General features: G+C 42.9%; 2 protein-coding genes across 2 annotated transcripts; one reads left to right on the top strand and one right to left on the bottom strand.

Annotated features, from left to right (window-relative positions):
- Positions 1 to 29420: 29420 nt before the first annotated feature.
- LOC139532247 (uncharacterized) lies at positions 29421 to 31121 on the top strand. Its single transcript, XM_071329627.1, has 5 exons — positions 29421 to 29688; positions 29862 to 29969; positions 30068 to 30346; positions 30467 to 30571; positions 30685 to 31121. The coding sequence occupies exons 1-5, from the start codon at positions 29673 to 29675 to the stop codon at positions 31119 to 31121; spliced, it is 945 nt and encodes a 314-aa protein (XP_071185728.1). The 5' UTR covers positions 29421 to 29672.
- LOC139532248 (uncharacterized) lies at positions 31118 to 32794 on the bottom strand. Its single transcript, XM_071329628.1, has 5 exons — positions 32512 to 32794; positions 32231 to 32338; positions 31854 to 32132; positions 31629 to 31733; positions 31118 to 31515 (listed from the first exon to the last, which is right to left on the bottom strand). The coding sequence occupies exons 1-5, from the start codon at positions 32525 to 32527 to the stop codon at positions 31118 to 31120; spliced, it is 906 nt and encodes a 301-aa protein (XP_071185729.1). The 5' UTR covers positions 32528 to 32794.
- Between the last annotated feature and the right edge of the window lie 37036 nt (positions 32795 to 69830).

Genomic DNA, 69830 nt, shown 5'->3' with positions numbered 1-69830 from the left:
TCATTGAAATGAAGGATAAATTCACCCAGCTGGAGGTAAGGCAGGTGGAGCTGGAACAGCAGGTGATTACACTCCAGTCAGCACAGACCCAGACAACAGTCCAGCACAACAACCCCTTAACCAGACCAGGAGAGCTGGAGGTGGAGAGAGACATATCTGCACTCTGGACAGTGGTGAGACAACTTCAACAGGAGAAAGAGCAGAAGCAGGAGCAGAACAAAGCACTAGAGGAGAGGATCAGACTGCTGGAGGAGAGGGAGAGGGGGATGGAGGAGAGGATCAGACTGCTGGAGGAGAGGTTGAGGGGGATGGCATGTGACAGAGAACAACCCACTAGGGAGGTGGCCATCCCCACAGAGACGCCAGCAGAACAGCCCACCTCAGCACCGGACAAAAGTCTCGACACCACAGCAGAACAGTCCACACCAGACCCTGACCATAGAGTCAACATCACAGCAGAACAGACAAAAGAAAAAACCCAAGCCCAGCAGCTCTCACCCCCCCTGAGCACCCCCCCTGTCAGCCACCCTGATAGCCCTCCTGACAACCCCCCCACACCCACTGAGAACAAACACAAGACACAGATTGTTCTCCTTATGGACTCAAATGGGAAATATATAGAAGAAAAAAAACTTTTTCCCAAACACAGTGTGTCTAAACTCTGGTGTCCAAACACCCAGCGCGCCCTAGACCTTCTGTCTGAGGACAAACTAGGCTCACCTAGCCACATAATAATACACACAGGCACAAACGACCTGAGAGCAAAGCAGGAAAGGGTGGCCACAGCACTGAAGGGAGTGATTGAAAAAGCTTCTTCTACTTTCCCCAATGCACAAGTGGTTATCTCCACCCTGCTACCACGAAAAGACTTCCACCCTGCTACAATACAGCGGGTAAACGCAAGCATTTCCCGTGACTGTGCCTCAAAACCAAATGTTTTCCTGGCCCACCACTCCACCCTGGACTTGAACAGCCTCTATGACCAGGTCCACCTCTATAAGGCAGCAGTGCCCACCTTTGTCCGGACTCTAAAGGACATCGCTCTCAAACGCAGCCCCAACACTTCACACAGGAGCAACAGATCAATAGACACCCCACCCAGACCAGCGAGACACCCTCCAAGACCTGCAGGACCCCCCCGTGGACCTACACATAGAGGACCCACGCCAAGAGGACTTACATCCAGACCACAGCACCCCCAGACACATCCACACCCCCACCCCAACCAATCAACACCCCCCCACATCAACCATGCCCACACCCCATTTAGGCCCCCTCAGATCAGACCTATGCCACTCCTGCCCACCCCATGCACCCCACCCCCGCAAAGAGAGCATCAACATGGAAGTCACACATACGCCCAGGTAGTGAGCGGGCAAACAGGCCCAACCCCCACTCTTACACTCGCCCAAGCCAACGGCATGTACCAGATGCTCAGCAGGCTCTGCTCACACTTACTGGCCTGAGGCCAAACCACACGGCCAACAACATTGGACACTTTATGGAACAAAAAGCCTTCACTATATCATCCTGGAATATCCAAGGCCTGAGGTCATCTGCCTTTGGCCTAAAGAGCAGGAACACGGACTTCACCAAAGAAATCGGTAATGCAGACATTGTCATCCTGCAAGAAACATGGTATAGCGGAGACGGACCCACTGGTTGCCCTCTAGGTTACAGAGAGCTGGTAGTCCCATCCACCAAACTACCAGGTGTGAAACAGGGAAGGGACTCAGGGGGAATGCTAATTTGGTATAGAGCAGACCTAACTCACTCCATTAAATTAATCAAAACAGGAACATTTTACATTTGGCTAGAAATTCAAAAGGAAATTATCTTAACAGAGAAAAATGTCCTCCTGTGTGCTACCTATATCCCCCCACTAGAATCCCCATACTTTAATAAAGACAGCTTCTCCATCCTGGAGGGGGAAATCAATCATTTCCAGGCCCAGGGACATGTATTAGTCTGTGGCGACCTAAATGCCAGAACTGGACAAGAACCTGACACCCTCAGCACACAGGGGGACAAACACCTGCCTGCAGGTGACAGCATTCCCTCCCCCATATGCCCCCCTAGGCACAACTATGACAACATAACCAACAAAAACGGGTCACAACTCCTGCAGCTCTGTCGCACGCTGGGTATGTACATAGTCAATGGTAGGCTTCGAGGGGACTCCTATGGTAGGTTCACCTATAGCTCATCTCTTGGCAGTAGCACTGTAGACTACTTTATCACTGACCTCAACCCAGAGTCTCTCAGAGCGTTCACAGTCAGCCCACTGACACCCCTATCAGACCACAGCAAAATCACAGTCTACTTGAACAGAGCAATACTCAATCATGAGGCATCAAAGCCAAAGGAACTGAGTAACATTAAGAAATGCTATAGATGGAAGGAATGCAGTTTGGAAACCTACCAAAAAACAATTAGGCAACAGCAAATTCAATCCCTTTTAGACAACTTCCTGGGTAAAATGTTCCACTGCAATAGTGAAGGTGTAAACTTGGCAGTAGAAAATCTTAACAGTATATTTGACCTCTCAGCTTCCCTATCAAATCTAAAAATCTCAAATAGAAAACCGAAGAAAATGAACAACAATGACAAATGGTTTGATAAAGAATGCAAAAATCTAAGAAATAAATTGAGGAACCTGTCCAACCAAAAACATAGAGACCCGGAAAACCTGAGTCTACGCCTTCACTATGGCGAATCACTAAAACAATACAGAAATACACTACGGAAAAAGAAGGAACAGCACGTCAGAAATCAGCTCAATGTAATTGAAGACTCCATAGACTCTAACCAATTCTGGGAAAATTGGAAAACACTAAACAAACAACAACACGAAGAATTATCTATCCAAAATGGAGATGTATGGGTAAACCACTTCTCCAATCTTTTTGGCTCTATAACAAAGAATAAAGAACAAAAACATATACATGATCAAATACAAATCCTAGAATCAACTATTAAAGACTACCAGAACCCATTGGATTCTCCAATTACCTTGAATGAGTTACAGGACAAAATAAAAACCCTCAAACCCAAAAAGGCCTGTGGTGTTGATGGTATCCTTAATGAAATGATCAAATATACAGACAACAAATTCCAATTGGCTATACTAAAACTCTTTAACATCGTCCTTAGCTCTGGCATCTTCCCCAATATTTGGAACCAAGGACTGATCACCCCAATCCACAAAAGTGGAGACAAATTTGACCCCAATAACTACCGTGGAATATGCGTCAACAGTAACCTTGGGAAAATACTCTGCATTATCATTAACAGCAGACTCGTACATTTCCTCAATGAAAACAATGTACTGAGCAAATGTCAAATTGGCTTTTTACCAAATTACCGTACAACAGACCATGTATTCACCCTACACACCCTAATTGACAACCAAACAAACCAAAACAAAGGCAAAGTCTTCTCATGCTTTGTTGATTTCAAAAAAGCCTTCGACTCAATTTGGCATGAGGGTCTGCTATACAAATTGATGGAAAGTGGTGTTGGGGGTAAAACATACGACATTATAAAATCCATGTACACAAACAACAAGTGTGCGGTTAAAATTGGCAAAAAACACACACATTTCTTCACACAGGGTCGTGGGGTGAGACAGGGATGCAGCTTAAGCCCCACCCTCTTCAACATATATATCAACGAATTGGCGCGGGCACTAGAACAGTCTGCAGCACCCGGTCTCACCCTACTAGAATCCGAAGTCAAATGTCTACTGTTTGCTGATGATCTGGTGCTTCTGTCACCAACCAAGGAGGGCCTACAGCAGCACCTAGATCTTCTGCACAGATTCTGTCAGACCTGGGCCCTGACAGTAAATCTCAGTAAGACCAAAATAATGGTGTTCCAAAAAAGGTCCAGTCACCAGGACCACAAATTCCATCTAGACACCGTTGCCCTAGAGCACACAAAAAACTATACATACCTCGGCCTAAACATCAGCACCACAGGTAACTTCCACAAAGCTGTGAACGATCTGAGAGACAAGGCAAGAAGGGCCTTCTATGCCATCAAAAGGAACATAAATTTCAACATACCAATTAGGATCTGGCTAAAAATACTTGAATCAGTCATAGAGCCCATTGCCCTTTATGGTTGTGAGGTCTGGGGTCCGCTCACCAACCAAGATTTCACAAAATGGGACAAACACCAAATTGAGACTCTGCATGCAGAATTCTGCAAAAATATCCTCCGTGTACAACGTAGAACACCAAATAATGCATGCAGAGCAGAATTAGGCCGATACCCACTAATTATCAAAATCCAGAAAAGAGCCGTTAAATTCTACAACCACCTAAAAGGAAGCGATTCCCAAACCTTCCATAACAAAGCCATCACCTACAGAGAGATGAACCTGGAGAAGAGTCCCCTAAGCAAGCTGGTCCTAGGGCTCTGTTCACAAACACAAACACACCCCACAGAGCCCCAGGACAACAGCACAATTAGACCCAACCAAATCATGAGAAAACAAAAAGATAATTACTTGACACATTGGAAAGAATTAACAAAAAAACAGAGCAAACTAGAATGCTATTTGGCCCTAAACAGAGAGTACACAGTGGCAGAATACCTGACCACTGTGACTGACCCAAACTTAAGGAAAGCTTTGACTATGTACAGACTCAGTGAGCATAGCCTTGCTATTGAGAAAGGCCGCCGTAGGCAGACATGGCTCTCAAGAGAAGACAGTCTATGTGCACACTGCCCACAAAATGAGGTGGAAACTGAGCTGCACTTCCTAACCTCCTGCCCAATGTATGACCATATTAGAGAGACATATTTCCCTCAGATTACACAGATCCACAAAGAATTCGAAAACAAATCCAATTTTGATAAACTCCCATATCTACTGGGTGAAATTCCACAGTGTGCCATCACAGCAGCAAGATTTGTGACCTGTTGCCACAAGAAAAGGGCAACCAGTGAAGAACAAACACCACTGTTAATACAACCCATATTTATGTTTATTTATTTTAACTTGTGTGCTTTAACCATTTGTACATTGTTACAACACTGCATATATATAATATGACATTTGTAATGTCTTTATTGTTTTGAAACTTCTGTATGTGTAATGTTTACTGTTCATTTTTATTGTTTATTTGACTTTTGTATATGACCTACCTCACTTGCTTTGGCAATGTTAACACATGTTTCCCATGCCAATAAAGCCCCTTGAATTGAATTGAATTGAATTGAGAGAGAGAGAGATTGAGAGAGAGAGAGAGCACAAAATGAGGTGGAAACTGAGCTGCACTTCCTAACCTCCTGCCCAATGTATGACCATATTAGAGAGACATATTTCCCTCAGATCACACAGATCCACAAAGAATTCGAAAACAAATCCAATTTTGATAAACTCCCATATCTACTGGGTGAAATTCCACAGTGTGCCATCACAGCAGCAAGATTTGTGACCTGTTGCCACAAGAAAAGGGCAACCAGTGAAGAACAAACACCACTGTAAATACAACCCATATTTATGTTTATTTATTTTAACTTGTGTGCTTTAACCATTTGTACATTGTTACAACACTGCATATATATAATATGACATTTGTAATGTCTTTATTGTTTTGAAACTTCTGTATGTGTAATGTTTACTGTTCATTTTTATTGTTTATTTGACTTTTGTATATTACCTACCTCACTTGCTTTGGCAATGTTAACACATGTTTCCCATGCCAATAAAGCCCCTTGAATTGAATTGAATTGAATTGAGAGAGAGAGAGAGATTGAGAGAGAGAGAGATTGAGAGAGAGAGAGAGAGAGAGATTGAGAGATTGAGAGAGAGAGAGAGAGAGAGAGAGAGAGATTGAGAGATTGAGAGAGAGAGAGAGAGATTGAGAGAGAGATTGAGAGAGAGAGAGATTGAGAGAGAGAGAGAGATTGAGAGAGAGATTGAGAGATTGAGAGAGAGATTGAGAGAGAGATTGAGAGAGAGATTGAGAGAGAGAGAGAGAGAGAGAGAGAGAGAATTTTGCAGAGGGGAATAAAACAAGAAGCATTTGAAAACATGCATTTCACTCTCCTTAAATCCTGCCAGGTATACAATAGTTTAGTTTCCATTTCAACCCTTTCTATCACCCATATTTTAATGAAAAACACTTCATAATTAACCTTACTATAGAGAAGGACAATTTACCAACATTTCCCAGACTTGTTTTGGTGTATCAATTGTTCTCGTCCTGATCTTTATCCTCACTGACTCATGAGCCATCATTTTTTGGGGGGGTAGTGTTGCAATGGACGAACCATGACGACAACAAAGGAAGGGAGGGGTGTTGTTCCCCATCTCGGACTGCTGCCTTTGGTTCATTGTGACCATGATGCATGGTGATAAGTTAATTAATGTAGAAGTTTGTAGATAAACCGGTCTGCAGTTGCTGATAAGGGGGTAAAGATGGTGCCCCTAAGCAGATTTGGAGGCCTCTAATTAAGTTTCCCAGCTATTACATTAAACCTTTGATATGAATAATCCACAACCACTGTATCTATATCTCCCACAATGGATTTTCTGAGCTGTATGGCATTTCAAACAAACTTTTAGATTTCTACTGTTGTGTCCCTTTGATGTGTAGATGTCACCAGTGCAAGGTTAGTTGGGAATATGCATTTGAACAGAGTATTACTACACCCATATAATAATTCAACAATAAAAAAAGCCATTGTTGGGTTTTCTTTATTATGCAGCATTATAATGAAACATTCAGTACCCAAGGTACTAGATGAACACCATGTAACATATTCTTAAAATTGGTTTTACTAATGGGTCTACTTGTTACATCACCAGATAGTTCTCTAAAAGGTCATACATACTTGAAATGTGGGGGCTTTTCTTGGCTTAAAATGAAATAGTTGCGGGATGCTTTTTATGAAATATTAAGCGGTACAACACCAGCTGACCTCTATGTTGGAGTTCATTCCAAGTAGTAAGCGTGCACACCGAGTGATGGATGCTTCCCTGAGTATGATTAGCTTGGGCAGGGCTCCAACACCTCTCTTTTTTAATTTAAGAAACCGGATGCAAGAGAAACACTCGAACACACTGATACTTCTCTACACCTACATCACTCATTACTCCAAAGTCCCAGAGTATAATTATAATTTCTTTTTTTAAACATACCGGGTCTCCCTTTCACGTGCACCGACATTCACAAAACTGTCAGACAATATGAAGATTGGATTTCATACAAGAAGTGGGTAATCAATTCTTCGGTCTTTCGAGCACTCAGCAGGACTATACGGCTCCTTGTTAGAAAACTCTTTCATTGTATTATTCCTGACCCAGTCGAGGACCCCTTTACGTTGGGTGGCTGCCACTAATGCAGTTATCAAAATGAATGGCACGGCTAGCATGCAGGTAAGGTGAGTGGGCACCTGCATGCTTGTGAAGCAAGATGGAGTGCTCTATTTCCAACATGTGAACAAACTTGGAGCCAGCCACTTAAACTAGCTTTGTGCTGCACATCTGTAATAATACAATTTCAGTACCTGCCCTTAGCTTGAATGATACAGCAATGACATCTAACGTTTGATATGTCACTCTTTTTCAATAATATCTGTATTTAAAAATCCCCAAAATAAATACCAATACATTGCATTCACAAATATAGGTTTTCATGTGTTTCGGCGCATGCAACCATCTTAGCTCGGCAGATTTTGCTTCGAAGAGACAGAACCATTAGATCACTTATTTTGGCATTTCCCCTATTTAGCTTTTTTCTGATCACAGGTTCAGGAATGGCTGAAAAATCACAAAATGTATCTAAAATTAACCCTGTTCATTTGTTGGGAGATCTGGAGAACCATAGTCAATCAATGAACAAAATAATAATACTTTTAGTCAAAATATTTAGCTTTCATTTACAATCTGTAGATACTATGGGATTAGACAGATTCAGAATGTATGTGAAACATCACAGCTGAAACATATACAGTATGGCACATAGAAATCATAAAAGGGAGGTTTACAGAGATAGGAGATGGATTCTCATGTTCTATAATAGTTATGACGGAAAACACGATGTATAATGTATATCTATCTAAATGGAATGTACAGTGCATTCGGAAAGTATTCAGACCCCTTCGCTTTTTCCACATTTTGTTAAGTTACAGCCTTATTCAAAAATTAATTAAATATTTTTTTCATCATCAATCTATACACAATGCCCCATAATGACAAAGCAAAAACTTTTTTTTTTTTTTTTACTTTTTGCAAATGTATAAAGAAAAAAACTTCAATACTTTTTTTACATAAGCATTCAGACCCTTTGCTATGAGACTTGATATTGAGTTCAGGTGCATCCTGTTTCCATTGATCATCCTTGAGATGTTTCTACAACTTGATTGGAGTCCACTTCTGGTAAATTCAATAGATCGGACATGATTTGGAAAGACACACGCTTTCCAATCTTTGGGAATCTCAGACGATACGAAAGAGAGGTTGAACAGGCTAGTAATAGGGGTTGCAACAATTTCGGCAGATAATTTTAGAAAGAGAGGGTCCAGATTGTCTAGCCCGGCTGATTTGTAGGGGTCCAGATTTTGCAGCTCTTTCAGAACATCACCTATCTGGATTTCGGTGAAGGAGAAATGGTGGGAGCTTTGGCGGGTTGCTGTGGAGGGTGCCGGGCAGTTGACCGGGGTAGGGGTAGCCAGGTGGAAAGCATGGCCAGCCGTAAAGAAATGCTTATTTCAATTCTCAATTATAGTGGATTTATCGGTGGTGACAGTGTTTCCTATCCTCAGAGCAGTGGGCAGCTGGGAGTAGGTGCTCTTTCTACTTTGCACATTCTTCCACTGCAAATCTACCATTCCAGTGTTTTACTTGCTATATTGTATTTACCTCGCCACCATGGCTTTTTTTGCCTTTACCTCCCTTATCTCACCTCATTTGCTCATATTGTATATAGACTTATTTTTCTACTGTATTATTGACTGTATGTTTTATTTATTCCATGTGTAACTCTGTGTTGTTGTATGTGTCGAACTGCTATGCTTTATCTTGGCCAGGTCGCAGTTGCAAACGAGAACTTGTTCTCAACTAGCCTACCTGGTTAAATAAAGGTGAAATAAAATAAAAAATAAAATAAATAAATAAATCTGGACACTTAATCCAACTGCTGGAGCTCAGATCACCACCCAACAAAGTATCACTAACTATCCAATTACTGTCTAATCAAGTACTGTCCAAATATGCTAAAAAGTACTAATAAAGATAGCGAGCTACCTTAAGGCTAACATGATGTTAGCTACTTTTGGTCGTCAGCTCAATTAGCTAGCTATCTGTTGAAAAAACTAAGCTGGATAGCTGAGTTAACATTTTTTTCCAATTTATAGAAAATGGACATACAGAATTCCCTCTTGAGAAAGAAGGCAGCTCAGCAAAACACAAAGGCGGATGTTGCATTTGCAGGAGTAAGTTAATAGATGTTGTGTGTGTGTGTGTGTGTGTGTGCAATTAATTACTTAGCATCTACAGTAGCTACATAGATGGGTTCGAAAACGATGTGCACGCTTCCATGGGGCAGAAGTCAGCCTGATGTGATTCCGGATGGCAGATTGCTAGCAAGAATGACACTGCCATGTGGCTAATTTCATCATGTTCTTGATATCATGTCTTGTTTTGAGGTGTTTTGGCTGATTTCATGTCATTGCAAATAAGGATAAAATTCGCTAGCTAGCTAACCAACAACTCTAACAATGTATTTGAAACAATAAGTGGTCATTATGAAAATGTGTTTGTTTTCAATAAACGTTGGAGACGAAATATAGCTTGCATGTTGTCAACAATCTAAGGCAACCTCATCGGTTTTGCCCCATTGCTGCACGCCTGTCGATTTTGTTGCAAAAGTGACAGAGAGAGAACACAGGTATTGTGGTTAGGGAAGGGTAAGACAGTTGAGAGTTAATCAGGTTTAAGATTGAGTGAACTGCTAATATCATTAAGGAACATAAATAATTCCAGATTTGACCTTTACAATACAGGTAAACATTATTTGCCTGTTGTTCATATTGCGTGTGTGTGTGTCTGTTCAGAATAGTCCATATTGCTACGGCACTGATCAATTCAAATGTATTTGTCACATGAAATGCTTACTTACAAGCCCTTAACCATCAATGCAGTTCAAGAAATAGAGTTAAGAAAATATTTACTTAATAAACTGAAGTAAAAAATTGAATAAAAAGTAACAAAGTAAAATAACAATAAAGAGACTATATACAGGTGGTGTTGGTACCGAGTCAATGTGCGTGGGTACAGGTTTGTCAAGGTAATTTGAGCCTTTTGGACCTAGACTTGGTGCTCCGGTACTGCTTGCCGTGCGGTATCAGAGGGAACATTCTATAATTTAGGTGACTGGAGTCTTTGACTATTTTTCCGGCCTTCCTCTGACACCGCCTAGTATATAGGTCCTGGATGGCAGGAAGCTTGGCCCCAGTGATGTACTGGGCTCTACGCGTTACCCCCTGTAGCGCCTTATGGTCGGATGCCGAGCATTTGCCATACCAAGCGGTGATGCAACCAGCCAGGATACTCTCAATGGTGCAGCTGTAGAACTTTTTAAGGATCTGGGGAACCATGCCAAATCTTTTCAGACTTCTGAGGGGGAGTCTTGGTGTGTTTGGACCATGATAGTTTGTTGGTGATGTGGACACCAAGGAACTTGAAACTCTCGACCCGCTCCACTACAGCCCCGTCGATGTTAATGGGGGCCTGTTCGACCCTCCTTTTCCTGTAGTCCACAATCAGCTCCTTTGTCTTGCTCACATTGAGTGAGAGGTTGTTATCCTGGCACTACACTGCCAGGTCTCTGACCTCCTCCCTATAGGTTGTCTCATCGTTGTCGGTGATCAGGCCTACCACTGTTGTGTAATCAGCAAACTTAATGATGGTGTTGGAGTCGTGCTTGGCAATGCAGTCGTAGGTGAACAGATAGTACAGGAGGGGACTAGGCATGCAGACCTGAGGGGCAGCCCCAGGTCTTCAGGGCTGAGCCCCGGATGTTCTGAATGTCTAGTGACGTCCCTGCTCTCAGACCATGAGAAACAAGATTCTCTGTTCTGATGAAACCAAGATTGAACTATTTGGCCTGAATGCCAAGCGTCATGTCTGGAGGAAACCTTACACCATCCGTACGGTGAAGCATGGTGGTGGCAGCATCATGCTGTGGGGATGTTTTTCAGCAGCACGGACTGGGAGACCAGTCGGGATCGAGGGAAAGATGAACGGAGCAAAGTACAGAGAGATCCTTGATGAAAACCTGCTCCAGAGCGTTCAGGACCTCAGACTGGGGCAAAGGTTCCCCTTCCAACAGTACAATGACACAAAGCACACAACTAAGACAACGCAGGTATGGCTTCGGGACAAGTCTCTAAATGTCCTTGAGTTGCCCAGCCAGAGCCCGGACTTGAACCCGATCGAACATCTCTGGAGAGACCTGAAAATAGCTGTGCAGCAATGCTCCCCATCCAACCTGCCAGAGCTTGAGAGGAATGGGAGAGAAGAATGGGAGAAACTCCCCAAATACAGGTATACCAAGCTTGTAGCTGTCACGATCATCATAAAGGATGGACCAAGGTGCAGCGTGAGTTGAGTTCCACATCTTTTATTAAAGTGAAACTTTAAAAAACAATAAACAAACAACGAACGTGAAAGCCGTGGTGCAACATGCACACACACAAAACAATATCCCACAACGCAGGTGAGAACAACGGACAACTTAAGTATGATCCCCAATTAGAGACAACGATAATCAGCTGCCTCTAATTGGGAACCATACAAAATACACCAACATAGAAATAACAATACTAGAACACCCCCTAGTCACGCCCTGACCTAGAACACCATAGAGAACCCCAAGGGCTCTCTATGGTCCGGGCGTGACAGTAGCGTCATACCCAAGAAAACTCGAGGCTGTGAACGCTGCCAAAGGTACTTCAACCACATACTGAGTAAAGGGTCTGAATACTTATGTAAATGTGATATTTCAGTTTCTAATTTTTAATACATTAGCAAAAATGTATAAAAATCTGTTTTGTCATTATGGGGTAGATTGATGAGGGAAAAATAACAATTTAGTTCATTTTGGAATAAGGATGTACCGTAACAAAATTTTGAAAAAGTGAAGTGGTCTGAGTACATTCCGAATGCACTGTACATCAAAATATAAAATGACTTTATTCTTGCTATGTAACTACTGGAAAAAATATATATATATAAGATAAAGTGCCATGTATGTAAAATGTGTGTAGAATGTACATGTAACAACAAAAGAAAAAGCTGTTAAAACTTTTATGTCCTCTAAAGAGGATTTATATATATATATATATATATATATATATGTGGGTTTTCAAATACCTCTCTCAAGATATGTTGAAAATATTTGAAATATTGTGACTTTGTTTGACCAAGGTCTGATTATCAGTTCGACTCTGTTACCTGGCCTTATCACACATGCTGCTCACTAGACTATGAAATGAGGCTATATAGTCAAAATGTGAAGTCATTAGATTCAGCTGAAACAATCTCAGGCATTACGTTATGGATGACTGATTATGGACTATCTCTGGAACTTGTTACACATTTGGAAGGGTTATATGAAAGTGTGAGGTTTTTCACAATTACTAGACACTTGGGCATGCGATACTTTGATTAGATTTAAACCAGTCAATCAGCAAGGCAAATTGAGTTGGATTGGACAGTTATGCAGTTACCTTAATTAAGGTTAGATTATTTTTCATTGACATTCAGAGGTTAGAAAATATTTGAGGTAATGTATGGCCACTGTAAAGCTAACATTGACAACACTGACAACACATTGACAACACAATTATACCACAAAGAAGAATAGGACAAGACAGTTATTTTAATTAATTTAGAATGTAAATTTAGCTCAGAAACATATTAGCATTGGACATTCTGATAATTTCTCAGTGGACTGCTGATGGGTTGGGTCCAGTGGCCAATTCTCCAGGCGCCAAACAATGTCTGTCACACACATGTGAATGCCAAGAGTTCCAACCGGGGAGCTGGAATTTCAAAGTGCTACATATCATTTTCCACCTTAAGAGATAAAAGTACATGATAAATTGCATGTCTGCCACCGAATCCTCATTACTAGTCAAGAACTAGGAATAGTTGGACTATGATGGCGAAGGTCAAAATGAGATATGGCAAAACCACCCCTAGGTTTTGTATAGTTCATGTGGTATACAATAATTAACATCATTCACACCTATTCAGAAGAGAAAAATCCAGAAAATAAGATATTCAAAGTTCATTATCACCAAAACAAAATGAAAAAATACAGTAAAATAAAAATGTCTCTACAAAGATTAGACTGCAAACAATATCGTAATTCAAACGTCAGAGTTAATATAGTGAAGGTGTGACCTGGTGTGAACGAATACGCCAGGGAAAAACACGGCGCATGTTTATTACATGAGCTAGCAAGCCGTAACTTACCACATGTTCCTTCGAGATGGATCTGAGGACAAACAGAATGTTCTCTTGGCACGAAGAGTAATGAAAACTATGGGTGTGTGTTCAGTGATTCTACCGTACAAGTGTTGATATAAACCTAACCGAGTCCCATCTGGTTGACTGGGGTTTACTGTTCTGCCATTTCCCAGATCTTCCGGGGATAGCCCTACTTTGAAGAAACAGTGTCAAGTGGGAAGAATTACACTGCTAGGCTACCACCGAGAGAAAGAATTGGACTGCTTGGCTACAGCCAAGACAATGTGAAAACCATTACTGCATGTGTGAACGCAGCATTTAAAACAGAGGATTGGTAGAACATAACCTCTCATCTTTCAACATTGAGTAGATAGGGTTGCAACCCAACCTCATACTGAAATAGTGTATGTGGACGACCAGTCTTTATTAAGACCTTTGAGCAGGTGCAAGGATAGCGAGGTAAATAGGTGTTTCCCTCTGTTGACTCAATGCCTGTATTCTGTCTGTACAATTTCTATTGCTGGCAGCACCTATTCATTAAGTCAAATTCTGTGTGTGTGTGTGTGCGTGTGTATGTGTGTAAATGTACTTGGCGAATAAAGTGATTGTGATTATTTTATAACTGCAAAGACATAAAGAGAACCTTGAGATGAACCTGCCTAATGGTTTAACAACTACAGGTCTAAGATCACAAATTGTGATTAGGCTAATGGAAGATTTGAAAGGAATTGCTACATCTTTTTAATTGCTGACCTTTGATTTTTAGGTGTTACGCACAGGAGCAAATGGGACCAAGGACACCAGCCTTAATATAATCAACAACAGCCTTTGAAAAGCCGGAAAACTGAGATCCTTCAGTGAGTAGCTACTGAATATACAGTATCAAGCAACCTTGGATAAAGAGGACATTCAGAGGGTAGGCAGAATAAGCCACTGACAGGAAAACATCTACAGTGCATCTGTGTAAATGACATTAGTCAATGAGAAGTCTATTTGAAAACTCAGGGAAATAAAGAACTAATAGTCAGCCCAGATCAAAAATGTATCAGCCGAAATGTTAAAAAGTTGCTATCTCGCAAAACTATGTCACTGCATGCTGATTTGCGTGTTGATATGTTGATCACTTATCCAATTTCCAGTGAGGCTGGTCTAAGCAATATGCATGCAATAGAAGGTGTGTGTGTGTGTGTGTGTGTGTGTGTGTGTGTGTGTGTGTGTGTGTGTGTGTGTGTGTGTGTGTGTGTGTGTGTGTGTGTGTGTGTGTGTGTGTGTGTGTGTGTGTGTGTGTGTGTGTGTGTGTGTGTGTGTGTGTGTGTGTGTGAGACTGAGAAAAAGGTGTGGTGCACTGAGTCTACTCTTAAACTCATGCCCGTTTCAAAGGCCCCTTCATCATTTAGTATGTATAAGAAATAGAGACATTTGAGAGAGTTTTTTGCCTTTCAACTATTACCCGAGCTGAAATACTACTGAAAGTTTGGCCCATTCATCATTATGACACCAAAATCACTCCCCGCAGTGCAACTGAATTCCTCAGCATTCACCATAGCGGTATCCCAGTAGGATCACAACGGTCACAGAAGCTAATCCTGAGTTAGGCTAATTTGGTCAAATGTGAAAAAAGAAGGGAAAACAAAACTACAGGTAGAAATGTTATATTTATTCACCTCCAAACGAATGTAATATCGTAAGATGTAGGAGAGTAATAATAATACAATATATTACATTTCTATAACGCTTTTCACCATCTCAAAGCACTTCGAAAGCAAAAAATGAACAAGCAATAGATCATGAGTAGCCTAGCTATAGTTATCTAGGTCAATCTAGGCCAAGTCTTTGAGTTCATGCATCCTCCAAAGATGTAGAGAGACAGTTCATGGCTTGATCAGAGGAAGGTGGTCAGGGAGAGGGTCGATGAATGTTGACGTCATGCACTTAACCACAACCACTAAACTTTTACTAAAATTCCCTCCAAAATGGCATGGTTTGACTGTTTCAAAGCACTTTTTTACCTTTATTTAACTAGGCAAGTCTGTTAAGAACAAATTACAGTCTACCGGGGAACAGTGGGTTAACTGCCTTGTTCAGGGGCAGAGTGATAGATTTTTACCTTACCACCTCAGGGATTCAATCCAACAACCTTTCGCTTGCTGGCCCAACACGCTAGCCACTAGGCTACCTGCCACCCAAGGCTTGGTTCACTGGAGGATGACACCATATAAATGGAATAATGAAATATTTAAAAGTATGTGTGTTGCTGTGGCAAGCACAAATTCATTCAATATATATCACTGAACTTCAAGCCACTCTGGGTAAATGCATCTTCATAAATTATCATCGATATACATTTTCTTTTTAAAAGATGAAGGCCATCACTGATCTGTTGTTCTTACAGTGTTACATTTTATAATTATAACTTATATTATAGTGAAAGCCAAAGTCAAAGTTAAAGCTCAAGTGGGGGGAAAAAAATTGGATATTGTTACAAAGCAACTCTCTTCACAATGAGTTTATGCCCAAGGAAACATGAAGTAATTACAATAATGGAGGGTTACTTGGCGATACCGGCCACGCTGGCCTGCTTTACAGTGGTGTAGTCAGCAAATTAGCATGACCGTGTCTTTGTTTTTCATCCCGTTTCCAGTTGTGCCTTGGCAGAAGACGAAACACTTGTATTACCCAGTAAATATTTGTTTGGCGCTCTGCCGCAATCCACTTCCTACCAAATATCATGCTCTACATGCATGGATTAAGACAGGATTAGGCTAGGATTACAGTTCAGTGCTTTACTGGGAAAAATTATAGATTGGAACATGATAACTGGCAGTCAATTTACAGTAATAGACATTTAGAATTGCGTCATGATCTTATTAGAATATATATTTTTTTAAGTGATATTTAACAATTGTGGTTATACTATATGTCACTAACACTGATCATTTACATGTGACTTGTAGTGACATTACTTATACGTCATTACTTATATATACCTCCTGTGTATTGTACCATTTCTGGGTAGAGTCGGCTCATATCATCGCACAAGTTATGATTCAGTTAATCATTACAACACTAGCTTGTTCTGCTGTAACTTTATACTCCCCGCTGAGGGATCTCACTCCGGTTCTAAATTTGACTCCTCTTCCTTTTTTTGTGAAGGACAAAGCTTAGTTAGGCTGACAGACACTAACCTCTTCAGAAGTCTCACACCCCGAGGGCAGGCTTTCTCACAGGGGCCACTCCTGATGTGCTAACGTGCTCTCCTTTTTTACCAAATCCCTTTCATGTCGCTCACGCAATGGGAAACTGTACCACACAGCAGTTTGTAGAGGATACTAACTTTAGTATCTGCATGTTTGTGACTTCTAGCCTTTTAGAGAAGGGCATTGTAAATTTAACAATATTCCCATCCCACGTTTTACCACAGTAAATGGTTTTAATAAGAACTATACTGAGAGAAAAAGTATGGATATTAAAAAAATATTGTTTTTATACCTACTGAGAGAAACAGGAAAAAAATGTTTTTCACTTTGATGAAAAGTTTGAATTTCGGCATTGGAACCATGTCATTTTTGGTTTGATTTAATCTGTACTGTAGTCACAGATAAGGCAAGGTCCTTGCCGAACAAGCTAAAGACACATTTTGATATACTAAATCGTTTTTATATTAGGAAAGATTATAAGATAGGTAAGAAAATAAAGATGTTTTGTTATCGCCTCTGTAACATACATTTACAACATAAGATGAATTATACTCTCTCCCTACATTGCTGTATTACCTTATCACGGTCACTTGGTTGTTCTCATCGTGTGTGTGGTTTGATAAACAGCTCTTCCTCTAAGTAGCTTCCAGAAGCAATGTGTAGATAAAGACTGAGACATTGGCAGCTTACATTGGCAGGCTAAGTACTGCATATCATTTCTACCCATGCAAGTTTTATTTCAATCCCCTCATATCCAACCCTAAGCCTATTAACCTTTCAGTCCATATTAATGATAGGTGACTGTTGATGTTAGTAACCAGAATAATGCAACCATTTATTAACCCTTGGGTGTCCATTTCATAAAAACACAACCTGCATCTATTATATTAAGTGGTGTCAATGAGGTAACCTCTGGTCTGTCGTGCTGTGTTATACTGTACCAAGCCACGCTTGAATTCACAATGTTTCCACCACCACAGACTTCAAAATGTTCTTTAGACCTCTCACTTTGTTGATGAAAGAAACCCTAGGCGAGGAAGTCGGTATTATTCTATACCTACATGCAACATTGAACTTGAATTTCATTCGAAAATGCTACATAGTCTGAAAAAAGTAAAAGCGCACTGGGAAGCCTAATGTAGTTTTGTTTAAATGTTTGTATCCCTGTTGTGGCAGACCAGGGGGTTTGGTCAAAAAGTTTACACTGATCATACACGACACAGAGTAGGATTAGCTCGGTTTCAAGTGTGTTTATTTGAATAACAAACAGAAAGAAAAGAATAGGTCTCCCCCATGAGACCCTCTCCGGGATATCGTCTTCTGAGCTCCGGGCCTCGCTCCTGCGGGGAACAAAAACTGAGCTCCCTCCTTTTATCTCTTGAACCGTGCCCAACTATATGGGAGTAACCTTTCGTCCCCCAGTCCCTTCTCCCCTGTGCTGCCCTTCTGGCAGCTTTATGGGACTCGTCCAGCTGGTGAGCAATCAGCCCTTGATTACTCACCAAATACAATCAGCCCTAATTAGTCCTGGCCGGAGAGCCCGTTGAGACCTGGCACATCCAGCAGAGGTAGCCATCGCCTCGTGATGTAGACTCCATCTGTCACCAGGCCTCGACGAGTCTCCCTCTGGTGGCTGACCTGCTGTACGCCATAAGGCATCCACGTTTCCATACTTCGCCCTTGACCTGTGCACAACAGAAAAATAGAAGCATTGAAGGGACAAGAACCACCTGGTGACCCGATCGTTTGTGTCCCTTCCCCTGGCCATCCAGACGAGGGGAGCATGGTCGGTGACCAGGGTGAAGTTGGTACTTAACAGGTAATACTTGAGAGTGTCTAGCACCCACTTCACCGCTGGACACTCTCAACAATAGAGTACTTTTTCTCTCTGGGTATCAGCTTTCAGCTGATGTACATGATGGGGTGCTCCTCCCCCATGTATCTGGGACAAAACGGCCCCTAGTCCCGTGTCACATGCATCAGTCTGGACCAACATCGGCACCTGGAAATCGGGCGTTACGAGAATTGGATGGGAGCACAACGCTTCCTTCAGGCGCCTGAATGCTGCTTCTGTCACGCACGTCCATGGCTATAGTATCCTGCCAGTCCCAGGAAGGACTTGATCGGTGTCTTGGAGCGTGGAACGGGCCAGTCACGTACCGCATGAACCTTCCTCTCCTGATGCTTGACGTTCCCCCGTCCAATCAAATACCCCAGGTACTCCACCTCCTCGAACGCTAGTTTGCATTTCTTGGGGTTCACTGTCAACCCGGCTTGCCTGAGCGCATCCAAATAGGCCGCTGCGTGCTGCTGGTGGGGTCGAAGTACTTTGTCCATCAGGCGCTGGAATGTGGGCGGGGCTCCATTGAGACCGAACGGGAGCAACCGGTACTGATATAATCCGTCTGGTGACTAAAATGCTGTCTTCTCCTGGGAGGAGGCTGCCAACGGTACCTGCCAATATCCTTTGGTCAGGTCAAGTGTGCTGATGTACTGGGCCTTTCCCAATCGGTCGATGAGCTTGTCCACCATCAACATGGGGTAGGCTTCGAACAAGCTTATGTCGTTCACATCCCGGAAATCATTACAGAAGTGCAGGCTACCGTCCAGTTTGTGCACCAACACGATGGGGCTGCACCATGCACTGTGGGACTCTTCAACGACCCTCATCCTCAGCATAGCCTCCCCTTTCCTGCATCACGACCTTCCTTCGTGCCTCAGGAATCCGATATGGCCTCTTTCGTACCGTTTCCCCGGGCCAGGTACGGACGTGGTGTTCAATGAGGATCGTGCGGCCTGGCTTCTCAGAGAACACCGCCGTGTTCCGATCGACGAGCTCCCTGAGAGTTTGCTTCTGGGCCAGGTCGAGGTCCTCGTTGCTTGTTGTCCCGACCATAACACAGCCAAGGCTGTCCTCTCGTGCCATTTCTTCAGCAGGTTCACATGGTAAATCTGTTGGGGTTTCCGTCTCCCCGGCTGCCGTACGCGGGAATTTACGGGTCCCCGCTTCTCTATCACCTCGTATAGCCTGTGCCATGTTGCCAGGAACTTACTTTCGGCCGTGGGGATTAAGATCAACACTTTGTCTCCCAACTGGAATTCTCGGGGCTGGGTTCCTTGATTGTAGACCTGGGCTCGGGTGCGTTGGGCCTTCTCCATATGTTTCCTTACCACTGGCCATATGGCTGTCATCCGCTCCCTCATCGTCTCCACGTGCTCTACCACGCTGCGTAAGCGGGTCGGTTGGGTTTCTGGCCTCCTTGGCCTACTGGCCTCCTTGGTGAGGTCCAGTAGGCAGCGTGGCCTCCTCCCGTAGAGGAGTTTGAAAGGGGAAAAACCAGTGGAGGAGTGGGGTACTTCTCGGATTGAGAACATTACGTGGGGTAGTAGCTGGTCCCAGTTCTTCCCATCCTGCTCGATGACCTTCCACAGCATTTGTTTGAGCGTTTTATTGAACCGCTCGACGAGCACATCCGTCTGCGGGTGGAAGACAGAGGTCCGGATCTGCTTGCTCTGCAGGAGAGCACACAAATCTTTCATTAGGCGGGACATAAACTCAGTACCTTGGTCTGTCAAGATCTTGTTCAGGATGCCAACCCGGCTAAAGAGGTGGAACAGCTCCTGGGCGATTCCCTTGGATACCGCCGCCCGTAGGGGAATGGCCTCGGGATACCTGGTGGCATAATCTACTATTACCAGGATGTACCGGTGTCTTCGTGCTGTTTTTACCAGGGTCCCACTATGTCCATGGTGATGTGTTCAAAGGGCACCCCGATGATTGGTAGGAGGACCAGTGGGTTTCCGAAGTGTGCTTTTGCAGGCAGCTGCTTTCGCAGGCAGCTGCGACAATAGTCTTCTACGGCCCTCCTCATCCCAGGCCAGTGGAACCGGGTGGCGATCCATTCCCGGCTCTTCTCCATTCATAGGTGCGTGGGGCCAGCTGAACAACGGTTCCCACGTAGTGTCGGGGCAGCAACAATAACTCTCGAAGCTCCTCCTGTTGGCGGCAACACCTGATACAAAAGGTTTTTCTATCGCCCGCCAGTCACTCACCCCCGGAAGTAGCTGTCCATCCACCGCCATCACTTGGGCTGCGGTGGCTTTCAAGTTCGGATCCTCCCAGTGGCAGTCCCGAATTGTCCCCTCAGTTGGCCCCCAGCAGTTGTCTCGACTGGCCCCTCGAAATCGAGAAGGGGGAAGCTCCTCCTCCAGTGGTTCCCCAGCGGGTTCGGGTTCTGGAGCCCACTCCGACTCCGACATCGGACCCGTAGATTCAGGTTGGTCAACAGTTTGCTTCCGGGCCGCACAGGCGATGGGTTGTCCTCGCTCTTGTCTTCGGACGGCTCGTACCTTTTTCCTCAGCTCGTGCCTCCACAGGGCCGTGAACAGCGGACAATCTTGTCCCACTAGGAGAGGTACCGGCAACTCTGATACGGCACCCACCATCATCTAGCAGTTCCCTTGTGGCGTCACTATGTTGGCCCATACGGTTGGATACCGCTTTGTGTCACCGTGAACACAGGAAATGGACATCTCCTTACCCTGCCCGGTCCCCTAGTTCAGCAGGCTCGTGGCTACGAGTGTAACCATACTTCCGGAGTCTAATAGAGCTTCCGTGTCGTGTACATCAACCTTCACCGGGACCATGGATGCAGTTGATTCGTGGTGCGCCCAACAGGAGGTGACGTAGTTCACTGCGTGACCCACCTTGCCTCCGGGGCTTGCTGATGGCATCGACTCCTCTCGAGCCGGGCAATTCCAGGCAATGTGCCCCCGGGCGCCACACTCAAAACACCTCCTTTGGTCTCCATCTACCTGGGGTCGTCGGTGGCGGGTCGGCCCTACCCCAGCCGTCTCTCCACGGGTTTGCGATCCTTTGGCCCTGCCGGCTGTTGGTTCGGGGTACACAGCGGGGGGGGGCTGTCCTTTCGTCCCCTCGAACAGGTCCCCGACTCGGCCCGGCTCCCACTCAGCAGGGCCTGAGTTTTCTGATTGCTCTCCACTGCTTCCAGGAGGCCCTCCAAGGTCTGGGGCGCGCATTGATTCGCTGATCTCTTCATGTCTTGGGGTAGCACCCATAAGAAGCGATCCAGGACCACTTTGTCTAGGATGCAGAGGGTGGATACGTCGGTTAGGAGCCATGCCCTGGTGACTCGCAGTAGGTCGCTCATCTGGGCTCGGCGGACCAGCAGACTTGCCCACTTCGGCCTTGGCCATCCTTCCCATAGTGCTGTCCGTTCAAACGTACAGAGGTATGTTTCAATGTCGTCATCTTCCGTTAGCTTGATTAAAAACTGGTTTGGATGTGATTCAGTAGACGCTCCTCCTTGTAGCTTCCTGATTTTCTCAAAGAGGCTGACGTTTTGTAGCCGCTGTTCCTCCAGCGTTCGTTCCTGAACCACCTGTTGCACTTGTTGGGCCCGGATGAACTGTGCTATCAACTCGTCCATGCTGATGCTGCGTAAACGTCAGCCCTGATCTGACCACGTTATCAGAATGCCCGCATTCTCCACCACTTCTGGCAGACCAGGGGGCTGGGTCAAAACGTTTACACAGATCAGACACGGACAGAGTAGGATTAGCTCGGTGTTTATTTTAATAACAAACCAAAAGAAAAGAATAGGTCTCCCCCATGAGACCTTCTCCGGGATACTGTCTTCTGAGCTCCGGGCCTCGCTCCTGCGGGGAACAAAAACTGAGCTCCTTCCTTTTATCTCTTGAACCGTCCCCAACTATATGGGAGTAACCTTTCGTCCCTCAGTCCCTTCTCCCCTGTGCTGCCCTTCTGGCAGCTTTATGGGACTCGTCCAGCTGGTGAGCAATCAGTCCTTGATTACTCACAAACTACAATCAGCCCTAATTAGTCCTGGCCGGAGAGCCCGTCAAGACCTGGCACGTCCAGCAGAGGGAGCCATCGCCTCGTGATGTAGACTCCATCTGTCACCAGGCCTCGACGAGTCTTCCCCTGGTGGCTGACCTACTGTACGCCACACTGTATATAAAGTTTGTGTTATTTGTTATACTGTTTTGTAAGATATGTTTTTATATTGTGTTATATTTGCTGTTAATATAAAAAATATATATATTTCAAAAAAATCCTTTGCGTCACTATTGACAGCAAAAATGCGTATGATTCATTCAAGGTCTCGTCTCTGTCACCTGTTGTTACATGATGTTTGCCTTGTGTATGGGGTTTATATTTGGGTTTACTTGCAATCCACACCAAGGAGGGAGCTCACTCCCCACATCTCTAGTCCTCACAGTACAAACATCCAAAAGCCAAAATGCTACACTCTCTTCAGAATAACAATAATAATAATAATGTGAAAAAGAAATGCACATTATTAGCGGCTGTGTCTGGCCACATGTTTGCCATTAAGACAAAATGTCTATCCTTTTCAGTAATTTCTCCAACCTATGTCATTTCTGTAAACCATTTTGATAGACCTATCTGACATGCGGACACAGAAACAGTACAAAATTCTTACCAGACCACATACATGTTAATGGCTTTCATAAATTACTGCAAATTACTACTTTGCAATGTTCAGTGGAAGCTACAATTCATGCCACATATTTTCCTAAATGGCCAGTCATGCCCACATCGCTGTCACAGTATTTATTCTTAAACATCAAGCCTCTTGAACTATATAATTATTTTCATGCAACATTTGCATTGAATCAAGATTGTACTGAATGTAACATTCTCCATTGTGATAAATAGCAATCCAACTCTAAATTATGCTAATTGGAGTTGGTTTAATTTGTTCCTTTCCCATTGATTATGTTCCTGTTGTAACTAGTCTCCACCCCCTTTCTTAACCATTACAATAAAACGGCTTATTTTGGAAGGAACAAAGGAGGAACATTTAGAGCTACAATCCTTAAGAGATTTCAGCTCAAATGAAATACACTTATGCACACTTTGACATGGTTGTCTGTTCTTTGCAGCGGAGGAAGCTATGCTAGTTGGAATATGATGGATTTATAGTGGAGAAAGTGCTGGGACTCGCAGGTTGATGGGGAAAGTGGCGAGTCAGCAGATTACAGGACAACAAGGATCAGAGGTGTGTGTGTGTGTGTGTGTGTGTGTCAGCCTGTGATGAGCCATCACACAGGGCGGGATACTTTACAGCCCTGTGTTTCACCCTGTGACAGCAAACCCTGGAGAAAATGTGAATTATTAAGTAACGGCTGCTGAATGTTAAGGCAATGTCAGAACCACCTGCGCCGGATAAAAGTCAGATTGCCATGTCGTTATAGAGTACACAAAGATCACAGATAGATAGTGACAGCGATATACAAATCCTAATATGATCCAATGGTAATGTAATGAGTGTAGATTTGCAGCCAGCTCAAATGACAGGTAGCCTAGCAGTTAGAGCATTCCGTCATTAACTGAAAGGTTGCTTGTTCAAATCCCTGAGCCGACAAGTTGAAAAATCTCTTGATGTGAGCAAGGCACTTAACCCTAATTGCTGTTGATAATGGTAGACCCTGGCTGTGACCCCACTCTCTGAGAGTGTCTCAGGGAGAGTTGGGATATCCCCAAAAAACTACATTATCAATTCACACATGCATATTAATACACACTTGTGAAAATAGGAAAAATATAAAGCATCAGCCCACTTGGTCTCCATTTGATTCAAATATACTGTTTAATCTTTCCACTACTTCCTGGTACCAGTGCTAGGATCTGCCGCCTTCCAGATGACGTCCTTGGAATCTCATCTAATCGTTTTGATCATTAGATTTGCTCATGTTCATGTACACAATCAATAAAGCATTTTGAATTGAGCGTTTGGCTCCCCTAAAATAATATTGAGTGCCTTGATCAAGCGTCGAATGGCTCCAATGCCCTTAGGAAATAAACCCTGTAAATGCCTATATCCATTGTTCATAAGCGGGCCTTTGGCTCGGCGGAGGCTGTGTCTATTTAAACGGGGGCAGCTGGCGAGAGTGGTGCGTGGGCCCAAGTCAAATGAAGCCTGACATTTTTCCATTAACGATTTATCCAAAGATGAGAACACTTTGCCAAGATCAACAGACATCACATTGGGAGAAGGATCAAAAAAATACACGAGGTCTGATGTGCCAGACGTTTTATTTTTCCTTGTGACCAATGATTGGTTTGAGCAAAAACGTACGATTACACAAAACATTGTTTCCACTTATTTCGAAGATAGTGATATATTGATGAATGTGTCTGTGGGGAGAACTAAACATTAACATTTTAATTGCTCAAATCATGTTTACTCGTGCTAATTCCTATCAACTGGTTGAAGTAAAAATGGAAGAAGTCAAAGGAAATCAGGGTGGTAGGTTTGGAGTATTTCTATTTCTCAATGGAGACGCCATCAGATTAAGCAGTTGTTGTTGTCTCAAGTTAGCTTTTTGGACTTCCTTGAAGTTGGAGGGCATGTTAGGCTCTGCTCTAATTGGGTAGCAGGGGGATTCTCTATATTGTCTCACACACAGCAAACACATCTTGCCTTAATTGGCTGGATAGGGCGTTCTGCCCAATGATGTAGAATCGCCCTGCAGGAGTCTTCCTATGTTGGTTCAACCATGAACTACTTGAATTACTTCACCGATTCAACTTTTCATTTTGGAGTTGTTCGTTTTGCGGTTTATGGTTGGGTAATTGTAAAAAGTAAGGCAATGACTGTGGTAAAATTATGGGTCAGGGAACTTTCCACCTTTCACTTACAGAAAAACTAGGCCCAACATAACAAAGGAAGTACATTTCTAACTAAAGCTATAGTTGGTATTATACAGTGCTACCGAGCGCACACACTTGGGCGCATCAAGTGGATAGCTGTTAGCATTTTAGGATGATTGAAAGGGTCCCAAAAGTGTCTGATTGGTCCAGATAACATCCAGATAAAGCCACTTAGATGATTTATAATGGTAGAGGAGAGCTGCACTACCCAACTATTCTTGGTGATTACCACCTGTCTGACATACACTGACGATTAAGAGTACCATATTTTTGCACCAGCCCTGATGAGATTCAGCAGATCTAGTTTCAAGTTAATGTCACACGCACAGTGAAATGCCGTTCTTGCAAACTCAAATCCCACCAAGTAATAATCAATAACAATGTATTATTTAAAAAAAAAAATAAGAATAAGAAATATGAAAACACAATAAAGTAACTAAGTAAGTAAGTATACTATATACAGCAAATATTTAAAAAGTCCGTTCCAATACCATATTTACATGTGCAGGGATACTGAAGTGATTGAGGTAGATATGTATAGGGGTAAGGTGACTAGGCAACAAGATATAAGATAATCAGAGTATCAGCAGCGTGTATGTGAGTGGGTGTGGGGGATTGTAGTCAGTATAAATGTATGTGCATATTATGTGTGAGTGAGGAAATGATGGAGTGAGTGTTTGTGTGTGTGTTGGTGTGACAGCGTGTGCAAGTGTGAAGAGCCCTGTGAGTGTGCATAGAGACAGTGCAAATACTGAAATAAAAAGGTCAATAAGGTAAACTCGGTCGGTGTAGTTATTTTGTTGGCTATTTATCAGTCGTATTGTTTGCTGATAGAAGCTGTTCAAGAGCCTGTTGGTGCCAGACTTGATGCACCCGTACCTCTTGCTGTGAGACAGCAGAGAAAATAGTCTATGTCTTGGGTGGTTGGGGTCTTTAATAATTTTCCAGGCCTTCTTTTCACACCGGCTGATATAGAGGTCCTGGATGGCAGGAAGCTCAGCCCCCGTAATGTACAGGGTTGTCCGCACAACCCTCTGTAGCGCCATGCGATCGAGGGCGGTGCTATTGCCTCGAGGGTGGTGCGATTGTAGGGAGGTCTACTACAGTAGCTGACATTTTGTTTCCAATCCCACTAATGGCTTGCAGGTGCATCACGATCAACAACAATCAAATATTGATAGGATAAACCAAAAATACAAATTAGGGTAAGATGATTCTTAACTTTTTGGCAGGCAGTTTGATTGATGATCCAAATGATTGGCGGCTGCACTGAATACAGACCTCAATGAAGAGTCAAGGAATATGTGGATGATTTTAACATTGCAACACGAGTACCCACAGGCCCCAGGTCTTCTCAGAAATGACTGAAATGACCTATGAGTAATATTTTAATGTGAAGCAACTTCAATGTACAGCATTACCATACTACCAGGAAAATGTTGTGAATGGAGTAGGAGTAACAGATCAAAGTGTCCGTAATGCCTGACTTGCCAGAGGCAACATCAACACGTCTTATCCAGCTAAGCTCTCCATGCACGGTAATGGAATGGTGCCCTTTTTCAGCTTGAGAGTAAGGGGTAGGAAATGATATGGTTGATAAGTAATTATAAGTAAAACTCATAGGGCTATGTGGTTACGTGGGTATAGGGTGGAGTCGTGAAGACCCCTGGGAATGAATGTGTTGCTGTACAGTATATTATACAGAGGGCATCACAACATTGCCAGGCTAAATATTGCTGAAACATGCTAGGTGTAATAGAGAGTACCAGGTAGGTTAAGTAATGTGTAGCCTACTGTGATAATTTGGGGTCATTTGTCCTTTAAGGCGCATAATCAATTCTAGAAATGTGGCACTGGCATGCCAAGCAGAAATCCCAAGTGTTCACTAAATAATGGGGTTGCACACTTTGTGTAGAGGTGACTATGACACATCAATATGTTACGCTCAAGCAAAATACCACCATTGACACGTAGGCAAGCAGTGGGTTTTCTGTTATGCCTTTACAGGGGAAACTAGTATTAAGGTCCTGACCGAGATGGTTTCTTCCACACCATCTAAAAATCTGTCACGTACAACTGCATCCATTACTATTTTAGAATGGCTTTTGCCCGTAAAATCCTATTGAATATTTCAAATGTTTTGCCACCTCGTAACGTGTGATCATCCTGAAATGTGGTGAGTGGGCGCAAATGTATTTCAGCGTTTGACAGAAATGGGAAGACTTGGCAGATTTAAACAAATGTGGGAAAGACTGCGCTAACGACCAACACACACTAACACTCAAAACAACAGAGAGATTAAAGTAGATGTGACGTGTCAAAATTTTGATTGATGACCCTATGTGAACTCTATGTGAACTCTATGTGAACCCTATGTAGTGATGACGTGTGCATGTCTTCTGGTCAGGCAAGCCTGGTTAGGTGGGGGCTATGGGGTGAGTAAGGGTCCATTTGACAGGCCGTTAATGATTGATGACCCAAGCCTGATTTATGACCCTATGTAATGATTTATGACCCTATGTCATGTAGAAGGGTGCATGCCCAGGGGGGTTGGTGGGGTTGAGTAAGTGACCATGTGTCAGGTCAACCTGTTACTGTTTCTCACGGTTTGGGTTGGTTAATGCCCCTTATAAAGCCGCTGAACAATTCCTGTTTAAGAGTGCACAAGATAACCCCCTGAATATTAAACAAAAATGACACCTATGCCAATTTTAGGGATGTTATGCTCGGCTTGTCATGAACCCAGTGACCAAAGCCTTGAAGAAGTTCTGTGTGAAGCTCCAGAATGTTTTAAAGGATTTTTGGGTACGAGTGAGGGCCCTATGTCTTACATATTCCACCCTGAGGATTCTACGGTAAAGATATTCACAGACAGTGGATCCAAACCCATTTATCAGGCAAAACCTGGGATTTTTTCTCCTGCTCTGGGGATGAGAGAATGGCTAAAGATCAGGCTGGCTCTCTGTAAAATTGAACAGGCTCTGAGTGGTACACAGCTGCCGGGCTATGCGTTGGAAGAACAGGTCTGCGGACGCTGTGATCTGAAAGCTCTAAGAATCGCTTCAATGGACTATGCCCCTAATAACAAAGTGACAATTTTAGCCTGTGAATTTTATGATGGTGCTAATGCTACAAAGTCTGTCAATTCTCCTGTAGCTTCCAGAGCCTGCAAAGATGTCAACTTTTTTATGCCTGTGTTTAGTTTTAAATGGTTGGATTATCCGATTTTCATAACCCTTATGAATAAGCTGGACATTCTCTTCCAAAATGGGGAACAGTTAAAGCGCTGGGCGAGGCTTTCCTTGAGACAGAGTCAAGACCAAAAGGCCCGACGGAGGATCTACCCCTGGAGTGAAAACTTACCAAGTGTTGATGTACCTAGCAAGAGAGCCTTGCCTTTTGAGGGCGAACTCGACACGGACAATGGCGGGTGGTTGCATAAGCCCCCTGGATCTGTAAGAAAGGCATCGTAAAAGACCTTAAGAATGTAAGGATATAAAATGTATGTACTAAATATTTTGAATGAAATAAATGGTTTTAAAATCAGAATCTCACCACGTTATGAACTCTCGCGTTTGTTCACTCTTAGCGCAGTCTGTCCCTGAGAAAAAACTTGCGGAAAAAGCCATGTGCGCGCGTATGTGCGTGAGGGAGTTTTCTTTAGTGGCTGTGTGTGTTTCAAAAACAGAAAAAGTGGGGGCTGGGGTGTGTGTGTTAAAAAAATACCCTTGCATCTGCGCTCAAGGCTCTCTCTCTCTCTCTCTCTCGCTCTATGCCAGGGGGGGTCGTTTGAAACCAAGGTTTACACTAGCCTGCAAAACAGATGCCTACCCCCCAACAATAATATTGTGTCTTACGACTCCTAATCTTAAAGGCCTTTCATAAAACTATTTTTTAGGTGGGCTAAAAAGTCATTCATCCCAGCGATGTCGAGACCACCCCACCCCTGCATCTAGGTGCTAGCACCCCGGAGATTTTAGAAGATCCAAAAAGGATCCTAATGTTTAGACACACCCAATACCATGTGTTTGAAATGTGTCAAATATACCATGGGCGGGGGTATAGCCCGAAAAAACGACAAACCCCAAATGCTATGTAAAAATCATTCAGGGGTTTTTCTCTAGGTCGTAGGGTACAAAAGCGCTAGAAACCAGGGGCAATGTTAGCAGCGTTTTAGTTCCGATGCAAACAGCACCTCCAGAAACTCCAAGAATCGTTATCGGACTGAAGCGTTAAAAAGATAATCGGGGAAAACAGTCTAATGGATCTATCGCAAGGTGAGTTCTTGAAATAAATCTTTATATTAGATTTGGTTGTTGTGGGGAATTGTTTGAAAAGCGGGGTATGTTATAGAAATATTAAACAAGCATTAGGACCAGTATGCTTACCGTATAACAAGGCAATATTAGCTAAAGTGATTATAGCTTTAATATTGTCGAATGTTTTATAGATTCTGAAGCATTCACGCAGATACTCCGAGGTATAACTGAGCTCGAACCATCCAATGGGGCTCCGGAACAAAGTGCAGACAAACAAACGCCTACCCTGAATTGTAAACGTAAGTAAGCTCCAAGAATTCCATACATAAAAATATTTATACCTTAAAAACAAAAAGTGTGGGCATCTTATATTAAAAGTTATTTTATATGTTTACAGAGGACCTAAAGCCTAGAAGGTTAAACGAGGCCCTATGGAGCCTGAACGGTTTCTGCCAAGCATATGACTACGAGACAATTATCCCCTATGAACCGGATGTTTTTACACACAAGCCACGAACACAGGATTTAAACGGCAGGTCAACTCCCCTGGGACAGGACAACGTTGTCCCCCATATTTCTAAACACCAAAGGATAATTAGTGCTCAGATCCACAGTTCCGCTTCACCCGAACAATTCTACTTGGCCGATATTCACGAGACCTCGTTCCAAGGACAAGGTATGAATCAATTATATATTATTATTTATAGCGTTATTTTATTATTTTTTTATTTATATATTTTTTTTTATGCCGAAATATGTTAAAACCAGGCCTTATATTGTTTTTGTTTTTTTTCAGGCTCAACATCTACCGAACCTGCAGATGCTGTAATACTGGCTGAACAAAGACATCAGCCCCTGGTTTCAGAACTTCTTCAGAACAGCCCTCGTCAAAAAAGCCGAGGTATTTAATTAATGTATTGTTAATATATAGGCTTATATCTGAAATGTATTTGGCATTTTTAACATATTTTAGGGTTAATAACCTATTTTTGTATGTATTATTTTTTATTTCAGACTCCTCACCGGCTTATAAAGACAACACACAAACATCGGAGGATGCCCAGACAAGCATCCCCGAGGAGGCTCCAAAGACACCAGTCAAGAAAACAGCGAAACCTGATGATTTCAAAGATTTAAATGACATTTCTGAGGTAGACGATTTGATGTTCTGTGAAGCTGCCAACCTTCTTGAATCGGCCAATTCTGTGGGGGCAACAGCAGATTCTGAAATAGAACAAGACCGTTTTTTCAAAGCGTTTACCCTGGGTTTAAAATCACGAAAGGCTCTACTCCAGAGGCGCATGTGTATTCTACTCGAGCATCAATACAATCAGGATGTGTCATTCTGGCGTAGCGAGCTACCCCGTATGTTAAAAAACATTAGGTCTATAGGGGGCGCCATTTGTCTAATTAAGGATGTGTGTGTGTGTGTTTACATGTGTGTTTTTTAACGGCGGTATTTGCTTGTTTTAGCCCTAATGTTTTTTAACATACGGGGTAGCTCGCTACGCCAGAATGACACATCCTGATTGTATTGATGCTCGCGTAGAATACACATGCGCCTCTGGAGTAGAGCCTTTCGTGATTTTAAACCCAGGGTAAACGCTTTGAAAAAACGGTCTTGTTCTATTTCAGAATCTGCTGTTGCCCCCACAGAATTGGCCGATTCAAGAAGGTTGGCAGCTTCACAGAACATCAAATCGTCTACCTCAGAAATGTCATTTAAATCTTTGAAATCATCAGGTTTCGCTGTTTTCTTGACTGGTGTCTTTGGAGCCTCCTCGGGGATGCTTGTCTGGGCATCCTCCGATGTTTGTGTGTTGTCTTTATAAGCCGGTGAGGAGTCTGAAATAAAAAATAATACATACAAAAATAGGTTATTAACCCTAAAATATGTTAAAAATGCCAAATACATTTCAGATATAAGCCTATATATTAACAATACATTAATTAAATACCTCGGCTTTTTTGACGAGGGCTGTTCTGAAGAAGTTCTGAAACCAGGGGCTGATGTCTTTGTTCAGCCAGTATTACAGCATCTGCAGGTTCGGTAGATGTTGAGCCTGAAAAAAAACAAAAACAATATAAGGCCTGGTTTTAACATATTTCGGCATAAAAAAAAATATATAAATAAAAAAATAATAAAATAACGCTATAAATAATAATATATAATTGATTCATACCTTGTCCTTGGAACGAGGTCTCGTGAATATCGGCCAAGTAGAATTGTTCGGGTGAAGCGGAACTGTGGATCTGAGCACTAATTATCCTTTGGTGTTTAGAAATATGGGGGACAACGTTGTCCTGTCCCAGGGGAGTTGACCTGCCGTTTAAATCCTGTGTTCGTGGCTTGTGTGTAAAAACATCCGGTTCATAGGGGATAATTGTCTCGTAGTCATATGCTTGGCAGAAACCGTTCAGGCTCCATAGGGCCTCGTTTAACCTTCTAGGCTTTAGGTCCTCTGTAAACATATAAAATAACTTTTAATATAAGATGCCCACACTTTTTGTTTTTAAGGTATAAATATTTTTATGTATGGAATTCTTGGAGCTTACTTACGTTTACAATTCAGGGTAGGCGTTTGTTTGTCTGCACTTTGTTCCGGAGCCCCATTGGATGGTTCGAGCTCAGTTATACCTCGGAGTATCTGCGTGAATGCTTCAGAATCTATAAAACATTCGACAATATTAAAGCTATAATCACTTTAGCTAATATTGCCTTGTTATACGGTAAGCATACTGGTCCTAATGCTTGTTTAATATTTCTATAACATACCCCGCTTTTCAAACAATTCCCCACAACAACCAAATCTAATATAAAGATTTATTTCAAGAACTCACCTTGCGATAGATCCATTAGACTGTTTTCCCCGATTATCTTTTTAACGCTTCAGTCCGATAACGATTCTTGGAGTTTCTGGAGGTGCTGTTTGCATCGGAACTAAAACGCTGCTAACATTGCCCCTGGTTTCTAGCGCTTTTGTACCCTACGACCTAGAGAAAAACCCCTGAATGATTTTTACATAGCATTTGGGGTTTGTCGTTTTTTCGGGCTATACCCCCGCCCATGGTATATTTGACACATTTCAAACACATGGTATTGGGTGTGTCTAAACATTAGGATCCTTTTTGGATCTTCTAAAATCTCCGGGGTGCTAGCACCTAGATGCAGGGGTGGGGTGGTCTCGACATCGCTGGGATGAATGACTTTTTAGCCCACCTAAAAAATAGTTTTATGAAAGGCCTTTAAGATTAGGAGTCATAAGACACAATATTATTGTTGGGGGGTAGGCATCTGTTTTGCAGGCTAGTGTAAACCTTGGTTTCAAACGACCCCCCCTGGCATAGAGCGAGAGAGAGAGAGAGAGAGAGCCTTGAGCGCAGATGCAAGGGTATTTTTTTAACACACACACCCCAGCCCCCACTTTTTCTGTTTTTGAAACACACACAGCCACTAAAGAAAACTCCCTCACGCACATACGCGCGCACATGGCTTTTTCCGCAAGTTTTTTCTCAGGGACAGACTGCGCTAAGAGTGAACAAACGCGAGAGTTCATAACGTGGTGAGATTCTGATTTTAAAACCATTTATTTCATTCAAAATATTTAGTACATACATTTTATATCCTTACATTCTTAAGGTCTTTTACGATGCCTTTCTTACAGATCCAGGGGGCTTATGCAACCACCCGCCATTGTCCGTGTCGAGTTCGCCCTCAAAAGGCAAGGCTCTCTTGCTAGGTACATCAACACTTGGTAAGTTTTCACTCCAGGGGTAGATCCTCCGTCGGGCCTTTTGGTCTTGACTCTGTCTCAAGGAAAGCCTCGCCCAGCGCTTTAACTGTTCCCCATTTTGGAAGAGAATGTCCAGCTTATTCATAAGGGTTATGAAAATCGGATAATCCAACCATTTAAAACTAAACACAGGCATAAAAAAGTTGACATCTTTGCAGGCTCTGGAAGCTACAGGAGAATTGACAGACTTTGTAGCATTAGCACCATCATAAAATTCACAGGCTAAAATTGTCACTTTGTTATTAGGGGCATAGTCCATTGAAGCGATTCTTAGAGCTTTCAGATCACAGCGTCCGCAGACCTGTTCTTCCAACGCATAGCCCGGCAGCTGTGTACCACTCAGAGCCTGTTCAATTTTACAGAGAGCCAGCCTGATCTTTAGCCATTCTCTCATCCCCAGAGCAGGAGAAAAAATCCCAGGTTTTGCCTGATAAATGGGTTTGGATCCACTGTCTGTGAATATCTTTACCGTAGAATCCTCAGGGTGGAATATGTAAGACATAGGGCCCTCACTCGTACCCAAAAATCCTTTAAAACATTCTGGAGCTTCACACAGAACTTCTTCAAGGCTTTGGTCACTGGGTTCATGACAAGCCGAGCATAACATCCCTAAAATTGGCATAGGTGTCATTTTTGTTTAATATTCAGGGGGTTATCTTGTGCACTCTTAAACAGGAATTGTTCAGCGGCTTTATAAGGGGCATTAACCAACCCAAACCGTGAGAAACAGTAACAGGTTGACCTGACACATGGTCACTTACTCAACCCCACCAACCCCCCTGGGCATGCACCCTTCTACATGACATAGGGTCATAAATCATTACATAGGGTCATAAATCAGGCTTGGGTCATCAATCATTAACGGCCTGTCAAATGGACCCTTACTCACCCCATAGCCCCCACCTAACCAGGCTTGCCTGACCAGAAGACATGCACACGTCATCACTACATAGGGTTCACATAGAGTTCACATAGAGTTCACATAGGGTCATCAATCAAAATTTTGACACGTCACATCTACTTTAATCTCTCTAACAACAAATACATTACTTTAACAATCATGCAAGGTATTCAAAACAAGGTATTCAAAATCATGTAGGATCTTCTCAGTGTGCCGGACAAAGCATTTAACCTTCAAGTGCTTAAAGTATTTGAGGATTACTAGAGTAGACTGTGGGTAAAGAATTTGGCTCCCAGCAATAAGGATTTTTGGAATGAAGGACAACAATGAAAATAGTAATATAACTAATAACAATGCAATTTCCTCATACATTTAGATTGAATTTCATATTTAATGTGAAAACACAGATATTTAAAGTTCTTGTTTAATTTATAATCGCACAAACTCAACTATACTTACTTGACTGATAGCGTAGGATGTAAAAGCAAGCAACTCATTTGCTGAATCTGTTAAAAGGCCTGTCAGAAATTATACTTCTTCTAAACTCTTTGGATGGAAAAGATCATTCCAATTCATCAGTTGTTTTAAACTTTGTAGCTCTCCTTAGCTGTCAATCCATGAAAATCCTATGCACTTGTATTGATTCATATCAACAAATATGAATGAAATCCTTTACAATAATATAATTCACCAAGGTCATTATAGTATTGGCAATAAAGTATTGTATTATAATTGAGCATGGTCTTACTCTTGACATTTGATATACAGTATCCAGATCATTCAATGTTGGTATTCATATTTAAAATGACAGAATGTCTCTCAGTGATGTATTTCTCTGATGGTCACATAGAACAGACATGATACTCTGAAATACATACAATATGTATGCAATTTGGCAGACACATTGTTCCAAAGCGACATACAGTAGTGTGTACATGCATTTATGTATGGATGGCCCCAGCAGTAATCAGATCCATGATCCTGCCGTTGCAAATGCCATGCTCTACCAATTGAGCCACACAGGCCAACACGCAAAAGCTTCGGTATTCAATGCTAATGCACCTTAGCCTACTACCTCATAGTCCAAACAGTTAGCTTCATTACCAGAAGTTATCCACCACAGAGGAAATTGCCTTCAGCCAGCCACCGAAATGAATGACACACATTTGTTCTTTGACACACAACACAAAACTCAAATGTAATCTCTCCCAAACTGCCTCATGTAATGCGTCTCTGCGGTTGCAAAGGACACAGTATGAACTCTAAGACTGAAGTTGTCATTTATCTTCTGAGAGAGGGTGGAAGAGAATGAGAAGATTAGTTCCCTCTGAAGGCTAGATAGATCCTGCCCACTCCCCACAGAGTTGCTTTGAGACCATAACAGGTTGACACCATATGAACAACAGTATACAAAATCTCCATAAATGTACCACTTTTCAACAGTGGATATACCATATAATGTAAGACTTGAAGTATGTATAGAAAGCAATACTATCTTAGTCCTCTATTCTTTCTACACAAAATCTTTCCCCATGTACACGTTTGACCTCATTCCTCTGCCATGCCATTCACTTTGGTCTTTACTGATCAATTGAATTGCTCACGCATAGTCTTACTATTTGGCAGTTTTTATTACATACAATCAATTCAAAAGTTTTTGCTTTTAAATGCTTGTATTTGTCAGATTGTCCTTTATTTTGATGTGCTAATGGAAGAGATTTTACCTCACAACACGGGTCTCTCTATCTCTCTGTCTCTGTCTCTCTCTCTGTCTCTCTCTCTCTCTCGCTGTCTCTCGCTCGCTGTCTCTCTCTCGCTCTCTCTCTCTCTCTCTGGGATTTAAACAGGAGTCAATTTAATTAGGCTGTGTTATTTTTTTCCCACTAGTTGGTCTTCGGACCAATCAGATCAGCACTGAAAAAGATCTGATATGATTGGTCAAAAGACCAATTAGTGGAAAACAAGTTCAGAATTGGGCTGCCTGTGTAAACGTAGTCTTACAGGTGTTGGTATAGCCTAGAATACATTAGTGCTATAGCTAGCTCTTGCAAGGAACTAATCTGGGGAAATATGAACATGAGTATTGGTGGAGGTTGTACCCAAGACACCCAGATATTTGTGTTGACCAATTAATTACATTTCAGTGATAACAATAGCTAATATTTATAAAATCAGACACATGCATTATTAATTTTGTACAGTGTACAATATATTTATCAATTCATCTATGAAATATTAATGAATCAGCAGTAAGCAGGTGGGAAATTTGTGACATGTCTATTGCAGGCTGCTAAATCACACTCTGAAAAGTACAGAATAAATGCATGCATTGAGTAGTCTATTCTACATCTGTGTATACAACTGTAACATGTTTGTCATGTTGGATGTGGAAAAATACATCAACCAAACAAAAACTAGTAGCTTGATGAATTGGATAGAAGTAACACGCCTTTCACCAAAATGTCCTCCGTTTGCATATGCGTAAATACCTCATCCCTCAGCACATTGTAAATGGTTATTCCTTTGGCTCTTTCCTCAAAGGAAAAAGAGATGCCAAGGACAAGGATTTGCTGCATTCTATAAACTGAGTGAAGCAGACTGAAGAGAATGGAATGTTTCAGCCAGATTTGAAATGAATCGGAAGACTGAAAATAGTTAATTCAAGCATATTTTGACATGACCTGAATAGAACATTTCAATTCAGCGTAGTAGCTTCTGAGAGACTTGTCAAAAAGGAGGAACAAGAGCAGGCAACAGTGGCCCGTGCTATGAAGTACCTTTTTCTGAACCAGTCTTCAGTGGCCGTTTGATAAACCCACTGTGACCTTCAGCTACCGTGTATCTGAAAGCTGCCAGATGCACTTTCCTCTCCTGCATTGCGCAAGTAAACATGTTCTTATATACTTTCCCAGTGGTTCGTAACCGTCACACAAAGGGATTAACGCAAGCAGGAGAGGAAAGTCTTGTACAAGATGTGTACATTCCAGGGAGAGAGAAGAAATACCAACATTAACTGGTGTAGTAGAGATACAATTAAAAGTTAAAAGAAGAAGTCATGGCCTCACCTCTGGTCAAACCCTTGGTTCTTTACTAAAGAAACAGGTGACGATTATGCAGAGTAAATAACGTCCCAGCAGAGGGTTTATACATACATCTAACAGTGGAATGTACTGTCTCACTGAGGTGGACATGGAGGTGGATTTTCCCATTACAACTTCTGACACCAACATGCTGTACGGTACATATCCATTGGGGTTCGGGGGAAGACGTCAGGAAATTTGTTTGCTCAGCCTACTTTTTATAGGCTCTCTTTCCATCACTCTAGTCATGTCTCACTCTGTTCCTTCATTGAACTAAGGTTGCAATCATGACCGGATCTTATGTCTGCATGCAACGTTGCTTGCCTACATTTATGAGTGAGGCTGCCCCTCGTTAGTTTTTTCCCTAATTTTTTCCCTCAATCTACACAAAATACCCCACAATGACAAAGCAAAAACAGGTTTTTAGAAATGTTTGTAAATGTATATAAAACAAAAAACAGAAATACCTTGTTCACATAAGTATTCAGACCCTTTGCTATGATAATCAAAATTGAGCTCAGGGGCATCCTGTTTCCATTAATCATCCTTGAGATGTTTCTAAAACTTGATTGGAGTCCACCTGTGGTAAATTCAATTGATTGGACATAATTTGGAAAGGCACACACCTGTCTATATAAGGTCCCACAGTTGACAGTGCATGTCAGAGCAAAAACCAAGCCATGAAGTTGGAGGAATTGTTCGTAGATCTCCAAAACAGGATTGTGTCAAGGCACAGATCTGGAGAAGGGTACCAAAAAATGTCTGCATCACTGAAGGCCCCGAAGAACACAGTGGCCTCCATCATTCTTAAATTGAAGACGTTTGGAACCACCAAGACTCTTCCTAGAGCTGGCCATGCGGCCAAACTGAGCAATAGTGGGAGAAGGGCCTTGGTCAGGGAGGTGACCAAGAACCCGATGGACAGAAGGAGAACAACCATCTCTGCAGCGCTCCACTAATCAGGCCTTTATGGTAGAGTGGCCATACGGAAGACACTCCTCAGTAAAAGGCACATGAAAGTCCGCTTGGAGTTTGCCAAACAACACGATTCTCTAGTCTGATGAAACCAAGATTGAACTATTTGGCCTCAATGCCAAGCATCACGCCTTGAGGAAACCTTGCACCATCCATACAGTGAAGCATGGCGGTGGCAGCATCATGCTGTGGGGATGTTTTTCAGCGACAGGGACTGGGAGACCAGTCAGGATCGAGGGAAAGATCAACGTAGCAAAGTACAGAGAGATCCTTGATGAAAATCTGCTCCAGAGTGCTCACAACCTCAGACTGGGGCGATGGTTCACCTTCCAACAGGACAATGACCCTAAGCACACAGCCACGACAACGCATGAGTGGCTTCGGGACAACTCTCTGAATAACCTTGAATGGCCCAGCCAGAGCCCGGACTTGAACCCGATCGAACATCTCTGGAGAGACCTGAAAATAGTTGTGCAGCAACGCTCCCCATCCAACCTGACAGAGCTTGTGAGAATCTGCAGAGAAGAATCAGAAAAACTCCCTGAATACCAGTGTGCCAACCTTGTAGCGTCATACCCAAGAAGACTCGAGGCTGTAATCACTGTCAAAGGTGCTTCAACAAAGGGTCTAAATACTTATGTAAATGTCATATTTATATATATATATATATATTAAAAAAAAAATGTAATCAATTTTAAAATAAGGCTGTAATGTAACAAAATGTGAAAAAATTCAAGGGATCTGAATACTTTCTGAATGCACTATACATGTAACTAGGTAAACAAAATCCCAACCTACGGTTCGCAATGCTCCCACGTAGGGAAATAGAGCCTGTGAGAAGAGCCCTGTGGCTTCAGCCTATTCGGCATGGGAGAGTGGGAAATGTGGGGACCCGTGTCCAAGTAGGCCACATGTAGCTACAGTGGCAAGAAAAGTATGTGAACCCTTTGGAATGACCTGGATTTCTGCATAAATTGGTCTTCAAATTTGATCTGATCTTCATCGAAGTCACAACAATAGACAAACATAGTGTGCTTAAACTAATAACACACAAATAATTGTATTGTTTTGTCTGTATTGAATACATAATTTAAACATGCACAGTGTAGGTTGAAAAAAGTATGTGAACCCTTCTCCAAAAGCTAATTGGAGTCAGGAGTCAGCTAACCTGGAGTCCAATCAATGAGACAAGATTGGAGATGTTGGTTAGAGCTCCCTTGCCCTATAAAAAACATTCACAAAATTTGAGTTTGCTATTCACAAGAAGCATTGCCTGATGTGAACCATGCCTCAAACAAAATATTCTGTGGACAGATGAAACGACAGTTGAGTTGTTTGGAAGGAACACACAACATTATGTGTGGAGGGAAAAAAGGCACAGCACATCAACGTCAAAACCTCATCCCAACTGTAAAGTATGGTGGAGGGAGCATCATGGATTGGGGCTGCTTTGCTGCCTCAGGGCCTGGACAGCTTGCTATCGTTGACGGAAAAATGAATTCCCAAGATTATCAAGGCATTTTGCAGGAGAATGTTAGGCTATCTGTCCGCCAACTGAAGCTCAACAGAAGTTGGGTGATGGAGCAGGACAACGACCCAAAACACCGAAGTAAATCAACAACAGAATGGCTTCAACAGAAGAAAATACGCCTTCTGGAGTGGCCCAGTCAGAGTCCTGACCTCAACCCAATTGAGATGCTGTGGCATGACCTCAAGAGAGCAGTTCACACCAGACATCTCAAACTGAAACAGTTTTGTAAAGAGGAATGGTCCAAAATTCCTCCTGACCGTTGTGCAGGTCTGATCCGCAACTACAAAAAAACATTTGGTTGAGGTTTTTGCTTCCAAAGGAGGGTCAAACAGTTATTAAATCCAAGGGTTCACATACTTTTCCCACCCTGCACTGTGAATGTTTACACGGTGTGTTCAATAACGGCATGGAAACGTATAATTGTTTGTGTGTTATTAGTTTAAGCAGACTGTGTTTGTCTACTGTTGTGACCTAGATGAAGTCAGATTACATTTTATGACCAATTTATGCAGAAATCTAAGTATTTCCAAAGGGTTCACATACTTTTTTCTTGCCACTGTATGCGTGTGGAAAACATTTGATCACAGTTAAGACATTTAACTTTAGTATAGTCCATTTGTTACTCCACTCACTACTTGTAGCTGCATAGTACGTTTGTTAGTGTTGTTGGTCTTTGGTAGCTTAACTCATGTTCTTGTCAGTAGCTAGCTAGCACTCACTCACGTGGCTGCTAGTACCGTCATGAAAAGGAGAATGAGGGAAGCCCTACAATATAAAACATTTCTAAGTCGTGAAAACGCTCTGGAGCAGGCAATGTTGAAAAGTAATCTTTAGACATGTACTTTTCTTAAAATGTAGCTTTGCCATTGACTAAAACAAGGAGACAACAAGAAAATTGGGTTTGAAAAATGTTACGTTTTGTTATGTTAGTCAATGGGGTAACCTAGGTAACCACAGGTTGTTTTCCCAACTGGCAGGTGGGGACACAATGTTCTATCTAATACCGACTGGGACTATAGCCTAGGTTGAAGATTACAAGGTTAAGACAACAGGGTTCTAATTTACTGTAACTCTTCGAAATTTATGGGACCAGAGTTGCTAGTTAGCAACGGCGCTAGTAGTTATCAATGGTGCTAGTCCCATGAATTTGTTTATTTTCTAATGCTTACGCGTGGAATTATTACGTTGTCTTAACCTTGTTTTTTTTTACTTATCTATAGACGGCCATGCAGACCCAGGTGCATCTTTTGAAAATAAAAACAAGGGCGTCTAAATTAAATACCCTAAATATATTACAACAACAAAGAAGCCATTGAAAGAGAAGACCCTGAGGGGCAACCCAGAGACCCTTTTGAGTGACTTCAGTGGACCTGAAGAGAGGATGCAACCTGCTCTTCTTCACCCCACACCCTACATGTGGCACTCTGCCATCAATGTTGCCCTACCCTATACCAGGAAGGGTGGCATCTGCAAAGGCAGGCATATCCCTGTGGAGGGAGAACAGGAAGAGAAAGGACTGAAGTTAACATTTATAACAATGAGCAAAAATGGTCCTGAGAGCCGCCTGGAGGAGTTTGAAAGGAGGTTCCCAACACTAAAAGCATCCACAGAGCACTTTAAACAGGAGGAGCCAGAAGTGAAGGCTATCCGTGAAGATGTGTCAACATCAGAAACAACAACAGGGTACCACTCCCCACCTTCTCATTCCCGCCGGTCCCCCAGAGTTAACGCTCTGAAAGACAGCCTGGCAGACCAACAGAGAGACTACACCATCTTCAAGGAAAAGTCCATCTCCAGCATCTCCAGCAACCAGACCTGACCTACAGACCTGCAACCAGCGAACAACACAGATACAACAGATGTGCTATACTGTAAGGCAGGTTGAAGAGACAAACCAGGATCTGCGGATGGAGCTGAACCGCACGATGGAGGAACTCATCAGGAGGGAGCAGCACACCCAGTCCCTGGAGAGACAGCTGGAAGAGATGAGGACCATCCTGCTCTCCACCCTGAAGACAGACATCCACACACACACACACACACACACACACACACACACACACACACACACACACACACACACACACACACACACACACACACACACACACACACACACACACACACACACACACACACACACACACAAATCTACAACCTCTCCAAAACTCACACACACAACCCTCATGACAATCACACATACATTGCACCGACCACTGACACTCGTGCAACACCCTGCGTTGACAGCCACACATCCAACATCCCCTCCACTAACACACCTTCTCAACCCCTGCCCCATTGAGATCATCAATCCAGACACCACCCACAACAGCAGCACACAGCCAGAGCATCACTCCAGACACCACCCACAACAGCAGCACACAGCCAGAGCATCACTCCAGACACCACCCACAACAGCAGCACACAGCCAGAGCATCACTCCAGACACCACCCACAACAGCAGCACACAGCCAGAGCATTACTCCAGACACCACCCACAACAGCAGCACACAGCCAGAGCATTACTCCAGACACCACCCACAACAGCAGCACACAGCCAGAGCATCACTCCAGACACCACCCACAACAACACTACACAGCCAGAGCAGCAGACAGAGGACAAACATTGTCATCCAGTTTGACTCCAATGGAAAATACCTTGATGGAAGACGGCTGTTCCCAAGGAGAAGAGTGAGGAAGATCTGGTGCCCAGTTACGCAGTCTGCCCTTAGATTCCTGGCAGAGCAGAGACGGAGCACCGACCCACATCATTCTCCACACAGGGACAAATAATCTCAGCACAGGCAGGGTGGATGTAGCCAAGGCTCCGACCCGGATGGCTCTAACAGCCACACAGGCCTACCCCAGAGCTAAAATCATCGTCTCCACTCTTCTTCCCAGAACAGATATACATCAGAGAGTCATAACTGTGCTCTGATTCAGAATGTGCACGTAGCACATCACAAGGGCATTCGTCATGACCAACTCTTTGACCACAACAACGTCATCAGAGAAGGGAAGAGAGCCTTTGCAAAGGTTCTGAAGGTCACAGCTTTGGAAAGAAGGTCACACAATCATAGTGGCATCAGAAGACCAACCAACCACGGACAACCTCAAAAGGGACTCTAAGCCAAGGCAACGCAACATCCAAACCCCTTAAACACAACCAGCCCGAGAAAAGGATGAGCAAACGCCAGCCATCTACGCAAAGGAACAGTATTGCTACAGTAGCATCCAGGAGAGCACCCACTGGTCCCATCCAACAGAACTACAACAGAGCTCCAGAACAGAGCTGAGCAAATCCCAGGAGCTCAGCTAGAGAGCTATTCTTAGAGAGCACAAAGGCCTGCAAGCCCTGCAGCATCTGAACTTAATCAGATAAGACACCTCCCGAACATCATCTGCAGTCAAGGGATGCGTTCATTTTGTTGAACTAAGCGTGTTATTATTTACTCAAGTCTAGTTCAGATAGAATCACAGAGTACTAATGGCTTGGAAATTATACCTGCAAACATTCGTAGCCTTGTACCCAAAATAGACATGCTCAGAGCATGGGTAGAAACTCGTAGTCCTCACATATTAATAATTTCAGAGACATGGTTAAAAATCCAGGGTTACGTATTATATAGAATTGATAGGTGCACTTGAGGTGGGGGAGTAGCAACCTATGTCCTCGATAAATTACTGTCTGTGAAGATTCCACCTGAGATTTAGATTTTTAAGGTTTATTTGTTAAAAGAACTCTACATGAGAACAACTCATTGATGATTGGTCACATTTACAGACCACCGAATTCCCTAGTAGACTCCATAAACATTATCACCACTGTTATATCAATGCATTGGTCAAATGAATAGTTTATTTTAGGGGACTTTAATAAGACTTGGCTAGATACATCCTCTGATAGAATATAGATAGAACAACTATTGAAAATATGTATTTTACTGAACCAACGAGAGTCAATCCACATAATGGGACATTGCTGAGTTGGCTCTTGGTGACACATCCTGACAGGATTATAAATGCAGGTGTTCTTCCAGACTGTTTCAGTGATCATTCCATCAACTACGATGTTTGGAAAATGAAGATACCTAAAGCACAACTCAAATGTATTAATTTAAGACAATGTAAAAATGTAATATTGATATACACTGCAAGTACCGAAAAACTCAGGATCCAACTGATTGGGAGTCTTGTGGAAAATGAATAAACGCCAGTGAAACTTCAACTAGAAATGCAAAAGCCTCCTTCTATATGGATAGTCTTACAAATAAATGAAAAGATCCACGTCAGTTCTGGAAATATACCCATTTTAAGTAGGTCAAATAATCAACCTATATTCAGCAAATAATCCTAAATGACCGTGTTATTCAAGAGACAGCAGATATAGCTGATGTTTTTAATCAACTTTTCTCTGCCTCTCCTCAATTAAATAAATATCAATAAACAAGCTGGCCTAGATGGACTGGAACCCACATGTATAAAGTGGTCTGCAAATGTTTTAATGTATCCTCTAGCAGATCTATTCAACATGTCTTTAACGACCGGTGAAATTCCTTCTGTATACTGTATGCCCGAGTGTGCCCGAGTGACCCTTCTTCGTAAAGGTGGAAACTCCTTAGACAAAAATATTTGAGAAATTTCACGCTTTCAATCTGGATTTAGACCCAACCATTCTACCACTACAGCATTAGTGAAACTTAGTGATATAAATTCTTCATCTGACCTAGGCAAACTAACTGGTACCATAATGATTGATTTATCAAAACCATTTTATTTAGTTGATCATTCTATCTTACTAGGAAAACTACAAAACATTGGTTTTACTAACAGATCATTAAACTGGATCCATGCATATCTTTTAGCAATAGAAAACAGTGGGTTTTCAAGGAAGGACACAAATCACAACTTCTTGGACTCAGTAGAGGAGTACCTCAAGGTTCAGTATTGGCCCCCTTCTTTTCTCTATTTTCATTAATGAATTGCCTCGAATGTCAGAATACACATGGTCACATAAACACTGATGGTACAGTACTCTATAAACCTATACTCGGCCTTGTCTCCGGATGGTAAGTTGGTGGTTGAAGATATCCCTCTAGTGGTGTGGGGGCTGTGCTTTGGCAAAGTGGGTGGGGCTATATCCTGCCTGTTTGGCCCTGTCCGGGGGTATCATCGGATGGGGCCACAGTGTCTCCTGACCCTGTCAGTGTCTCCTGACCCTGTCTCAGCCTCCAGTATTTATGCTGCAGTAATGTATGTGTCAGGGGGCTAGGGTCAGTCTGTTATATCTGGAGTATTTCTCCTGTCTTATCCTGTGTCCTGTATGCTCTCTCTAATTCTCTCTTTCTTTCTTTCTTTCTCTTTCTTTCTTTCTTTCTTTCTTTCTTTCTTTCTTTCTTTCTCTCTCTCTCGGAGGGCCTGAGCCCTAGGACCATGCCTCAGGACTACCTGGCATGATGACTCCTTGCTGTCCCCAGTCCACCTGGTCGTGCTGCTGCTCCAGTTTCAACTGTTCTGCCTGCGGCTATGGAACCTTGACCTGTTCACCGGACGTGCTACCTGTCCCAGACCTGCTGTTTTCAACTCTCTAGAGACAGCAGGAGCGGTAGAGATACTCTCAACTGACATTTACTCCTGAGGTGCTGACTTGTTGCACCCTTGACAACTACTGCTGGTCATTTATGAACATTTGAACATCTTGGCCATGTTCTGTTATAATCTCCACCCGGCACAGCCAGAAGAGGACTGGCCACCCCTCATAGCCTGGTTCCTCTCTAGGTTTCTTCCTAGGTTTTGGCCTTTCTAGGGAGGTTTTCCTAGCCACCGTGCTTCTACAACTGCATTGCTTGCTGTTTGGGGTTTTAGGCTGGGTTTCCGTACAGCCCTTTGATATATCAGCTGATGTAAGAAGGGCTATGTAAATAAATTTGATTTGATTTGATTTAGGTTACTATACACATCTAAACATTATTTTACTGTATCCAATATAAAGACCCCAGTAGCCCTACTGCTGCTTCTTATCCTAGACTATGGTGACATCATCTATCAAAACACAACCAAGGTCAACTTGGTTTAGATCAAGCTCTCAGGGTAGCAGCAAACCAATCTCAAACGCACCATCTGCAGCCCTGCTTAAATATGTTGGCAGGCATTCTGTCTTTCTTTCAAAGCCTAATTAAGAACTTGCTGATGCTTCCCGCCATTCCTTGCATCACGTTACGCCATGATCACACACTTGGGCATTCAGCTGGTACACTCTCGGTGCAGTGAGTCAGAAAAGAGGGAAATGTTTCACACAGGAACAAGGATGAGCAAGATAACAGGGAGCGTGTGTGTGTGTGTGTGTATGTATGTATGTATGTATGTATGTATGTATGTATGTATGTATGTATGTGTGTGTGTGTGTGTGTGTGTGTGTGTGTGTGTGTGTGTGTGTGTGTGTGTGTGTGTGTGTGTGTGTGTGTGTGTGTGTGTGTGTGTGTGTGTGTGTGTGTGTGTGTGTGTGTGTGTGTGTGTGTGTTGCAGCGGTAACAGTGATGTTGGGGGCGGCTGTTTTTTGTGTTTGAGTGCAGAAGTGTGTTTGGGAAAATAATAGAGAGACGACAGTGACTTTGAGGGGGCGTCTGCATGTGTGCGTGTGCATATGTGTGTGTGTGTGTGCAGAATAATTTCCCTACTTGCAGAAAGGAAAGAGGTCCTTTATTTGTTTATGCCCTGCGACCACGGCCCACTCATCTCCCCCCCCCCCCCCCAACCAAACAACCCTTCTGGTAGTTTCACATGTGAAGCGAGCTTATTTTACGTCACCCTAGCCGTCTTTTATTTATGTCAGACCAGAGGCGACTGAGCCCAGCCAGCCGTGCTGTGTTCCTCTTCTCCTCTCCATCTGCTCTACCCGCCTCCCTATTACCAATACATACTGTATACAGTTCTATTTAAGTTTCCTCCCTCCCTCCCTCCATACCTCCCTCTCCTCCCTCCATCTAGGGACCAAGGAGAGGACTGCTGTGCTGTGTGGGAGCAGAGGAGCGCCGAGAGCAGCACAACTCTACCGTTTGTTCCCCTGTTGTTTTGACCCTGGTGCGGTGGCTTGATTAATGACGACGAGATGTGCTTTGTTCACCGACGACACCCAATGATTAATGGAGGGGTTAATATGATGAGAGAATTAACGAGGATGTTCACACTGCTGTACACTGCCAAGCCGCAACACATCACAACACAGCAAGCTTTTGTTCACACCATTGTTTTGTGTTGGATCAACATATATGTCTAGCACCAACTACAGTAAATAGCAGGTGCTATCGTAATGAGGCAACACTAAGCTGATGTATATTTGGGGTTAGGCTGATGATCGGTGTATTTAGAGTCTCTGTAGCGTAGAAGAGCAGAGTCCGTCTAAGTTGGAGACGCACCTTCTGCTCTCTTTTCTGATGGTTTGTTCCTCTGTTTGACTGGTTGATTGATTGATTTTAGAATAGAGTAGATTAGAATAGAGAGTTGGAAGTGGTATAGAATAGAGAGTTGGGAGTGGTATAGAATAGAGAGTTGGAAGTGGTATAGAATAGAGAGTTGGGAGTGGTATAGAATAGAGAGATGGAAGTGGTATAGAATAAAGAGTTGGAAGTGGTATGGAATAGAGAGTTGGAAGTGGTATAGAGTAGAGAGTTGGAAGTGGTATGGAATAGAGAGTTGGAAGTGGTATAGAATAGAGAGTTGGAAGTGGTATAGAGTAGAGAGTTGGAAGTGGTATAGAATAGAGAGTTGGAAGTGGTATAGAATAAAGAGTTGGAAGTGGTATAGAATAAAGAGTTGGAAGTGGTAGAGAGTTGGAAGTGGTTTTGAATAGAGAGTTGGAAGTGGTTTTGAATAGAGAGTTGGAAGTGGTATGTATAGAATAGAGAGTTGGAAGTGGTATAGAGTAGAGAGTTGGAAGTGGTTTTGAATAGAGAGTTGGAAGTGGTATGTATAGAACAGAGAGTTGGAAGTGGTATAGAATAGAGAGTTGGGAGTGGTATAGAATAGAGAGTTGGGAGTGGTATAGAATAGAGAGTTGGAAGTGGTATAGAATAGAGAGTTGGGAGTGGTATAGAATAGAGAGTTGGGAGTGGTATGGAATAGAGAGTTGGAAGTGGTATAAAATAAAGAGTTGGAAGTGGTATGGAATAGAGAGTTGGAAGTGGTATAGAATAAAGAGTTGGAAGTGGTATAGAATAGAGAGTTGGAAGTGGTAGTGAGTTGGAAGTGGTTTTGAATAGAGAGTTGGAAGTGGTTTTGAATAGAGAGTTGGAAGTGGTATGTATAGAACAGAGAGTTGGAAGTGGTATAGAATAGAGAGTTGGAAGTGGTATAGAGTAGAGAGTTGGAAGTGGTTTTGAATAGAGAGTTGGAAGTGGTATGTATAGAACAGAGAGTTGGAAGTGGTATAGAATAGAGAGTTGGGAGTGGAATAGAGAGTTGAGAGTGGTATAGAATAGAGAGTTGGAAGTGGTATAGAATAAAGAGTTGGAAGTGGTATGGAATAGAGAGTTGGAAGTGGTATAGAGTAGAGAGTTAGAAGTGGTATGGAATAGAGAGTTGGAAGTGGTATAGAATAGAGAGTTGGAAGTGGTATGGAAGAGAGAGTTGGAAGTGGTATAGAGTAGAGAGTTGGAAGTGGTATAGAATAAAGAGTTGGAAGTGGTATGGAATAGAGAGTTGGAAGTGGTATAAAATAGAGAGTTGGAAGTGGTATGGAATAGAGAGTTGGAAGTGGTATAGAATAGAGAGTTGGAAGTGGTATAGAATAGAGAGTTGGAAGTGGTAGAGAGTTGGAAGTGGTTTTGAATAGAGAGTTGGAAGTGGTTTTGAATAGAGAGTTGGAAGTGGTATGTATAGAACAGAGAGTTGGAAGTGGTACAGGATAGAGAGTTGGAAGTGGTATAGAGTAGAGAGTTGGAAGTGGTTTTGAATAGAGAGTTGGAAGTGGTATGTATAGAACAGAGAGTTGGAAGTGGTATAGAATAGAGAGTTGGAAGTGGTATAGAATAGAGAGTTAAAAGTGGTACAGAATAGAGAGTTGGGAGTGGTATAGAATAAAGAGTTGGAAGTGGTATGGAATAGAGAGTTGGAAGTGGTATAGAGTAGAGAGTTGGAAGTGGTATGGAATAGAGAGTTGGAAGTGGTATAGAATAGAGAGTTGGAAGTGGTTTTGAATAGAGAGTTGGAAGTGGTATGTATAGAACAGAGAGTTGGAAGTGGTATAGAATAGAGAGTTGGAAGTGGTATAGAGTAGAGAGTTGGAAGTGGTTTTGAATAGAGAGTTGGAAGTGGTATAGAATAGAGAGTTGGAAGTGGTATAGAGTAGAGAGTTGGAAGTGGTTTTGAATAGAGAGTTGGAAGTGGTATGTATAGAACAGAGAGTTGGAAGTGGTATAGAATAGAGAGTTGGAAGTGGTATAGAATAGAGAGTTAAAAGTGGTACAGAATAGAGAGTTGGGAGTGGTATAGAATAGAGAGTTATAAGTGGTGAACAGGCCAAGATACAGTTGGAAGTTTTCACACCTGCCTTGCAAGATTTCTTGACAATAAGAAAGAAAGAAAAGAATAGCATCACCCAGTCTTTCTTTTCAGCCAACAGGGACGATTTGTAAACTTGCTACCTGTGTCACAGGTTTCTTCCTCCTAACACGCCTCGATTCACCCACGGAACTGGAAATTATGTGATGTTTTGCGAGGATCGAAAAATAATAGCCATCTCATAAAAAATGTGTCACAGTGAAGGGTACATTTTATTGACATTTAAAGGCTATCAACTCCCACCACTTTAAGGAGTCCAATCACTCAAATCGCTATAGGCCTGTAGACAAGACGGAGAACTATATAGCTCATAGGAAGGACTGTGTTAATGTGATACAGAGGCAGATACAACAGGGCACACTATTCCCTTTATAGTGCACTACTTTTGACCACAGGGAGCCATTTGGGACAGCCAATAGTGCAGTGCAATTCTGCGCAGTGCAGGATTGCATCATTTTGTAATAAACTGAGTCAATGCAAGTGTGACCTGGCCAGGAAATATGCCTTTAAATTCTTATCCAAAGCCCAATTTAATTTGACTGCCTCCAACCCCTTTTAACCCAAGCTCTTGCAGGCACTTTTAAATGATCAGTCGACGTGAGCAGCAAAAACTCAGACTGTCTGCACCGTTTTCAAATAGTTGAATCAGAGCAATGACCAGACAGGCCTTTTAAAATACATTGAACATGGTGTCCACAGAAAATCAATTCCCTTTCATATTAGTTCATATACAAAGCACAGAGGCATCACAAACAATGAGTTGAGCATTTCTATTTACCTCAGCCATTAAATAGAAATCAATGCAGATGAAAAACCCAACGACTGAAACCGACAGTTCTACCTAAACAAAACCTAACACAGTGAATTGCACTGCTGTACACAGCCAATGCCTGTGGAAACTGAAGGCGTTTCAATTCAACCTGCTCTCATCTGAGGCCCCGTGTCTCCTTCAAGGACAAGCAGAGTGCATGAGAGGTAGCCTCCCCACCGCTAACAACCAGAGGGGAGCTCTTATTCAACTCACTTGAATGGTTGACTTACAGGCCAACTCCCTCCCTCCCTCCCAATTTCCAATGAGAGCACTTTGTTGTCAGTTTGCCATCACATGGCATTAAACGTGTCAGATTGGGGGCTGCAGTGTGGAAAGCTATTTGGGGGGAGTGTGTGTATGTATGTGTGTGTGTGTGTGTGTTGGCATGCTTGTTTTTGTACTTGAGTTGACGTGTATGTATATGTATGCTTATTGTTTTGTGAGTGTGTGAGTGTGTGAGTGTGTGAGTGAGTGAGTGTAAGTGTGTAAGTGAGTGCGTGAGTGCGTGCGTGGGCATACCTACACATTACCGTGCTGATGTGTCTGCAGCAGGTGAGAAATGAGGCAAACAACATTATGTGGTGGGATGTGATTTCATCAGCACTCACATGCACACACACTCGTCAGCACACACACGCACACACACTCGTCAGCACACACACACTCTCAGAGCATTGTGAGCATGCTCTGAGAGTGTGTGTGTGCTGACGAGTGTGTGTGTGTGTGTGTGTGTGTGTGCTGACGAGTGTGTGTGCATGTGAGTGCTGATGAAATCACATCCCACCACATAATGTTGTTTGCCTCCTTTCTCACCTGCTGCAGACACATCAGCACGGTAATGTGTACATATGCCCACACACTCACTTACACTCACTCACTCACTCACACACACAGAGTGAGAGCTCTCTCACACACAGAGGACGCTGAGTTGAATGATGTTGGTGGTCATATGGCCCCTCATGTAAAACACCAAGGCTCCTTCATCTGCCTCAGATACAAAACAGAGGATCAATTCGATTTAAATAAGTCAAAGTCTATGGGATGTTTCTAGGAGGCTTGAATAACAATGGTTGGCAACGCAGTAGAGGCTTGGGATGAGTCACTCCTACCCAAGCCCTCGTGATGTCATTCATTGTGGCAATTATGCAAATGTTTGTCAATCAATCATTCTGTAAATAGAGATTAATGCTATATACTGTAGGTCATCTTTAATGCCTTTTAGGCATCATGTATTCTAGCTATACTCGCAGGCCATCAAGATTTGGTTGGGTAGACAACTCAATCAAATATCTATCACAATTGGTTGCTTCTCTGGCATCTTTGCCGAGTGGTGCCATTTCTCCATAATACACAAGATGCTAAAAGAGTCAGTGGAGAATTTGTAGTCATGATTGAATATACCGCTTTTCGTGCTACAGACAAATACCCCCCCCCCCCCGTGGCCAACTAGCGAGCATAGAGAATGTTGTGTTCGGTGAACCAGAACAACAAATAACTTGTTGTTCTGGCGGTTCACATCAAGACCAGGTGCTCTTACTCCGAAATGGACAGTGCAGAACCAAGGTCCCAGCTTGTTATCATCGACCTGAAATTGCACCCGACAATATAACAGAAAGCAAAAAGCAATGTGTGGACCCCACTTCAAGTTTTGCATCAAAGAACAGCAATTTGGGAAAAGGGCCTGGTCAAATATTGAAAATAATATTTTTCATTTGTGACCTCTATCGTTTATGACCAAAGTCAGAGAGAGAGTGGCGGTAGACACGGATACATTTATGAGTCCCAAATGGCAGGCTATTACCTTAGTGCACTACTTTTGACTAGGGACCTTAGGGCTCTGGTCAAAAGTAGTGCTATATACAAGGAATAGGGTAGTGTTTGGGATGCAGACACTTGACTCTGTTTAAAAACATTCAGTAACTGAGGGGGTATTGAATTTCTGCCATACAGTATAATACATAAAAGCCAAAGGCGCTCAGAAGATTGAGTTGGAGCGGCTTTAAAGGAAAAAAACAAACAAAAAAACGATATTTTAATTTAAAAAATTGTCCACTGTTAATACAGTCCCACAATGTTTTGCATGTCAGCAGTCCAGTTTTCTAGATTTTGGACTTTCAAGAAGCAAAGTGTCACCGGCCGCAATGTGATAATGCAAAATACAAAACAATAACAAAATAGAGATTGAGTGTATTTTCCCTTTAACCTCTCTCTCCTGCTTCTCTGCTGCTTGCGAAGTCAATTGTTCCCCAGTTAACAACCACAGCGTTGATAATGGAATACTGATGAATCTCGTGTATATTGTTGATTTGCACAAATGCAATCTTATTGGAGAAGGATTACGATTACCACTTAGAAACCAAAGCACACAGAGTTTTCGTATTAATTTAGCAAAATTGATCTTTCAGGTGGACTTTGCTAATGGAGTTGCTCCACTCCACCCGGATTTGAGCTTCATTTGGCAAACTACCGCTCCACTGTAGCCCTTCTCTCGGCCCATCCAAAAGAACATTCATGATGTCCTACAAGGGAAAATAGTTTTTTTTTGCCCGTTTTTCTATGACAAAAAAAAAATTGTCCGTGACTAAGTGGATATGTAGACTATTTTCGGTAAATAAATGTACAGAAAACAGATGTAGACTAATTTCAAGCTAAACACATTGTAGCTCGCTTCTGACATGTCCTGATGTCCACTACCAGATGGACATTACAGTATGAACAATTAACTTGGTCAAGACAACGGATTTACCACTGCTGTAGATTTCAGACAGACTGCTTTCCCCTCTGCAAAGCCCATTATTACAGCTAGCCTGACAGACATGCCATGAATGAGGCCCGGCAAATGAGAACAAATATCTGGAAACAGTGATAAAGTTATCACTTCCCTTCTCACTAGGGAGATAAAAAAATCAATGACGGCCCTGTATACCTTCCGTTTGGGTAGCCCAGGGTAGAGAAAGTGTCACGTCTTTCACTATATCCTGTCCTATTCAGTTCCATTTTCAAACGTCTTTTAAAGATAGTATTTTTTTGATGAGGTCCTTTTGGGAGTAATACTTCTAGCCCATTAGTAACTACTGTTCACCAAGTCCTGTGTGTTCTCAGTTAAACACCTGCTTGAATACATATTTTGGAAATTACTGAGCTGAATTTGTAGTGCTGCCAAACTCCCGAGCTTTGAGAAGCTTCAAGTAAATGTGTTATCTCAAGGTGTAGCATAAGGAGAAAAAGAGGTGCTTGACTTGGCTCACTGGAGCTGAGTACCGGCACCTAGAATGTTCTACTGCTTGGCGGTATTTATCTATTTATATTGCCAGGGAGGTAGGGGCAGGTACACATGGCTTTATGGTTGGGTTTTTTCAAGCAAAAAAAAAACTAAACAGAACTTCTTGGTGCATGGTCGGTGGCTAATGGAGGCCGAGGTGACAGATGACATGGAGACGCAGGGTGACTGGTGTGAAAGGTAACGGATGTTTCCCTCAGGGAGGGAGAACGCCCGAGTGTTCTAGCTGTCATCATCAGAGGCACAAGGCATGCTGGGAGCCATGGCAATAGGGGAGAGGAAAGGCTACGTCCCATCTCTCTCTAGTGGCTCCCTACAGGTACAGTATATCCTGGCCTTCCTGTAAGGCCTCTGATCTGAAAGGAGTGGGGGTAACTAAAGCCTAATGTTGTCTCCTGTCTTCCTGGATGAGTCACTATGAACAGATTGCGACAACGGAAGGAGTAATTGTATTTGAGTTGGGCTATAGATTAAGATTTCCTTCAGTACAGCACATATACTGTATAGAGATTCCATACTTGACAAATGTGAGTGATTCATGTATACATTTCCCAGATGCTTCATGAAACCCCATACTTGTCTTGTGGCCCTTTTTGTTCTACAGACATAATTGATTCCCTGCTGATATTACTTAAATGCATCTGGGTGTCCGTTCATTACTGTCTTGATGACCAGACTTGTTTGAAAAACATCATGACACCAACTTGCACCCAGGCATTAAAAGGAAAATTCCACTCAAAAACTATATTTTGGTATTGTTTCATTAGTCCGCTGTTACAGTCCCAAAATGTTTTGCATGTCAGCAGTCAAGTTTTCAAGATACAGGATTTTCAAGAAGCAAAGTGTCACTTGCTACCATCATGATAAGGATACAAAATGAATCATATGATGCAGAAAACATCATCATGACGATGTAGCAAGTAACACTTTGCTTCTTGAAAAACCTATACCTTGAAAACTTGACTGTTGACATGCAAAACATTTTGGAACAATATAAACGGTGGACTAATGAAAAATTAACAAAATGTAGTTTGAGTGGATTTTTCCTTTAACACGGTCATTCACCAAAGAGCAATTTCCCCTTATTCACAATGTGCTCCCTTTTCCAAACACATTAACACCATCTCAAATCACATTTCGATGAAAGATTCACCTTTTCACTGTTACAGCAGAACGTACAAGCATTTTTTCAACATTTCCTTTTGACTCCTATTCCGCTAGCTTCATCTGTCAGGTGTCATTCAGGCATCATTTTAGATGCCTGAAACAAAAGGAGGGAAAATGGCTGCCAGCGCTTCAACGGAACATCTGTGCCCCCTCTCTGAGAGCCTTGATGTGCCTCTCCCAGTCTCTGCCTTTATCCACGCCCCAGTGAATGAAAGGTGACTAGAGGAAGAGAAGGATCGCCCCCCGTTGTGAAGTTGGCAGTGCCAGGCGTCACTCAAAAGCGTGCTGTTCGCATGGCACTCACAGGGCCCGGGAAGCTTCACAGCAAGACCAAACAACATAAGAAAGAGATTAGGGGAAGAAAGACTAACACAAATATGAAAGGAAAGACAAACAGACAATAATCATAGTTCGGATAGCAGCAAAGACAGGCCTAGTTAGGTGGTCTTATCAGTGGAGTGAAATGAAGAGCTGCTTGCTTGAGGCCAGTCAACCTCTAGACCTAGCCCTGCAGAACGTAAATGCTTTGGAACGTCACTCAGCCAAGCACGGCATAGCATAATGAATGTGCACCGCCACCACGCACTTCTGTTTATATACACGGCTTTGACAGATGCAGCGATGGTGTTGTTGTTGTTTTTGTTTAGCTTTCTGCGCTGGCGGGCATCAAGGCAGCTAAAAGGAAAAACTTGGAACCCAACCTGCATATTTGACACCATTATTTTAGAGGTGGCAAGAGATACGTGAGGATAGAGGGGGGTCGGGAGAAGTGTGCCCCATCCGCAAAATACAGCTGACAGATTTTTTTTTTTTTTATGAATAATGATGATAAAACGTGGGCTTAAAAATGAAGTTTGTTAATTAAATTAACATCCGATTTTTAAATCGGCTGACGCAGTTGACGCGGCTGACGCAGTTGTCCTATTCTTTTTAGATAGGACAAATCTGAGGGGGCACGCTCCACGCTCCATCAAACGCCTCTGTTTGAGACCCTCCATAGAGATGAATGGCTGTAATCAAAATGTTCTTTCTGGGGTCTTTCCATCACTTTGAATGGCAAAAGTAATACCCTGACTACACAGCTCGTGTCGCGTCCGCGAGCGTTGCAAAATAAATTTAGGAATCTATGTTATTTAATTATTGCACCCACACTGCTCGCACGCGTCAACGAGCGTCTGCGTTGCCAGGGGCTAAAATAGAAGTCAGTTCTATTTCTGACGCAGATCGTGCTGCAAGTCCTGCCTCTCCCATCTCCTCATTGGTTTATAGAAGCAGGTACCCACTTGCCATCTCCTCATTGGTTATACCCAAGTGGGTGATTGAAAGACAAACTGTTGCCGGTTGTCGTGGTAATACTATGAAAGTTTAGATGCCAATCACCATATAAGTTAAACGATGAAAAAGCCTGGAAGGAGGAGAGATGACTAGAAACGATTTGGTTGACCGTTTCTATGTGTCGATTAATTGTCGGAGTAGAGGACCTTGTGCATTCCAGGTAAAATAACAACCTAATGTTTATATCCCAGGACAAATAAGCTAGAAACAGCAAGCTAGCTAAATAGGACAAATTAGCTAGCAAGTGCAAGCTAACTAGCTAAATTGCCATAAATGTTTAATGCTTTTCGACCTGTCCCCAAATTAATGTCATTGGTTCAGAGTTTGTTTTGATATTTTAACCTGCGTGTCGTGATCACGTTTGGTGTAGGGGGACCAAATAAATGTATGCACGATGGCACACGATGGCACACGCGCACGATGGCCTCCCAACAGGAAGCAGACCTCTTCGTTGGCGTGTGAACTTGTAACAGCGAGTGGCTGGTATATATAGTGTAAAGAGGGAAAAGTGATCATAAGTGTAGTTCAATTATCTTAACGGCACCCAGTATCAGTGATGTAAGTGTAGTTCAATTATCTTAACGGCACCCAGTAGCAGTGATGTAAGTGTAGTTCAATTATCTTAACGGCACCCAGTAGCAGTGATGTAAGTGTAGTTCAATTATCTTAACGGCACCCAGTAGCAGTGATGTAAGTGTAGTTCAATTATTTTAATAGCACCCAGTAGCAGTGATGTAATTGTAGTTCAATTATTTTAATGGCACCCAGTAGCAGTGATGTAAGTGTAGTTCAATTATCTTAACGGCACCCAGTAGCAGTGATGTAAGTGTAGTTCAATTATCTTAACGGCACCCAGTAGCAGTGATGTAAGTGTAGTTCAATTATTTTAATGGCACCCAGTAGCAGTGATGTAAGTGTAGTTCAATTATTTTAATGGCACCCAGTAGCAGTGATGTAAGTGTAGTTCAATTATTTTAATGGCACCCAGTAGCAGTGATGTAAGTGTTCACAATGTTCTGAGTCACACAGCCAAGTAGCATGGTGACATGAACTTGGTGACACTATCACATCAATACCCTCACTAATAATATTATGGATTGAAAGAACTTATTATTTGGATTGCATATTCATTCGAGTTCTGCCAGAACATAGTGTCATTATTTTGATTGACATGTCATTCAAAACCATTTTTCAAAATGTCTTCCCTTTTGAATCCATTGTAGTGTCACTGTGACATCACCTAGTGTTAATTTGTATGTATTTTTTTTTCTTTTTTTAAATGGCCATGTGCTCTGCATTTGCTATCCAGACTATCCTTCGTGATGATTCTGATGCACAAAAAAAAGTATGAAATCCCTCTCCCAAACCCATGAGCTTCATGTAAACACAGGAACTGTCTCGATTAAACTCCGGTCGTTAATTGAAAATTGGTCACTTGGAAAAGCCAAGTAACTAATGCCTTTATGGCGTTGCAATGATAACACATTGGGTGGCAGGAATACTAAAATTAGATTCGGTAGCAGGAAAATGGGGAGTTTAGAGTTAGGTGATAATTTGCCACTGGCAGTATCATTTTTACAAGGTCGTGTGTGACATAACCGGGAGGTACCACACATGGCACACAGAGGCAAAGGAATGGGTTTGAAATATTTTCACTAAATGGGGAGATTTCTCATGGCTATGTTTTCAATGATGCACAGTGCTGATGTTGCTGAGATAAACCCTTTTTTTAATCTGATAAAGAGGGCAAATCATGTAATAATCAGATTAAAATATTATCAAATATTATATTACTAAAAGATTACCAGAGATTATATTACTAAAAGATTATCAAAGATTATATTACTAACTGTTCTAATAATTTGTCATACAAAGAAAGCCACACTGGGAGTTATTGGAAAATGGAAAATCAACATGATTGGAAAATGAAAAATCGACATGTATTCAGATGTGCCCTCTTACCAGAAAATTCTGCTCACATTCCAACAATAAAAGTATATTCCCTTTGAAGAGACATCCAGAGATAAATGAAATGTGGGTCAGAGAGGCTAGAATGAGACATAAAGTAGAGTTTCTGAGTATACTGTTCTGGAGTGTTTTGACCCAGACGTTTCACAGTATAGAGAGGAACAGCCTGTTCTTTCTGTGGAAGCCCATCACTGACATTGTGTGTAATAAATAATTCCAAGGACACTTTAACTCCACTTTATTCATCCTCTACCTGCAATTGTAGTACTGACTATACCAGTATACACCGTGTCCACACAATCCACATTTGATGCAGCGGTAGATTGCTCAGTAACAAGAAGAAATCCAGCACACTGGTAATCTGGATGCGTTCAACAATTCAACGGATCTTATCAACCCTTGGTAGATTGCTAAATGAGTCTACCGTCAGAGGCCAAGACCTGGCTTGTGTCTACTACACTGGTAGCAAAGAAAGAGCCGAGTCCTTCTGAGTGGTGGGACCATTTTGGTGCAACCAGGTAAGGTGGAAACAGGTCACGTCAACACACCAACCTGTCCCTGGTGGTCTCCACACCACCACATACCACCACTGTGAACACATAGCCACCATTGATTTCCAGTCATTCATTCAACACACAGTGTGAGGCTCAGGTCCCACGGGAGTCCCCAGTGTGATGGATTTGTTAAGCAGTAGTTGGCCTGGCGTATGGAATTTGTCCAATTATCTTTCCTTCCTCACTTGTCAGATAATCTTTGAACCGGTTGTTGTGGCAACTGGAGACACGAGTCACTTTGGCCTAATAGAGGCTATGAGACATGGTCGTTTGGTGTGTTTAATAGAGCATAGTTGTGTGTTTCCTGGCTGTGAGTGTGAGAGTTCTGGACATATCAAGGTCCTGGTCACTTGAACAATGGTTCAATCAGCCAAGCTAAGATCTGAGATTCACCTTGATAACCATGGTTTGCTACAACATGTGACATCCCGCGTCCATCAGTGGGTGGATGCTTGCATTTACAAACAGTACATTTTCGCTATTCATTTCACTGTATACGCCACAAACACAGACAGTGTCAGAAGCCTTGATGAAAAAATATCATCATACAGTACATAACCTCCACTGAGCTTTTCTTTTCTTTATATTTGGCTAGGTTGATTGGTCTGTAGAAGCCAGAGTACGGCATCCTTCATAAATGACAACCACAGCATTCTATTAAATCAAAAAGCGCATTGCCTGCAGTCAAATCATTGGAAAGCTACAAATATTTTGTCACTTTACGCGAGTCAGACAGCTACTAATTATCTTCAATATGTTGCTTATTTCTGTATGCTTCTGTGCCCCGCGTAGCTCAGTTGGTAGAGCACGGCGCTGGCAATGCCAGGGTTCTGGGATTAATTCCCACAGGGAACTGGTATGAAAATGTATGTACTCACTACTATACGTTGCTCTGAATAAGAGTATCTGCTAAAATATGAAAATTAATAATTCCCTGTTCTGAAAGGGTCTATGGAGTATTTGGATCAAAGAACACGTGTGTTTGGATACATCAATGTCTACAGAGAATGGGTGTCCAAGTACTGGTGAACTAATGATTGCTTCATTAAAATAGGTTTTCTGCAGAGATAATGCATTGATCTCATGCGCTCTCGTTGACATACAGTCAAACGAAAGGACATTTCTGGTTAGTCCTTAGTTGCATCAAAAACGATAAAAATATTTGGAAGAGTACTACATCCACCTTTCTCTCTCGCGCCGCCTCTCCGTCTCTCCGGAATGCATTTTTCCAACCGATTAAAGCAAGGGCAGATCTATGAAATCCCAGATATGCATGCCTCTTCCCAATGCCCTAAATGTTCCCCCAAACCCCCCGAACACACTCATTAACTAATGCTCTTTGGCCCCTCTTCATAGTATCTACAAGCTGGAAGTTTGACAGTAATGGAGTGGGTGATGACATGGAATGCATCCCAAATGGCAACCTATTGCCTATAGTGCACTACTTCTGACCAGAACCCTAAGGACCTGGGTCAAAAGTAGTGCTATACATAGCAAATAGGGTGCCATTTGAGACGCACCCAGGATCTGATGGAGCCGGTGCTAGAGCCCCATTTAGAGTGATCTCCTCAGGTAACTCCAGTAACCCCCCCCCCCATAGCCCACAATCAGAGCCAATCTAGATACTTGACTCCCCGCAGAACTATAGTGAATTCTGTATTAATTAGTGCTTCCCCTCTCTCTCTGTCAGCAGTAAGGGGGGAAGGTGTCAAACACTGGCACGATAACACTTCCTCCCGCTTTGATCAGACCGAGTGGAGCGATCAGCGTCTGCTGCTGCTGTGTGGTGCAGGGGAAAAAAATACTCCCCTCTCGGAGTGCCCCAAAAATCCCTGGCTTCCTCATTTTGAATTATAAATGCTTGAGAGATAGATGAATATCAAGAGGAAGGGGTTGGATGGCAGCACGGTTCACCTGCCACACACACACACACACACACACACACACACACACATACACACACACACACACACACGGTGTTGTCAACAGGTCGTGTTTAAAACCTCATCCTCAGAGCAGCAACTGTGTTACTGTGATGAATAAGGATTGACTGGGCCCAGCCAGAACTGCGTCAGCCAGAGCTGCAGCTTCTGAACTGTGCTGCAGGCAATTACTTTGTTTTATACAAGAGTGAAAAAAAGAGGGGTGGAAAACAGGCGCTGCGAGTTAACACTGCCATCTGGTGGTAGGAAGAAGTGTGTCAAGTCTGTCAAGTGAAGGGGGGAATAGATAAATATATAACCTCAAACCTCATGTATCTAGATTTTGAAGGGGGGGGGGGCAGAAAAGTGTCAGAGGTAGAGGCGGAGGGGGGAATGTGGGATGTTATCTCTTCACCTTGCACTGATACTTACCGGGTAAGTCCTCTATGAAACCAGATGGAACCACAGAGGCTGTCGGGTACTCTATCACCCTGAGCGTTGCCTGTCACACAGGGACAGAGCATAAACAATCACACAGCTGCCTCTCCAAAGGTTAACGAGGAGAACGCTGTTTGTATGTTTTTGTCTAAACGGGCACGTTTGTAGTGTACTGTATATGTTACCAGATGAGCCCTATACATCACACACTGTCGGGTTTAAGAGTGGCCTGTGTCTAAGAGCTAGGATTGTGTGTGCATGTTCTATTTAATAACAAAAGAAATGACAGCATAACAGTATGACCACAGGCACTAGTGCTGTAGAATTTGAGAGGGATTCAATGTGAAGCTAATGTCAAAGCCATTCCAAATGCCTACGTAGTCTACAATTGAAATGAATCCTTCCTGGATTTAAGAGGAAATATATGAATTGATGGAAAAGCAAAAATGGCATCATAGATTTGAAATCCCTATATGAATTCTCACCTCCTTGTTACAAAGAGCCAGGGATTTGCTGAAGCTCAAATATATACGGGATTTGCAGCTAACAACACAACCCATTGAAATCTACTTTGCACTACGATCAATAGGTAAGCAGCATTTCCTGTGTAGTTGAAAAAACAGCAGCGTCTAGTCATCCAGTACCTTTCAGAAAGGTTTAAGTTAATTTCCCCCATATATTTGTGAGGCCCAGTTTCTAATTTCACAATGGTTTGGTTCATGGATTAAATATTCCATTATGGAGCAGGTTTATTTTTCTTCCTAATCGAACAGCTCAAGGAGAAAGAAAGAAATTGCTGCTTCAAAAAGGTTTGAAAAATGCAATTCATTCCTTTAAATGCAGGGCTTATTTATTTCCCATCAGGCCGTCCCGTCAGGTTTCACCTGCCCTTAGTGGGGATGGAGGGTTAAAAGGGAAGTAAGAGGAGGCAAGATTGGAGGGAGGTGAAGAAGAAGGCAGCAGAGGGCTCCTGAATTTGAAGGGCTTATCGTTGAACCGCACACACGGCCATGGTCCAAAGCTCCCGCTCCCTGCCCCGTCCCCCTGCTCAGATTAAAGCCTTCTGGGGCAAGCTGTGCAGGTGTCAGCGCACACCTGAAGCGGCGCTCATCACTGATGTCACAATGGGACGCCGAGAAGCCTCTCTGGCACCTGTGGCTGCAGGAAGTGACTGACACCACAGTCTGCCAAAAAGACGAGTGAAAGTAAGGAGAGAGCAACGGAACCAGACCCAGGGCTGACGGCGCTTCATAGTAAAGATGTTGCCAAAGTAAGAGGATTTTGTGTCCAAGACACTTCCAGATTCCACAGAGTAGGATTTGTGCGTAGGAGTGTGTGTCTGAAATAACGGGCAGATTTACATTTACATTTAAGTCATTTAGCAGACGCTCTTATCCAGAGCGACTTACAAATTGGTGAATTCACCTTATGATATCCAGTGGAACAACCACTTTACAATAGTGCATCTAACTCTTTTAAGGGTGAGGGGGGGGTTAGGAGGATTACTTTATCCTATCCTAGGTATTCCTTAAAGAGGTGGGGTTTCAGGTGTCTCCGGAAGGTGGTGATTGACTCCGCTGACCTGGCGTCGTGAGGGAGTTTGTTCCACCATTGGGGTGCCAGAGCAGCGAACAGTTTTGACTGGGCTGAGCGGGAACTGTACTTCCTCAGAGGTAGGGAGGCGAGCAGGCCAGAGGTGGATGAACGCAGTGCCCTTGTTTGGGTGTAGGGCCTGATCAGAGCCTGAAGGTACGGAGGTGCCGTTCCCCTCACAGCTCCGTAGGCAAGCACCATGGTCTTGTAGCGGATGCGAGCTTCAACTGGAAGCCAGTGGAGAGAGCGGAGGAGCGGGGTGACGTGAGAGAACTTGGGAAGGTTGAACACCAGACGGGCTGCGGCGTTCTGGATGAGTTGTAGGGGTTTAATGGCACAGGCAGGGAGCCCAGCCAACAGCGAGTTGCAGTAATCCAGACGGGAGATGACAAGTGCCTGGATTAGGACCTGCGCCGCTTCCTGTGTGAGGCAGGGTCGTACTCTGCGAATGTTGTAGAGCATGAACCTACAGGAACGGGTCACCGCCTTGATGTGAGTTGAGAACGACAGGGTGTTGTCCAGGATCACGCCAAGGTTCTTAGCGCTCTGGGAGGAGGACACAATGGAGTTGTCAACCGTGATGGCGAGATCATGGAACGGGCAGTCCTTCCCCGGGAGGAAGAGCAGCTCCGTCTTGCCGAGGTTCAGCTTGAGGTGGTGATCCGTCATCCACACTGATATGTCTGCCAGACATGCAGAGATGCGATTCGCCACCTGGTTATCAGAGGGGGGAAAGGAGAAGATTAATTGTGTGTCGTCTGCATAGCAATGATAGGAGAGGCCATGTGAGGATATGACAGAGCCAAGTGACTTGGTGTATAGCGAGAATAGGAGAGGGCCTAGAACAGAGCCCTGGGGGACACCAGTGGTGAGAGCATGTGGTGCGGAGACAGATTCTCGCCACGCCACCTGGTAGGAGCGACCTGTCAGGTAGGACGCAATCCAAGCGTGAGCCGCGCCGGAGATGCCCAGCTCGGAGAGGGTGGAGAGGAGGATCTGATGGTTCACAGTATCAAAGGCAGCCGATAGGTCTAGAAGGATGAGAGCAGAGGAGAGAGAGTTAGCTTTAGCAGTGCGGAGCGCCTCCGTGACACAGAGAAGAGCAGTCTCAGTTGAATGACTAGTCTTGAAACCTGACTGATTTGGATCAAGAAGGTCATTCTGAGAGAGATAGCAGGAGAGCTGGCCAAGGACGGCACGTTCAAGAGTTTTGGAGAGAAAAGAAAGAAGGGATACTGGTCTGTAGTTGTTGACATCGGAGGGATCGAGTGTAGGTTTTTTCAGAAGGGGTGCAACTCTCGCTCTCTTGAAGACGGAAGGGACGTAGCCAGCGGTCAAGGATGAGTTGATGAGCGAGGTGAGGTAAGGGAGAAGGTCTCCGGAAATGGTTGAAGTATCCTTTTGTAGATGATGAAGAAACAGAATATAAAAAACAATAAACATGTCTAGAAGCTAGACAAGTGGATCTTATGCCCGCAGGCGCTAAACCTTATGTTGTTGCTTAGCTAAGTTTCATGGCTAAATGATTTTGACAGATGTTCAATACACATAGGAACTTTTATGTGAATATATACACTGAACAAAAATATAAACGCAACATGCAACAAATTCAAAGATTTTACTGAGTAAAAGTTCATATGAGGAAATCAGGCAATTTAAATAAATTCATTAGGTCGTAATCTATGGATTTCACCTAACTGGGAACACAGATATGTACCTGTTGGTCACAGATACCTTTAAAAAAGAAGTAGGGGCATGGATCAGAAAACCAGTCCGTATCTGGTGTGATCGCCATTTGCCTCATGCACCTTGACGCATCTTCTTTGCATAGAGTTGATCAGGCTGTTGATTGTGGCCTGTGGTACGTTGTCCCACTCCCAATGCCCCTAAATGGAACACGCTGTTGTACACATCGATCCAGAGTATCTCAAACATGCTCAATGGGCGACGTGTCTGGTGAGTATGCATGCCATGGAAGAACTGGGACATTTTCAACTTCCAGGAATTGTGTACAGATCCTTGTGAAATGGGGCTGTGCATTATCATGCCGAAACATGAGGTGATGGCGGTGGATGAATGGCACGACAATGGGCCTCAGGATCTCGTCACGGTGTCTCTGTGCATTCAAATTGCCATCAATAAAATGCAATCGTGTTCATTGTGCATAGCTTATGCCTGCCCATACCATAACCCCACCGCCACCAGGGAACTGTAGAGAAATTAACATTAAATTATCTGGCAACAGCTCTCGTGGACATTCCTGCAGTCAGCATGTCAATTGCACACTCCATCAAAACTTGGTGACATTTTAGAGTGGCCTTTTATTGTCCCCACCACAAGTTGCACCTGTGTAATGATCATGCTGTTTAATCATCTTCTTGATATGCTACACCTGTCAGATTAATGGATTATCTGGGCAAAAGAGAAATGCTCACTAACAGGGATGTAAACAAATTTGTTTGTGCGTATTTCTGGGATCTTTTATTTCAGCTCATGAAACATGGGACCAACACTTTACATGTTGCATTTATATTTTTGTTCAGTATATAAGAAATAAAGAGAGGTTCGAGAAGTAAGAACTTTACATACAGTTGAAGTCGGAAGTTTACATACACCTTAGCCAAATACATTTAAACTCAGTATTTCACAATTCCTGACATTTAATCCTAGTAAATATTCCCTGTCTTAGGTCAGTTAGGATCACCATTTTATTTTAAGAATGTGCAAAGTCAGAATAATAGTAGAGAGAATGATTTATTTCAGCTTTTATTTCTTTCATCACATTCCCAGCGGGTCAGAAGTTTACATACACTAAATTAGTATTTGGTAGCATTGCCTTTAAATTGTTTCACTTGTGTCAACCGTTTCGGGTATCCTTCCACAAGCTTCCCACAATAAGTTGGGTGAATTTTGGCCCATTCCTCCTGACAGAGCTGGTGTAACTGAGTCAGGTTTGTAGGCCTCCTTGCTCGCACACGCTTTTTTAGTTCTGCCCACACATTTTCTATAGGATTGAGGTCAGGGCTTTGTGATGGCCATTCCAATACCTTGACTTTGTTGTCCTTAAGCCATTTTGCCACAACTTTGGAAGTATGCTTGGGGTCATTGTCCATTTGGAAGACCCATTTGCGACCAAGCTTTAACTTCCTGACTGATGTCTTGAGATGTTACTTCAATATATCCACATAATGTTCTTTCCCCATGATGGAATCTATTTTGTGAAGTGCACCAGTGGAAAAATTACTTGTGTCATGCAGAAAGTATTGTTCTAACCGACTTGCCAAAACTATAGTTTGTTAACAAAAAATTGATGAGTGGTTGAAACACGAGTTTTAATGATTCCAACCTAAGTGTATGTAAACTTCGACTTCAACTGTACATTGTTTATACTAACGTCTGGCTGTAGGTCTATCTCCCATAGACCTGCTTATCCGCCTTTCTATGAATTGTCAATTTCCCATGGTAGACCAACTCTCATTGAGTGTTGAATGTTCTTCCTGCGGTCCCTCGTCACAAAGAGAGAACCATCACATTGACTCTGCAGTCCTTCAGAACCCAGCTCTTTTTATAACACATAACCACCACATGTGCATATTTTAGCGAGCCTCTGACGCGTCTGTGGAGATGATTAAATCGAAGGAAAATATGAAGGCGACAAATGGCGTCTCGAGCGTGTAAAATATTAATGCTTAATATGTCCTACGCCCTCCCTCCCTCCAATCCCGCTCTGTTTCCACTCCTCTTTCTCCTCCTCGTTGTTGAGAGGAGCGATTGCACGAGCTGCGAAATCCCCCCCAGGCCCTTCGATGCCTGTTAGGTGGGAAATTAGTCACCGAGGTGCATCAGACTTTTATAATTGCTTTTCTTCAGGGGCAAACTAAAGGGGCATGGGGTAATTTCAGTGCAAGGTTCCAGTTATCACATAAAGGTTCCCTTGACCATTCTCCCATTGTCCACAATGATCAGTGTGTACAGTACAGTAGGTGGCAATGCGCAGTGTAAATGTGTAACACTTTGTGTAAGCTGTATGGGGACCTCCAATGCTTCTCTCATAACAGTTCACAATATATTTAATCCCGCTGAGAATCATAGTTATTTATATAGTATAGACAATTATAGTTCTAAAACACACGTCTATATGCTGCAGGCGGGAGGTAGCACAGTGGTTAAGAGTGTTGGGCCAGTAACCGAAAGGTTGCTGTTTGAATCACAGAGCCGGCAAGGTGGAAAAAAGCTGCTGTTCTGCCCTTAAAAGCAAGGCAGTTAACTCCCAACAGCAACTGCTCCCTGGGTGCCGATGACGTCGATTAAGGCAATCCCACACCCCTCTCTGATTCAGAAGAGTTGGTTAAATGCAGAAGACACATTTCGGTTGAATGCATTCAGTTGTGGAACTGACTCGGTATCCCTTTTCCCTGTATGTCTCATCATCCCAGAGGCATTTTCAGTTGTTCTACGGAAGCACAAACGGTAGACTGTATCATACCAATAAACGTTGCTTAGGGATTCCATTTACATCTTTCTAGACTCAATGGCAATGTCGTATCACAGCCCCCCCCCCCCCCCCCCTAAAAAAAATGAATCGGAACATCTGAGATGACATCGAGACAAAATGATTTGCACAATAGTTTATGCAGTCTGAATTCTGACATTGAGACAGCCTGGCATATTCGTCACAACCAATCGACAACCAGCTAAACCAACTAACTCAAATCATCAGACTGCCAAATCAACAACACATCACACAAAACGAGTAGTAGCACAGACACAATGAAGGCCCAGAAAACCAATGAGAGGTTCTCCGGTGTAGGCGAGATGTTGAGCGTGAGCTAAGGAGACCGTGGCCTTGTATAGATGGAATCAGCCCTGAGGGGACAAACCGTGCATACGACTGGGATTTACATTCCCCCCACCATGTCTGACACTCAGACATCTCCCATCAGATCGCCGGCCCATGGGACCCGTCTTTCTCCACCGCCAGCCAGCCTCCATGGGAGACTCCATTAACTGCCACCCAGTCCTGTCCTCCCGGATATCATCTGAATGACTGATGTTCATCTTTTCAATTCAACTGTGCTGATATGATAATGGGTAAAGGTTGCGGGGAGTTGTGTGTGAGTGAGAGGGAGGGCTGGTGTGTGTGTGTGTGTGTGTGTGTGTGTGTGTGTGTGTGTGTGTGTGTGTGTGTGTGTGTGTGTGTGTGTGTGTGTGTGTGTGTGTGTGTGTGTGTGTGTGTGTGTGTGTGTGTGTGTGTGTGTGTGTGTGTGTGTGTGTTCGCGTGGGTGATTTTTGGCTCTCAGATATCACTGAACACCATTGCTTGCCTCACTGTGCAAAGTACAGTTGAAGTCGGAAGTTTACATACACTTAGGTTGGAGTCATTAAAACTCATTTTTCAACAACTCCAAAAATGTCTATGCCAAAACTATAGTTTTGGCAAGTCAGTTAGGACATCTACTTTGTGCATGACACAAGTGATTTTTCCAACAATTATTAACAGACAGATTATTTCACTTATAATTCACTAAATTGACGGTGCCTTTAAACAGCTTGGAAAATTCCAGAAAATTATGTCATGGCTTTAGAAGCTTCTGATAGGCTAATTGACATCATTTGAGCCAATTGGAGGTGTACCTGTGGATGTATTTCAAGGCTTACCTTCAAACTCAGTACCTCTTTGCTTGACATCACGGGAAAATCAAAAGAAATCAGCCAAGATCTCAGAAAAAAAATTGTAGTCCTCCACAAGTCGGGTTCATCCTTGGGAGCAATTTCCAAATGCCTGAAGGTACCACGTTCTGTCTCCAACAGATTAACGGACTTTGGTGCAAAAAGTGCAAATCAATCCCAGAACAATAGCAAAGGACCTTGTGAAGATGCTGGAGGAAACAGGTACAAAAGTATCTATATCCACAGTAAAACGAGTCCTATATCGACATAACCTGAAAGGCCGCTAAGCAAGGAAGAAGCCACTGCTCCAAAACCACCATAGAAAAGCCAGACTACGGTTTGCAACTGAACATGGAGACAAAGATCATACTTTTTGGAGAAATGTCCTCTGGTCTGATGAAACAAAAATAGAACTCTTTGGCCATCATGACAATTGTTATGTTTGGAGGAAAAGGGGGAGGCTTGCCAGCCGAAGAACACCATCCCAACCGTGATGCACGGGGGTGGCAGCATCATGTTGTGGGGGTCCTTTGCTGCAGGAGGGACTGGTGCACTTCACAAAATAGATGGCATCATGAGGGAGAAAAATTATGTGGATATATTGAAGCAACATCTCAAGACATCAGTCAGGAAGTTAAAGCTTGGTCACAAATGGGTCTTCCAAATGGACAATGACCCCAAGCATACTTCCAAAGTTGTGGCAAAATGGCTTAAGGACAACAAAGTCAAGGTATTGGAGTGGCCATCACAAAGCCCTGACCTCAATCCTATAGAAAATGTTTGGGCTGAACTGAAAAAGCGTGTGCGAGCAAGGAGGCCTACAAACCTGACAGTTACACCAGCTCTGTCAGCAGGAATGGGCCAAAATTCACCCAATTTATTGTGGGAAGCTTGTGGAAGGCCACCCAAAACATTTGACCCAAGTGAAACAATTTAAAGGCAATGCTACCAAATACTAATTGAGTGTATGTAATAATCTGATCCACTGGGAATGTGATGAAAGAAATAAAAGCTGAAATAAATCACTCTCTACTATTATTCTGACTTTTCAAATTCTTAAAATAAAATGGTGATCCTAACTGACCTAATACAGGGAATTTTTACTAGGATTAAATGTCAGGAATTGTGAAAAAATGAGTTTAAATCTATTTGTCTAAGGTGTATGTAAACTTCTGATTTCAACTGTATGTAAACTGTCATTATATAGTAATTAATCACTAACATACCTTTATTACTCATGAAGGTCATCTGAGAATAATGAATTAATATACTGTATAATGCGAGTTAGAGGTTATTCTACAGTCATGGCCAAAGGTTTTGAGAATGACATAAATATTAATTTTCACAAAGTCTGCTGCCTCAGTGTCTTTAGATATTTTTGTCAGATGTTACTATGGAATACTGAAGTTTAATTACAAGCATTTCATAAGTGTCAAAGGCTTTTATTGACAATTACATGAAGTTGATGCAAAGAGTCAATATTTGCAGTGTTGACATTTCTTTTTCAAGACCTCTGCAAAATAACGATGTTTTGTTCCCCGAGCCACTTATCACTTTTGCCTTATGGCAAGGTACTCCATCAT

This window comes from Salvelinus alpinus, chromosome 10 (genome assembly GCF_045679555.1).
Source record: "Salvelinus alpinus chromosome 10, SLU_Salpinus.1, whole genome shotgun sequence".
NCBI lineage: Eukaryota > Metazoa > Chordata > Actinopteri > Salmoniformes > Salmonidae > Salvelinus > Salvelinus alpinus.
The sequence above is the reverse complement of the archived record's forward strand: the minus strand, read 5'-3'. Positions and strand labels throughout refer to the sequence as shown.

Bases quoted from the DNA above. Each gene is read 5' to 3' on its own strand.
- LOC139532247 (XM_071329627.1), top strand. The intron at 29,970-30,067 runs GTAAGTAAGCTC...ATATGTTTACAG, and splicing joins GCCTACCCTGAATTGTAAAC to AGGACCTAAAGCCTAGAAGG. The intron at 30,572-30,684 runs GTATTTAATTAA...TTTTTATTTCAG, and splicing joins CCCTCGTCAAAAAAGCCGAG to ACTCCTCACCGGCTTATAAA.
- LOC139532248 (XM_071329628.1), bottom strand. The intron at 32,133-32,230 runs GTAAGTAAGCTC...ATATGTTTACAG, and splicing joins GCCTACCCTGAATTGTAAAC to AGGACCTAAAGCCTAGAAGG. The intron at 31,516-31,628 runs GTATTTAATTAA...TTTTTATTTCAG, and splicing joins CCCTCGTCAAAAAAGCCGAG to ACTCCTCACCGGCTTATAAA.